This window comes from Rana temporaria, chromosome 6 (assembly GCF_905171775.1).
Source record: "Rana temporaria chromosome 6, aRanTem1.1, whole genome shotgun sequence".
Taxonomy (NCBI): Eukaryota; Metazoa; Chordata; class Amphibia; order Anura; family Ranidae; genus Rana; species Rana temporaria.
In genome coordinates, this window is record NC_053494.1 from 18,770,391 (window position 1) to 18,842,479 (window position 72,089).

The 72,089-nt window shown below is 44.8% G+C and overlaps 3 protein-coding genes across 4 annotated transcripts in view; all 3 read left to right on the forward strand.

Moving 5' to 3' along the window:
- Positions 1 to 3,532, forward strand: part of LOC120943205 (NXPE family member 2-like) — a 7,846-nt gene extending 4,314 nt beyond the window's left edge. The window contains exons 3-4 of the mRNA XM_040356379.1: positions 1,215 to 1,433; positions 2,976 to 3,532. Of these exons, the coding sequence (XP_040212313.1) occupies positions 1,215 to 1,433; positions 2,976 to 3,520 (764 nt within the window). The 3' untranslated portion in view covers positions 3,521 to 3,532. The remainder of the gene's footprint in view (positions 1 to 1,214; positions 1,434 to 2,975) is intronic.
- Positions 3,533 to 15,737: 12,205 nt separating this feature from the next.
- LOC120943204 (NXPE family member 4-like) lies at positions 15,738 to 29,769 on the forward strand. Of its 2 annotated transcripts, none has more exons than XM_040356378.1 (6): positions 15,738 to 15,837; positions 17,629 to 17,733; positions 22,549 to 23,258; positions 24,279 to 24,340; positions 25,254 to 25,472; positions 28,916 to 29,769. In XM_040356378.1, exons 1-6 carry the CDS (start codon positions 15,817 to 15,819, stop codon positions 29,233 to 29,235), a joined length of 1,437 nt encoding a protein of 478 aa, XP_040212312.1. In that variant the 5' UTR covers positions 15,738 to 15,816; the 3' UTR covers positions 29,236 to 29,769. The 2 variants fall into 2 exon arrangements, with proteins under 2 accessions (XP_040212312.1, XP_040212311.1); XM_040356377.1 differs by lacking the exon at positions 28,916 to 29,769 and adding an exon at positions 28,145 to 28,873.
- Positions 29,770 to 52,095: 22,326 nt separating this feature from the next.
- The window catches only part of LOC120942609 (NXPE family member 4-like), a 24,185-nt gene continuing 4,191 nt past the window's right edge, over positions 52,096 to 72,089 (forward strand). The window contains exons 1-5 of the mRNA XM_040355583.1: positions 52,096 to 52,255; positions 54,196 to 54,297; positions 58,045 to 58,760; positions 61,422 to 61,483; positions 67,987 to 68,205. Coding sequence (XP_040211517.1) covers positions 54,217 to 54,297; positions 58,045 to 58,760; positions 61,422 to 61,483; positions 67,987 to 68,205 — 1,078 coding nt within the window. The 5' untranslated portion in view covers positions 52,096 to 52,255; positions 54,196 to 54,216. The remainder of the gene's footprint in view (positions 52,256 to 54,195; positions 54,298 to 58,044; positions 58,761 to 61,421; positions 61,484 to 67,986; positions 68,206 to 72,089) is intronic.

The window sequence follows — 72,089 nt, forward strand, 5'->3', positions numbered from 1 at the left end:
CAGAATGTCGGCCGTTTTTCTTTTTTTACCGGCAAATATCTCCCAACCTATTGCCGTGTGTACAGGGCTTCAGAAAAATGACAAGGGTTTCAATGCACACTCGATTGAATTATCTCCTTGTTGTATGTGCCTTAACCACTTAAAGTGGAGGTTCACCCAAAAAGTTAATTTTCAACATTAGATTCATGCTCATTTTGTGAAGGGGAATCGGGTGGTTTTTTTTTTAAATCGAAGCTGTACTTACCGTTTTAGAGAGCGATCTTCTCCGCCGCTTCCGGGTATGGTCTTCGGGACTGGGCGTTCCTATTTGATTGACAGGCTTCCGACAGGCTTCCGACGGTCGCATACATCGCGTCACGATTTTCCAAAAGTAGCCGAACGTCGGTGAGCAGGCGCCGTATAGAGCCGCACCGACGTTCGGCTTCTTTCGGCTACTCGTGACGTGATGTATGCGACCGTCGGAAGCCTGTCAATCAAATAGGAATGCCCAGTCCTGAAGACCATACCCGGAAGCGGCGGAGAAGATCTATCTCTAAAACGGTAAGTACTGCTTCGATTTAAAAAAAAACACCCGATTCCCCTTGACAAAATAAGCATCAATCTAATGTTAAAAAAAAAATTTCGGGTGAACTCCCGCTTTAAGCCCCAGACCATTTGGCTGGCCAATGACCAGAGCACTTTTTGCGATTCGGCACTGCGGCGCTTTAACTGAAAAATGCACTGGCAGTGAAGGAGCCTCTCCAATCCTATGGAACTCCTTACCCCAATTGGTCTGATTTATCTCCTACTCTATTAGCTTTTAGACGATCCCTGAAAACCCTCCTCTTCAAAGAAGCCTATCCTACCCACACCTAACAACTTTATTAAAATGTTCTCCAACTGATCAACCTCCCCCACAGCTGTTACCTTTTGTTCCACTTGACCCTCCCTTCTAGACTGTAAGCTCTAACGAGTAGGGCCCTCTGATCCCTCCGGTATTGAATTGCATTGTAACTGTACTGTTTGCTCCCATGTTGTAAAGCGATGCGTAAACTGTTGGCGCTATATAATAGTAATCTTCATGTAATATTTTTTCTAGAATTTTATGCCGAAATAGATAACAGGGTGTCTTGATGTTTGGTCTCTGGATAGAACTCATCAGCCTGTGAGAAAAAAGAATGGGCTGATTTCAGATTTCACATGCACTGTCTGATATTTGGTGTTATTCCATTTAGGAAAACTGAAGGAACCCACTGAAAAGTGTAGCCCGGGATCCTACTATCCCATCCCAAGTGGATATTTCTCATACAATGTGTGGAAGCCCATCCACTGTAAGATGACACAATTCACCAACAATGATACGCTGAAAGACTTTCTCAAGGGCAAAAAGCTGTTCCTCATGGGGGATTCTACAGTTCGCCAATATATAAGACACTTTGCAGAGAATATTAAAAGTAAGTATGGAGGAGTCTTCATTTCTTAGGTTTTTCTCTTTCCTTTCTCTACCTTCCATCCTAATTAGTTACATAGTTAGTCTGGTTCTTTAGATTTCCTTCCATTCTTCATTGTTCCTTCCACCAACCCTCCCATCCATGAGATTTTCTACTTAGGCGGGAAATATTGAAAACCTTATTAACATATTAAGTAAGTATAGAGATATATTGTTTCATTCCTTCCTTTAGGTCAGCCTTCTGTACATTCAATCCTTCCTTTGGGTCATCCTTCCGTACTTTCATTCCTTCCTTTAGGTCAGCCTTCCGTACATTCAATCCTTCCTTTGGGTCATCCTTCCGTACTTTCATTCCTTCCTTTAGGTCAGCCTTCCGTACTTTCATTCCTTCTTTTAGGTCATCCTTCCGTACTTTCATTCCTTCCTTTAGGTCATCCTTCCGTACATTCAATCCTTCCTTTGGGTCATCCTTCCATACTTTCATTCCTTCTTTTAGGTCATCCTTCCGTACTTTCATTCCTTCTTTAGGGTCATCCTTCCTTACTTGAGATCTTCTTTCCTTTGTTCTTTCTCTCCTACAATGGAGGCACTTTTTTGCTTTCTCATCTCAGAGCTTTTCCCCTCATGGTTGGTGATCCAATGAGGATTTATTTCAGAAATTAGCAGTAGACTTTCATATACTTTCCTTTCCCTCCTTAAGGGCCGTAGACGAACTGGGATCCCCAACCCTGCATAGCCAGGCACACCAAATCTTCAGACAACCCAGGTTTAAAGAACAGTCCATGACTTTGTTTTTGTTATTTATTGAGGGGTATTGACTTGGATAAGGAGGGAGATTATGGGATTCCCATTTGACTTCAATAACAAACTTCAGGGACAACTCTTCCTACGGTATATACAGTCTCTGTATACATTCTCACCAGCCCACCCGGGTGACTCTCAGAAGGGGAAGGGAAGAAGACCTAAGCACCCTGTTGTCTTCAGGGAAAACTGGCTACATGTGGCAGTCTTCCCCCTTGTAGGTCCCCAGTAGTGCTGACCTGCTGCCGCTGTCCTCACTCACTTGCTCCCGTGCCTCCAGGAAGGGCTTCCTCTGTGTGTTTTGGCAGGATCCTTCCAGCACCCGAGCCCCCGCCCAAGGTCACCCCCAGACTAGAGCACACCCTTGAGGGCCACTGACAGCCTCCTTAGCACTCCGTCTCCATCTTCCACCCAAATTCCCCTGCTGGCATGACACATGCCTATTTATGAGGTGGCCTGCCAGCCGTTTACTGGGGATTGGCAGAGGTCCTCAAAAATATTTCAAACAGTCCCTCCTAACCTTCCCCCACTATGTCTAGAACATTCTCCAATGTCCCAGAAAACAGGGGGAGGCACAAGAGAAGCTGCTAGGATGAGTCATCCAGCCCTGAGTCACTGAACCCTGACCCAGATTCACAGGGGTGCTACGTTTCTTTCCTTCTTTCACTTATATCCTTCCTTCATTTCTTTCACCCTGGGAGTCTTTAACATTGTTAAGATGACTATTTGTTTTTATTTTGTTAAGTTGTGGATTACTTCAATCACACGGAAGATGAGATGCAGTCCTGGCAAAAGACTCTTCTGGCCATTAACCTGGAAAAGTTCATCTACGTGCAGTGGAAGAAACACACTTTTCCATTTGTCAGTAAAACCTTCTACTCCATCAAAGAAGATTCCTACATGGCCCGCCAGATAGACCTAGTTGGCGGAGGAGAAAACACAATCATCGTTCTTACTCTGGGTCAACATTTCAGGCCTTTCCCCTTTCAAACTTTCATCAGGTCGGCAATCAATGTCCGGAAAGCTGTAGAGCGGCTCTTTATTCGTAGTCCACGCACCAGAGTGATTATAAAGGAGGAGAACGCCCGTGACATGGACATCGATATGGAACGCTTTAGTGACTTCCACGGCCATGTCCAATACCTGGCACTCCGAGAGATTTTTAAAGGGTTGAACGTTGGGTTTGTGGATGGCTTGGACATGACCATTGCTTCTGCATGCAATGTTATCCATCCTCCCTTGGAAGTTCTAGAGAATCTCATCAGCATGTCCTTTACACAAGCTTCATAGAAGATAAAAACTTGGAATTGTGATGTTAGTTTTGAGCACCAGCCGCCACTGACTGTTCTTCATACTGTATTTTTTGTGCAGAACTAAAATAAACAGTCAGCGGAGACACAATTGAATTTCTTAAAGTCCAAAGAAGAGTGCATTAGGCATAAAGTGTTCATTTCAGAACTTGCCAGATTGACACAGAAGCCCTGAGGACAACACATCTATATCACTAAAGCCGCGTACACACGATCAGTCCATTCGATGAGAACGGACCGACGGCCCGTTGTCATTGGTTAACCGATGAAGCTGACTGATGGTCCGTCCTGCCTACACACCATCAGTTAAAAAAACGATCGCAATGTAGCCCATTATGAAGCACTCAGTTGCTGGAAATGTTGTCCTATTTGATATAACCTCATTCATTATGTACTGTAACTGGAGTATTGCCTTGTTATATGCATTCTTTGTACTGTGTTGGCCGCCTGGACCCTGGCCCTGTTATAAATAAAAAAATAAAAAAACGATCGTGTCAGAACGCGGTGACGTAAAACACAACGACGTGCTGAAAAAAACGAAGTTCAATGCTTCCAAGCATGCGTCGACTTGATTCTGAGCATGCGTGGATTTTTAACCGATGGTTGTGCCTACTAACGATCGGTTTTGACCTATCGGTTAGCAATCCATCGGTTACATTTTAAAGCAAGTTGCCATTTTTTTAACCGAAGGTAAACTAACCTATGGGGGCCCACACACGATCGGTTTGGACCGATGAAAACGGTCCATCAGACCGTTGTCCTCTGGTTAACCTATAGTGTGTACGAGGCCTAAGGCAGCAAATCAAACTATCCTTACTGCACAATAGACATGTGCATTCATTTTCGTCTTCGTTTTTGACTGAATGCATTTTCGTCCGAATTTCGGGTATTTTCATTATCGTTTTAACAAACGAAAACAAACGCGCAGAATCCAAAATCCGAAAGATCCGACATAAAAAAATATGCTTCATTTTTGTTTTCGTTACTACAACAGTTTGATATAGATAAGAGATTCGACATGACGCTGACCATAGCAATCTGTGTCTATCAAACCTGTGGTCAAATGTGCTTAACCTTAAAGCGGAGGTTCACCCAAATAACATCTATATCAGACCAACTTCTTTATACTTCTAACATGTACAGTCCGCATTTTTTTTTTTCAGGCTGTACATACCTTATAATCTATATTTGCAATCCGGCTTCCGGGTACTTCTCCCCGCGGGAGTAGGCGTTTCTATGCTGAGGAGGATTTTCATCTGGGAGGCCCCCGCCCCCCGTATCGTGTAGTCGCGTCACGAGTCACAGCATTTCCGAAAGAAGCCGAACATGCAGAGCTGCGAGTCGGCTTTATACGCCGCCTGCGCAGTCAGCTCTACACGGCACCTAGTCGGTGCGCAGGCGCCGTATAGATCCGACTCACAGCTCTGCATGTTCGGCTAAATTCGGAAACGCCGTGACTCGTGACGCGCCTATGCAATACGGGGGGCGGGGCCTTATCCGCCGGGGGAAACTTTTTCTCAAAGGACGTCAATCATCTGGGCGACCTCCCAGATGAGATTCCTCCTCAGCATAGAAACGCCTACTCCCGCGGGGAGAAGTACCGGGAAGCCGGATTGCAAATATAGATTATACGGTATGTACAGCCTAAAAAATAAAAATAAAAAATGCGGACTGTACATATTAGAAGTATAAAGAAGTTGGTCTGATATAGATGTTATTTGGGTGAACCTCTGCTTTAACTCTATTAGTCCAAGATTATTCTACATAGAGAGGAAAGATTCCACATTATAGAGACAGTGTTGGGGGAGACCATTCGACACGAACGACGAAGATTCCGCGAAGCAGAGAAAAACATACAAACGTTGAATCTGTCAATTGAAGGCTAAAACACAGAATGTCCCCACACACATGTCCCCGCACACATGTCCCCACACACATGTCCCCACACACATGTCCCCACACACATGTCCCTAAACACTAAAAACACCTGTCCCCCACATATGTAACAGTAAAATTACATGTCCCAATGATCATCTGCACATGTCCGTGATCACCTGCGCACATCTGTACATGATCATCTGCGTACATCTGTCCGTGATCACACAAACCAATTATTATACGCTCAACGGGATTTTTTTTATAGCAGAATACATTTTGGCTTAAATTTATGACAAAATTCAATTTTATTGGATTTCTTTTAAAATAGAAAGAAGATTTCCCAAAGAGCGGAAATTAAAAAAAATATATATATATTTTCTTTATTCTACTTTAAAAGAAATACAATAAAATCGAATTTTGTCATACATTTGAGCCAAAACGTATTCTGCTACATGTCTTTGGTAAAAAAAAAATCCTGTTAAGTGTTTATAATAATTGGTTTGTGTGATCACGGACAGATGTACGCAGATGATCATGTACAGATGTGCGCAGGTGATCACGGACATGTGCAGCTGATCATGTACAGATGTGCGCAGGTGATCACGGACATGTGCAGATGATCATGTACAGATGTGCACAGGTGATCACGGACATGTGCAGATGATCATGTACAGATGTGCACAGGTGATCACGGACATGTGCAGATGATCATGTACAGATGTGCGCAGGTGATCACGGACATGTGCAGATGATCATTGGGACATATGATTTTACTGTTACATGTGGGGGACAGGTTATTTTACTGTGTGGGGACATGTGTGTGGGCTTTGTGTGTTTTACATTGTGGGGACACTAGACTGGTGATCAGTGTGTGAACGTCCACTCAGAAGGAGAGAGCGCCCACCCGACCGTATATGTGCAGTGGCCGGGTGGGAAGTAGTTAAAGATATTTTTATTGAATTTTCAGTTACGATTTTATTACTATGATAAACAGTTCAGCATATGAATGGTCAAGGGAATGGAAATAGAAAGGGGGAGTTGGTCAACTGTATGTTTTCATGTTTGTATACTATTTTGTCCAAAATGTTTTATACTATGTTTTTCATTTGTGATTTTTAATAAAATGTATATGTATTTTTTACTACATGAGTGGCTTTGCTGAATGGTCTCTTTCTCTCTCTCTATCTCTCTCTCTCTCCCTCTCTCTCTCCCCCACTCTCTCTCTCTCCCCCTCTCTCTCTCTCTCTCTCTCTCTCTCTCTCTCTCTCTCTGTCCCCCTCTCTATCCCTCTCTCTCTCTCCCGCTCTCTCTCCCCCTCTCTCTCTCTCCCCCTCTCTCTCTCTCTCTCTCTGTCCCCCTCTCTATCCCTCTCTCTCTCTCCCGCTCTCTCTCCCCCTCTCTCCCTCTCTCCCGCTCTCTCTCTCCCTCTCTCTCTCCCTTTCTCTCTCGCTCTCTCCCGCTCTCTCTCTCCTGCTCTCTCTCCCCCGCTCTCCCTCTCTCCCCCGCTCTCTCTCTCCCGCTCTCTCTCCCCCGCTCTCTCTCTCCCGCTCTCCCCTGCTCTCTCTCTCCCCCGCTCTCTCTCTCGCTCTCTCTCTCCCTCTCTCCCCCGCTCTCTCTCTCCCACGCTCTCCCTCTCCCCCGCTCTCCCTCTCTCCCGCTCTCCCTCTCTCCCGCTCTCTCCCTCTCTCTCCCGTTCTCTCTCTCCCCGCTCTCTCTCTCCCCTGCTCTCTCTCTCCCGCTCTCTCTCTCCCCCGCTCTCTCTCCCCCGCTCTCTCTCTCTCCCGCTCTCTCTCTCCCGCTCTCTCTCTCTCCTGCTCTCTCTCTCCCCCGCTCTCTCTCTCTCCCCCCCTCTCTCTCTCTCTCTCTCCCGCTCTCTCTCTCTCCCCCGCTCTCTCTCCCTCTCTCCCGCTCTCTCTCCCTCCCTCTCTATATGATTTTCTACATAAGGGTATTTTGGAGTTGAGTCTTAACCAGGCTTTTTATGGCATTTTTTGGTAATCTAATCTCCATCTCCAAGGCAGTTCCTCTATAGATTCAAAAATATGAATGGCTTTTACATAAATCCTGCTTATACACTCATTTTATCCAAATGTATTTGAAAAATGCAGAAATCATCATAAAGCCAGATAGCTCAGAGCCCCCTGGCCCCATAGACATCGCAGACATCTCATGATATGCTATCTACACTATATTGTCAAAAGTATTGGGACACCACCTGCCTTTACACGCCTGTGAACTTTAATGGCATCCCAGTCTTAGTCCGGAGGGTTCTATATTGAGTTGGCCCCGCCCTTTGCAGCTATAACAGCTTCAACTCTTCTGGGAAGGCCGTCCACAAGGTTTAGGAGTGTGTCTATGGGAATGTTTGACCATTCTTCCAGAAGCGCATTTGTGAGGTCAGGCACTGATGTTGGATGAGAAGGCCTGGCTTGTAGTCTCAGTTCTAATTCATCCCAAAGGTGTTCTATTGGGTGGAGGTCAAGGACTCTGTGCAGGCCAGTAAAGTTTCTCCACCCCAAACTAGCTTATCTATGTCTTTATGGACCTTGCTTTGTACACTGGTGCACAAGTCATGTTGGAACAGGAAGAGGCCAACCCCAAACTGTTTCCATAAAGTTGGGAGCATGAAATTGTCCAAAATGGTATGCTGACATCTTAAGAGTTCCCTTTACTGGAACACATAACCCCTACAGCGCCCCCTAGTGGTTAACTCCTAAACTGCAATTGTCATTTTCACAGTAAACAATGCATATTTATAGCATTTTTTGCTGTGAAAATGACAATGGTCCCAAAAATGTGTAGAAATTGTCCGATGTGTCCGCCATAATGTCGCAGTCACGAAAAAAAACGCTGATCGCCTTCATTAGTAGTAAAAAAAAAAAATATTAATAAAAATGCCATAAAACTATCCCCTATTTTGTAAACGCTATAAATTTTGCGCAAACCAATCGTTAAACGCTTATTGCGTTTTTTTTTTTACCAAAAATAGGTAGAAGAATACGTATCGGCCTAAACTGAGGAAAAAAAAGTTATATATATATACATAATGACCAGAGACCACCTTCTGCAGAAAGAATACACTAAGGTGGGAAGGGGGGGGTCTACTAATATAGGGGGAGCCTTTAAATCTGTACCCCCTTACATTGTTGTATTCGCTCCCCCCCTTACATCAGTGAACCCCCTCAGACTTGCCCGGCGGCGCTGTCACCGACCTCCTCTCAGGTGCACTGTGCAGAACTCAGTTAGATGGCTCCAGATTGGTGGCTCTGGTTTTATCCTATAGTCTCCTCTCCGCAGTCCACACACGTCTGACTTCTCCCATGACCCCCATCCCAGCAGCACTCCCTCTCTTGACTCCTCTCCAGACTCCCTCAGAGACTGCAGGCATGATATAAGACAAGAGATGGTTAGAGGTTGCGGACATGATACAAGAGATGGTCAGAAACTGCAGACATGATACAAGAGATGGTCAGAGACTGCAGACATGGTACAAGAGATGGTCAGAGACTGCAGACATGGTACAAGAGATAGTCAGAGACTGCAGACATGGTACAAGAGATGGTCAGAGACTGCAGACATGGTACAAGAGATGGTCAGAGACTGCAGACATAGTACAGGAGATCGTCAGAGACTGCAGACATGACACAGGAGATAGTCAGAGACTGGAGACATAGTACAGGAGATGGTCAGAGACTGGACACATAGTACAGGAAATGGTCAGAGACATGGTACAGGAGATGGTCAGAGACTGGAGACATGGTACAGGAGATGGTCAGAGATTAGAGACATGGTACAAGAGATTGTCAGAGACTGGAGACATGGTACAAGAGATGGTCAGAGACTGGAGACATGGTACAAGAGATCAATGCAGCCTCTTCAGTGCCCATCAATGCAGCCTCACTGTGCCCGTGAATGAATGCAGCCTTACTGTCCATGAATGCAGCCTTACTGCGCATGAATGCAGCCTTACTGTCCATATGAATGCAGCCTTACTGTGCATGGACGCAGCCTTACTGAGCATGGACGCAGCCTTACTGTGCATGGACGCAGCCTCCCTGAGCATGGATGGACGCAGCCTTACTGAGCCCATCAATACATACTCACATGGCATTGCCTAGATTACAAATAGCGGGCATCTCATGCATGGTTTGTGAGAGCTGGCTGGGTCTGTGAGAGGCTGTACTGTAGGAAGGTCCCACCCCCTAGACCGGCTTGTGTGATAGGCGAAACACTTATTCAATCAGTGTTCCATCTACTATCACACGATCAGGTCTAGAGGGGCAGGACGGGACCTATCTACAGGCAGCACAGCCGAACACAGACCCGGCCAGCTCTCACACACACCGTGGAAGATGCACGGTGTATATGTGACACTAGGGTGACCACATTTCCAAACTACCATCCAGGGACACTCCCCTTCCCAAAAATCAGCTTGTGCTGTAACGAATCACAGCACAGTGATTGGACACAAGAGGCGGGATTTATGATTTCTCCAATCACAAGCAGGGGGCGGGGACTGTGCTCCTCCAGGCATTCCCGGCCATGGCAAGTACTGTCAGTGAGTAAAGCGTGATGTGACGGCCTTTTTTGGGGGAATCAGATTGGCCCGGGGGGGGGGGGGGGGCCTGGCTGTGTCAGTTTCATTCCGGGACACTGTATTGTCCTGGAATGAATGTGCCCGAGACAGACCTGCAAAATGCGAGCAATCCGGGACACGTGGTCACCCTATGTGACACGCAGGAGAGAAAGAGAGCGAGGGAGGGGAGCGCTGCAGTCAGCCGCAGCACAAAGCAGCCCCAGGACAGGCGGCCTACCGGGAATTATCCCGGTATCCCGGTGGGCCAGTCCGGCCCTGAAAACGAGCTGCACAGTGGAGGCAAGTATAAAATATTTGTTATTTAAAAAAAAAAATTAGCTTTACATACCCTTTAAGACTCAATGTCACACCCTTCAATTAAATCAGAATTCTTCATAGGGTAATCACTCAATGGTAGAAGGTTCTCAAACTGCCAATACTAACTTAGGCCCCGTACACACGACCAAACATGTATGCTGAAACTGGTCCGCGGGCCAGTTTCAGCATACATGTTCGGTCGCGTGTAGGCGTGAGCGGGCCGAATTCCAGCAAACATTTGCCCGCCGGGCCTTTTCCCAGCGGGCAAATATTCCTGCACGTGTTTTAAAACCGTCCGCTGGAATCCTGCCCGCTCGGACATGTACGGTCGTCAGTACAGACCTACCGTACATGTCCGAGCGCCCGCCGTCCCTCGCATGCGTCGAATGACTTCGACGCATGCGTGGAAGCCTTTAAATGGCAGGCCCGCCCACGTCGCCACGTCATCGCCGCCTCATCGCCGCCTCATCGCCGCGTCATCGTCGCGGACACGCCCCGCGTAGTGTTTACGCGCGGACTTCTGTACGATGGTTAGTACAACCATCGTACAGAAGCCCTCTGGCAGGCATGTACGGTGAAAATGGTCCGACGGACCGGTTTCATCGTACATGTTTGCTCGTGAGTACCCGGCCTTACAGTTAAAATCGCTTTGACAATCAATCAAGCAGTGGCAGCTGGTGTTTTTTTTTTTTTTTTTACTGCTTCTATTGATTCTCTATATGCCAACAACTATCCCCCTCTTATAGTCTCTGAAACGTCTGCTAGATACCTGGGATATTCCTCAAATCTCCTGGACGGATCTGAGTAGATCTCTCCTGCAAGCTTGACTAAACTGTTGGCAATAGTTTTAATATGATTGCCAATTTTTTGTTCAGTATTTTAACAGCATATAATTAGCAGACAAAAAATGATATATGGTATTGCTGCCGGTAACACTTTAATTCTGGAATTGGACCTGCTACACATTTTTATTAGGTTTTTGATCTAAATAACATATAATTACTTTTTTATCTGCCAATTATACTGTATGTTGTAAACAGCTTTATTAAATCAAAAACTGACATCAATTTTGAAGTTGTAGATTAGATTGCCGTGGAAGGTTTCTAATACTAGGTTGGTTTTTCTCTACACATTTTTATTAGATTTATATTATACGGTAAATTCCTTACTTACTTTCTTGCTTCCCTATCTTATGTTCGAAATAAAATATCATGAAAAGTATATTAAAGTAGATGCCAGCCTAGTTTTCAGGTATTAGCAAGCTACTATTAGTAACCCTGGGGATGACCACGCAGCTACCAAGACTGTCAAGCAACTGTTGTCTTGACCCGGGTAGACCGCTCTCTGAGTGATCGGCTGAGCGGTAAGAGATTTACAAGCTAGCGGTACAGGATCGTGATTTTAATGCTTTGAATATTGGTGCTCTTGTAAGTGCATAATTGTAAGGAGGGGGAATGTTTTTTTAATAAATCTTTTGAAACAGATCTACGCTATGTGCATACATTCTTATGTTGCGAGTGACATTTAGATAGAAGGACGTTTCCTAAGGGCAAAGAACAAATTGTAACACAGGCACATTTTCTCAGTCTTTCTGGTGAATTCTGGGAGAGGTCTCACGAGGTGTGGTGACAGGAACCCTGATTGGATGTATGCTATATCTGAACCACATGGATATTGACACACAGGGTTGAATATATTATTAAGCGCTACTAATGTTACATCTTTTATTTAACATAGGTGTGATGATTTGTTTAATTTATAGTAGCTGCTAACAGTGTCAATTGAAACCTATTCACATGAGATACAATTATATGTGCGCTGGGAGAGAAGCATATTTTAGCAACGGTTGATTGATATACTTCTAGTGGTTTTAGGTAGGGTTGTCCCGATACTGATACCAGTATCGGTGTCGGGACCGATACTGAGCATTTTTCTAGTGAGCAGTCCTCAAAGAGAAAGCCATAATCCCCCCCCCCCCCCGCCGCCTAGTTGATCAGCGCGGGGAACATTACAGATTTAATTTTAATAGCTGTGTTTTCCCTGCCGCGCCTCGTCATGTATAGACACTCCCCCTTGCTCGGGCACTTAGACAGATCACCCGTCCAATCCGAGCAAGGGGGAGTGTCTATACATGGCGCGGCGGGGAACATACAGCTTTTCAAATGAAAGTTGTAATGTTCCCTGCGCTGATTAATTAGGCGGCGGGGGGGGGAGGGCTTGGCTTGACTTTCTCTGTGGAGACATGGCTGCATTTATGGGGGGACATGGCTGCATTTATGGGGAGACATGGCTGCATTTATGGGGGGGACATGGCTGCATTTATGGGGGGACATGGCTGCATTTATGGGGGGACCTGGCTGCATTTATGGGGGGACCTGGCTGCATTAATGGGGGGGACATGGCTGCATTTATGGGGGGGACATGGCTGCATTTATGGGGGGGACATGGCTGCATTAATGGGGGGGACATGGCTGCATTTATGGGGGGACATGGCTGCATTTATGGGGAGACATGGCTGCATTTATGGGGACACATGGCTGCATTTGTGGGGATACATGGCTGCATTTGTGGGCACACATGGCTGCATTTTTGGGGACACATTTAAAAAAAAGTATCGGTAATTGGTATCGGTGAGTACATAAAAAAAAGTATCGGTACTTGTACTCGGTCCTAAAAAAGTGGTATCGGGACAACCCTAGTTTTAGGTAAGTGTAGCGGTACCCCCGTGGGGGCTGCTGATAGACTCTATACCCCACTGGTTACCCCGACTCTGCAAATCCTCTCTTACCTCTGACACCTTGGGTTCTATTCTAAAATGTTGCGTTAGTAATGAGAAGCTCACACAGTATCACTGAACCACTCAGATATGTTTACTGAGATAAAGAATGAACACAATAAATTATATAAGTAAAACACAACTTATGTTTGACAGAAAATATCATTTGACACTGATATACAAAAGTGTGTACCTTGAAACCTCCAAAAGATCTATGTGAACAGGTACACAGAGAGACAAATACCCAACACCTGTAACACATGTATTGGATACCCTTCCTCTGAGGCCTCAGCACACAAAGCAGTACCAACAGTGTACAGCAGGGGTGGCCAACTAGTCGCCCAGGGGCCACATGTGGCCCGCAAAGCCCTCTGATGTGGCCCGCGTCCTCCTTCTCTGGAATGGAGGGTTGGCAAGCCCAGATCGCAGGTTGCCGACCTGCCATACCAAAGCATCAGTGTTGTGAATGAAGCTGGTGGTAGAGGAAGAAAGCGGCTGCAGAGCAGAGCCCCACAAGCCGATGCTTCCTCTACAGCGCTGGCTTTTGCCACAGGTGAAGTCTATGTCAAAGTTCAGCTAACCCGCAGTATAGACACAGGTGCACTACGCTGCACCTGCAGTGTGGGTAAACCGCAGCACATCAGTGTGAAAGCAATCTTAGGACCTTTTTATACACGATCGGCCCGACCAAATGGGACCCTTAATTTACCTCTATAGAGCGACAGATGTCCATTTACACCCGCCTACCTCCAATCCGAAAAACAGAAGAGAATTCATCCTCTTTCATCTGGGCGGATAGTAGGGCCTATAGAGTAGCCGTGACCTGTCATCCGCCCGCTATGCTCATTGTGGCTCTCGACTGGTTACCAAGTTGCTTAAGTGGCCCTCGCTCTTCAAAAGGTTGGGCACCCCTGGTGTACAGCATATACATACAGTAACCACAATGTAAATTGGATAATGTCCCACAGAATGGCTCCCCCTTGGTTGCAATTCAATGATTTAGCATTAGAATGCAGAGCAGTAAAGCATAACAAAGAGGAGAATGATAAATGTTCTTTCAATTCCGGATATCTTCAGCTAGCCTGTTGTTTATACTGCAGTGTAATTTGTAATCTAGTTAGGTAAAAGACAAAAGAACTGAAGAGCAAAGATGAACTGTTGAGTGCTTAACCTGAAGAAGTATTATCACATGTATATTCCTCTTTAATTATGTTAATGAGTTGGCTACAGTACTGACTTTACAGCACAGTGGGGAAGAATAAGCCCCAAGCGCCGGCTGTATAAAGCCCGTGAAGAAGTAGATTCACATCCGTGGAACTACAAGTCTCACCAGCCAGTCTGTAGAAAACCACTCAGCAATACTGTTATCTCTATCTGGATGGGCCGTGCCCGCTAACCACTATGGACTCCAGTTAGATGAAGGGCTCCAGCTGGAATCCCTCCTGGTGTCTCCGTCTGGTGAAATGGGCAGCGTTACCATCTGAGAAGATAAAGAGCCTCATCCACAAATACCACAAAGGACTTCAAGCTGTCATTGCTGTTAAAGAGGGCAAAACACGGTATTAAGAACTAATAAATGGATCAGCCAAACACTAACCATGAGTGAAAGAAAAGTTTTTGTGTTATAATTCATATTCATATTCTCTGAAAAATGGCCAAGAAATCATAAATTCTGCCAGGATATGTAAACTTATGAGCACAACTGTACGTATACACATACTGTATATTTGGTCATGATACATTTTAAATATTGCAGCTGTACACAATTATTTGGTATTGCTTTGTAGAGGCACGTGGTTTGTATTAGACATGTGCATTCGTTTTCGTCCGAATTGATTTTTCGTCCGAATTTTGGGTATTTCGTGGTGTTCCTTTTTCGATTTTGGCGCGAGCCGAGAGGAGCCGGATTTCCTGTGTGTTTGGCTCCTCTCGGCTTGTCTCGGCTTGTCTCGTCTCCTCTCGCGTTGCTGCGGGCGGAGCCGAGCGTGGCCAAGCCTAGCCGAGCCTAGCCGAGCGTGCAGTACAATCGGCTCAGTTTGGAGAGTGTCGGACAATGTCGAAGACAGTGGGGATCGGCGGGGTATATCGCGCACCTACAATTTCCCCCTGATTTTAAGGGGAAAAAAGTGCGCGGTATACGCCGATAAATACGATTTATAAATATAATTATTACTAGTGTCATACAACATTAGAATTCTTCTATAGCTTGTAGGCGGAACATTCGACCGGAAATGTACGATTGCGCCATTGTACAGCTTAGCTGCTCCGTCGAATCTTCTTAGAGCATTCGACAGACACCATGAGCCTTCAATGACAGATTCAAACTTAATTCGGATTTTCGGACGAATGCATTTTTTAACGAAACAAAATAATTGAAAACGAATTTCGGGAGTAACTAAATAATGTATATTCCGAACGAAATTCCGAAACAAAATATTTCAGTGTGCACATGTCTAGTTTGTATTATTGTTTATTTTAAAACATGTTGATTTATATGCATTGTACAGTATTCACAAGTCTAATACCAGCCCACAGATTCCCTTAGTTGGTGTCATTTAGCCTTTTTTTTTTTTAAATGACAGGTTTTACCTGATTTGAGCCACAAGCATCTTAATACACATTCTTAACATGCTGACCTTTGCAGGCAGAGCTGTGAAACAGTACAGAGCAGTCAGCCAAGTGCCTGCAAGGACTGCCAGACCAGATTATCCAGCGGTCCTGCAGGACAATGATAGGACCCTGTGATATGGTAAGTGAACTGTATTATTATTATTATTTTTTTTTATTGTATTTATTTTTCTTTAGTAAGTATTGAGCACTGTCATTTCTTTTACAGTGAAATTATTTCTATGTAGAGATGAGACCACATTTGGGATAAATAGACTTTGGCTGGCTTTTTGGTGATGTTGCTTTCTTTGATTCCCACCCAATGTCACCACTTGTCATGAAAATTTCATAGAATAGGGAACATACTTTTTTTTTCTGATGCAGAGGTCTTATATATATTTTTTTGTTTTTGTTTTGTTTTTATGTTTTTTTTGGTTGTTTTTGTTTTTTTCGTTTATTTATTTATATATTTTTTGCTTTTTTGACAGTAGATTTTTATTGAAGTTTTAAATCACATTATTAACCACTTCAGCTCCGGAGGATTTGGCTGCCCAATGACCGGGCCATTTTTTGCGATACGGCACTGCGTCGCTTTAACTGACAATTGCGCGGTCGTGCGATGCTGTCCCCAAACACAATTGACGTCCTTTTTTCCCCTCAAATATAGCTTTATTTTGGTGGTATTTGATCATCTCTGCAGGTTTTTATTTTTTGAGCTATAAACAAAAAAAGAGCGTCCATTTTGAAAAAAAAAAAACACAATGGGGATTTTATTAACTAAAGGCAAATCCACTTTGCACTACAAGTGGAAACTACAAGTGCAAAGTGCACTTGAAATTGCACTGAAAGTGCACTGGGAAGTTCAGTTGCTGTAGATCCGAGGGGGGACATGCAAGGAAAATAAAAATTAGCATTTTAGCTTGCACAAGATTGGATAATAAAATCAGCAGAGCTTCCCCTCATTTCAGATCTGAATGAATGAATGACTTGTATAGCGCTACACATGCAAACTGAATCGCCTCTAGGCGCTTTTTCCAGCCAGTGTCTGCTTGGCTGGTGCGGTCATCTACCCCTCACATTTAGGCCTCGTACACACGACCGTTTTCCTCGACAGAATCCATCAAGAAACTTGGTGGCAGAGCTTTTTTGCAGAGGAAAACGGTCGTGTGTACGTTTTTCATCGAGGAAACTGTCTAGGAACTCGACGAGAAAAAAAGAGAACAAGTTCTCTTTTTCCTCGACGGGAGTCTCAATTTCCTCGTCGGGCTGGTTTTCGACGAGAAACACGTTCGTGTGTATGCTTGGAAACCCGCGCATGCTCAGAATAAAGTATGAGACGGGAGCGAACCTTCGGTAAAAGTAGCGTTTGTAATGGAGATAGCACATTCGTCACGCTGTAACAGTCTGAAAAGTGCAAATCGTCTGTCACCAAACTTTTACTAACACGCGGTAACACGAGATTAGCAAAATCAGCCCCAAGGGCTGTGCCAGTGGAATCGAACTTCCCTTGCCGTTGTATGTGTTGTACGTCACCGCGTTTGAGAATGAGGAGATTTGTTCTTGACAGTGGGGGGGTGGCAGAGAGCACTGGGGGGGTGGCAGAGAGCACTGGGTGGTGGCAGAGAGCCCTGGGGGGGTGGCCGCCAATCTGCAAGCTTTGGCCAATCCCAGCGCGGTGTGCTGTGAGAGCTATGATTGGCCAAAGGCAGGGGGCCAGGAGCCCCTGGACGAAGTAAGTTATTACGAAACTGGCCCCTGTACAGCTTTGGAGGCTGACTGCTAGTAACAGTGCTAGTTCCGGGATAGATGATCTCACTAATCTTAATGCTGCCTGCCCTCGAACCAACACTATTTCCAGTAGAGAATGCCCTTAGCATGAGATGGAATCTTTAGATCCTAAAAATAATGCTTTCTCCTTCTTTTCAACCTCCAGGAGACTCCTGCTCTGCGCAAGATGAAGCCGTCTCTACGATTGGTCGTAATAATGGCAATGGTAACCGCTATTTTCTTCTTCATGTTCAATCTGAAAAATATGCAGGTAATATACACCACATTCATGTTCATTTGCTGTCTGTGTACCATTTGGGAAATTCCCCTTTTTTTTTCCTGTCCAAAAGGTACAATAGAAAGCTGGAAGAAACCTCCCGAAGTAAGGGGAATTCCTATCTTAGACAGTTGTCCCTGGGCCTTTCTAAGATATCCCCTTACTTGTTGTTCTGTGGAAAATGCTAAAATGTTGGAAAATAAACAGGGTGTTGGGTGATGCACACAGAGACAGGATACCCCAGCTGTGCCACCCCAGGCGCCAGGTTGCTAATTCTAGTCGCAAATGCGACCTGGCACCCGGCGTTTGTCGAGCCCTGGCCTGTAGTTCTACTTTAAGCACAAATTTTTGCTAAATTTATGGAGGACTAAGAGGATATAACCATGCCAGTGGTGCAGCAGAAAATGTAGCACAGTGATGAAGGTATGTGGTCCAGGCTGTGAGAAAAGGAAGAATTGGGGGCAGGAACAAATTCCATCTGTTTATTTTTCTCATCAGCAATCAACAGAAATACAATTAAGTTTCCCTAATATGTACAACTGACACAAGCAAAGGATTGCATCAGAGTCCTACTACCTACCTGCCAGGTATAGGTGACCATGTCAGTGTCCTTTGTGTCTGCACCATCCCTATCATACTGGCAGCAGTGAAGCCACATTAAGGGGGCTCCAGACCAATTTGTCTTGCGGCCCAGTCCTCATAAGACTGGCGCTACACTAGAAGTGTAGCACAAGCCGGTGGGGACTCTTTTAATGCAGCCCCCCTGCAAAGAGCTTCCCTAGGCCTGGTCCTTGTTGGCCTAGGCCAAGATACAGCGTTGGTTAGAGGGTCTAGCTCTTCCCTTATTCTAAATCCGATTGTTGTGAAGCGATTATCTCTTGCGAGACCTTTATGCCTGGCCTGTATAAGCAGATATAATCACTGAGGACAATCCTCATCAGATAGCTTGAACTCACCAAGTACTGATTCTATTCGCAGAGGTGCTTTAAAGTGGTTGTAAACCCCTTTAGCCCACTTTAACCTACAGGTAAGCCTAGATTAACCTGCCTGGCGGTATTCCTGAGTCTGACTCGGGGTTAGATTTTCCTGCTGCGAGCGGTAACCCCGAGTCAGACTCGGGCTTGCCTCGCTAGATCCACAGGCATGGTTTACTTACCCTGTCCCTGGATCCAGCGATGCCACCGCGCTGTGTGAGCGAGCGGGACCTCGCTCGATTCACACAGTGCCTCTGTGTGACGCCGATCTCCGTTCCCTGCGACGTTACGACGCACGGGGACGGAGAACGGCGCCAAATTAAAAAAAGTAAACAAACACTATACATACAGTATACTGTAATCTTATAGATTACAGTACTGTATGTAAAAAAAACACACCCCCCTTGTCCCTAGTGGTCTGTCCAGTGTCATGCATGTCATTTTATATAATAAAAACGTTTCTTTCTCCCTGCAAACTGTAGATTGTCCATAGCAACCAAAAGTGTCCCTTTATGTCAAAAATAGTTTTAGATCAGCTAAAAAACAGCGATAATAAATTATAATCACTTGCAGAATTGTGCGATAGCGATTTGTGGGGAAATTCGTCATAAAAAAAAAAAAATAATGACAGCAACAATTCTGCAACTGAGCAAATTTCAGTGATTTTGATTACATTATTGAATAATTTTTATTATAATTATATTATTATTTGTTATAATTATTTATAATTATTTATTATATTATAATTTATAATTTTGTTTTTAAAAAAATGTCATACCCGGGATGCCTACTAGAATCTTGTTTGGTCAGATTTAAGTGAGTTATTTCTAAAAATGACAGACCTACAATATAAAACGCCAAATTTCCTTGCCTTCCTTGCTTACCTGTAGGTGCAACAAATATCTCCCAAACCTAACAGGTTTAGGAGATATTTGCAGAAATGACAGGCGCCGATGAAAGTGCAGTTTTTGTCAATGGTATTATGGGGGTTATTGCCGTGATTTTGTGCATGCGTGGGAGTGACATCATCGATGCTCCAGCCAATCACAACGCCAGAGTGGCGAAAACAGGAAATAGCGATGAGGGGACATGGCGGCGGTGGTGGACGGGACCGAGGCAGACTTCGGGGGCTTCGTTCTCTATTAGTCGTGCTCTCCACAAATCTGCCCTTTATGGAAGAATGGCAAGAAGAAAGACATTGTTGAAAGAAAGCCATAAATAGTTCCATTTGCAGTTTGCGAGAAGCCATGTGGGGGACACAGCAAACATGTGGAAGAAGGTGCTCTGGTCATAGGAGACCAGAATTGAACTTTTTTGGGCTTAAAGCAAAATGCTATGTGTGGCAGAAAACTAACACTGCACATCACCCTGAACACACCATCCCCACCGTGAAGCATGGTGGTGGCAGCATCATGTTGTGGGGATGCTTTTCTTCAGCAGGGACAGGGAAGCTGATCAGAGTTGATGGGAAGATGGATGGAGCCAAATACAGGGCAATCTTGGAGGAAAACCTGTTGAAGTCTGCAAAAGACTTAAAGCCCCATACACACTATCAGTTTTCCTGCTGGTTTTCTCTTCAGGTTTACCAAAACCATGTAGTACAAGGACCTGCCTGATTGCATTCAAATTGAAACGCTTAAGGTTTGACCTCATATTAGATGGTTTTGGTAAACCTGAAGAGAAAACCATCAGGAAAACTGATAGTGTGTATGGGGCTTAAGACTGGGGCAGAGGTTCACCTTCCAGCAGGACAATGACCCTAAACATACAGCCAGAGCTACAATGGAATGGATTAGATCAAATCATATTCATGTGTTAGAATGGCCCAGTCACAGTCCAGACCTAAATCCAATTGAGAATCTGTGGCAAGACTTGGAAATTGCTGTTCACAGACGCTCTCCATCCAATCTGAACGATTTTACAAAGAAGAATGGGCAAAAATGTCCCTCTCTAGATGTGCAAATCTGGTAGAGACATCCCCAAAAAGACTTGCAGCTGTAATTGCAGTGAAAGGAGGTTCTACAAAGTATTGACTCCGGGGGGCGCCATACAAATGTACCCCCCACATTTCACATATTTATTTATAAAAAAAAATGAAAGCCATTTATAATTTTCTTTCCACTTCACAATTATGTGCCACTTTGTGTTGGTCTATCACATAAAATCCCAATAAAATACATTTACATTTTTGGTTGTAACATGACAAAATGTGGAAAATTTCAAGGGGTATGAATACTTTTTAAGGCACTGTAAATATTGGCATAAAAGCTGATTTGGTTATTTTATATCTTAATGGGCTAAAACATTTTTGGTCTTATTTTAGATAGAGTGTGGAAGATTTATAACATCTGCCAGGGTTTAACCACTTAATCACCAGGCCTATTTTGGCACTTCTCTCCTTCATGTAAAAATCACAATTTTTTTGCTAGAAAATTAATCAGAACCCCCAAACATTATATATTTTTTTTTAGCAGACATCCTAGGGAATAAAATGGCAGTCAATGCAATACTTTTTGTCACACGTATTTGCGCAGCGGTCTTACAAGCGCACTTTTTTAGTGAAAAATTATTTTTTTTGAATTAAAAAATAAGACAACAATAATTTTTGCCCAATTTTTTTATATATTGTGAAAGATAATGTTACGCTGAGTAAAATGATACCCAACATGACATGCTTAAAAATTGCGCCCGCTCGTGGCATGGCGTCAAACTTTTACCCTTAAAAATCTCGATAGGCGACGTTTAAAAAATTCTACAGGTTGCATTTTTTGAGCTACAGAGTAGGTCTAGGGCTAGAATTATTGCTCTCGCTCTAATGATCGCGGCGATACCTCACTTGTGTGGTTTGAACACCGTTTTCATATGCGGGCGCTACTCGCGTATGCGTTCACTTCTGTGCGCGAGCTCGTCGGGACGAGGCGTTTTAAAAAAATTTTTTTTTTGTTTTCTTATTTATTTTTATTTATTTGTATAATTTTTTTGTATAATTTTTTACACTGAAATAAAAAAAAAATATCACTTTTATTACTATTACATGGAATGTAAACATCCCTTGTAATAGAAAAAAGCATGACAGGTCCTCTTAAATATGAGATCTGGGGTCAAAAAGACCTCAGATCTCATATTTAGGCTTAAATGCAAAAAAAGAAAAAAAAATTAAACTGTCATTTTTTCAAATGACAGAAAAAAAAATGTTGCTTTAAGACGCTGGGCGGGACTGACGTTTTGAAGTCACTTCCGCCCAGCAGAGATATGGGGACGGGTGGGGGCGATTTTTCCCTCAGTCGCATCCCCACACAGGTGCCGAACGGACCCGATCGCCTCCGCCGCTACCGATGGCTCCGGTAAGCGGCGGAGGGCACGGGAGAGCGGCGGGAGGCCCGCTCCCGCCACCGATAACGGCGATCTCGCGGCGAATCCACCGCGGAGACCGCTGTTATCGTTTACAGGACCGTTGGCACTAAAGATGGATACCTCGGTTGTGGCAGCAGCTGCTGCCGTTACCGAGATATCCATCTTTAAAGTGCCGCCGTTAAAATACGTAAGGCGGTCGGCAAGTGGTTAATTGTTGTCTGTGTCCTACTGGTGAGATTTACCCTCGATATTTGTCCTAGTGACCACAGTAGTCACAAGAAAAGGAAAAGAGGAGATATCTTTCAGTTGATTTCATGTTTTGGCAACAACTGCCTAAGGCCACTTTCACACAACCGACCGATCAAGTCCTGTCAGTTTTTCAGGGGGACTCAATCAAACCCTCCATTGTTCTCTATTGATGAAGCAGTCTTTGTTGTTTAACAAAAAAAATACATATGAAATGATTTTACTTTTGTTTCAGGTCCCTAAAATGAACATGCGCCAGTTACGCAAACCACAAAATGAATGTAGCGTTACACAGCCCACCCCGGCACCAACGGAAACCGATGACGAAATTGAAGACCTTTTCCATAAGATTGACACTCTCATTCCCAAGGTGTCCATTGATAACATTAAAAAGGCAACCAGCGCGAAGGACACCAAAGTGACTGTTGTTAACCCAAAAGACAAATATTGTGTGGGGGACCTACTGCTTGTGAGGGTCGATGCATACGATTATTCTGGAGCCCCAAAAACATATGGCGGTGATTATTTAAGAGCCAGGATATACTCACCTGACACGAACAGCAGTGCTAGCGGCAGTATACAAGATTATAATAATGGGACGTATTTAGTAAAATTCACCTTATTTTGGGAGGGCACTGTGCACATATCTATAGTCCTAATGCACCCAAGTGAGGCCGTCTCTGCCTTATGGCGTGGCAGGAACCAAGGCTTTGCCAATATTAAGTACACTGGAAAATTCACAAGTGCTACAAGCTTCGTCAACAGCGAATGTGGGTTTCATCTTGACACCCAGGAGGAGGTCTGCGCCTACATCGATAAAAGGGATAAGGAGGCTTTTTATTGTATTAAGCCTGAAAATTATCCTTGTGAAGCCCTGACCCATATGAATTCCATCAACCGGGATCATTCCTATCTTACAGAGGTGGAAAAGCGTCTTCTTAACAGGTAATAATACACACAAGTGTGCAGCCTGCTGTAGGAAATGGTGTACCAATGCACAGAGAGTTGCTTTGGGTTCTTGCTTGCAGCCAGGCCAAAACTATTTCTGTACAAACAGTTAGAACATCTGTCAAGTTTCTATTACTGTCTGAGTCTCCATTGGAGAGAGTCACACTAACGACCTGTCCTGGTGACCTCACAGGCAGTGTAGCGATGTCTTCCCAATGGTACCCAGACAGCAGTAGATACCCAGAAGAGACTCTGATGCCGCGTACACACGATAATTTTTCGGGTTGTAAAATACGTTGTTTTTCAGGCTCTAGAAAAAAAGATTTTTTTTTCAACTTCATCATTAAAACGGCCTTGCCTACACACGATCGTTTAAAAAAAATGCTCTAGCAAAGCGCGGTGACTTACAACACGTACGACGGCACTATAAAGGGGAAGTTCCATGCGGATGACGCCACCCTTTGGGCTGCTTTAGCTGATTTTGGCTTTTTGCGGGTTAATTTAAAGCATGCGCACTGAGGAAATTTCACAGACGGCGCATGCGCCATTCGTAGAAAGCGTCATTTACGTGGGGTCAAAATACATTTACATAATACACGCCCACATCTTCCACATTTGAATTAGGCGGGCTTACGCCAGCCTATTTACGCTACGCCGCCGCAACTTTGCTTCGAGAATACTGCACTTGCCTGTCAAGGTTGCGGAGGCGTAGCGTAAATAGGATACGTTATGCCTGCACAAAGATGCGCTCTCCTATGTGAATCCGGGCCTATATGTTTGTCCTGTTTTGTAGGATTCACTCAGATGATCCAGTTTCAAAATCCGTCTCTTGAAATTAGACTGTATTGTGTGATGGGTGCAATACATTGTGAGCTTCCTTATAGGGCAGGGGCTAATGTATTGCTCTCTGTAAAGTAGTCACAACACGTCGGTGCTATACAAGTATGTCAAAATAAATAATAGCGTTATTATTTATATTTAAAATAAATGTTATGTTAAACTGTTTTTATTTTTTAGGTCAAACGTTGGGTTGGAAGTTTCAAAGCCTTTAAAAATCGTTAAAGTTGCCAGCTGTGGCAGTAAGTTCCTATTTACTGAATTTAGATCACAATTTAAAGGTGGCATTGGCAGGGGCGGCCTGTGCATTGTGGGCGCACGGGCGTTGCCCCCCTTAACACCTCCGGTGCCCTCCCTATCCATATGCCCGGGCCCCTTTCAGGATGCTGGGCGCATGAATTACAATTGCAGGATAGGCGAGGGGGTGTGTATTTTGAAGCATGTGATTAGAGCCAGAGGCTCTAATAGGCTTCAAAATAGGATGGGCTTGGGGCGAAGAGCACTGTGTACGGAGCCCACCGAGGTGTGTTGCAACAGTGTCTTAAAGTGGATGTAAACCCCCCAAAAAAATGTTTTTAATGTCACAATGTAGAGAATAAGATTTCCTATCATCTGTGCCCAGTCTTGCCACACGGAGTTAATCCAGCTCTGAGCAATCCTCTTTTTATTGTTCAGGGAAATAAAACAGACTTCCAGATAAAAACCAAAGTCCTAGCTTGAGTGACAGGTTATTTACATATCTCGTGCACTGCTTGCAGACATACACAGCTTCTGTAAAAAGTGCTCAATTCACATCCCCCTCCCCTCTTCCCTCCAGCTCTATGTATATTCTGATGGCTGTTGCATTTTCTCATGGCACTGAACTGTGGCTCACCCCATATTTTGAAAACATTTAATCAAAACACAGGGGAGGGGATGTGAATTGTGCACTTTTTTTTCAGAAGCAAGGACTTTGGTTTTTATCTGGAAGTCTGTTGTATTTCACTGAACAATGAAAGAGGATTGCTCAGAGCTGGATTAACTCTGTGTGGCAAGACTGGGCACAGATGATAGGAAATCTTATACTGTACATTGTGACATTAAAAAAAAAAAAAAGAATAGGTCTGATTTCAGATTTCACATGCACTGTCTGATATTTGGTGTTATTCCATTTAGGAAAACTGAAGGAACCCACTGAAAAGTGTAGCCCGGGATCCTACTATCCCATCCCAAGTGGATATTTCTCATACAATGTGTGGAGGCCCATCCACTGTAAGATGACACAATTCACCAACAATGATACGCTGAAAGACTTTCTCAAGGGCAAAAAGCTGTTCCTCATGGGGGATTCTACAGTTCGCCAATATATAAGACACTTTGCAGAGAATATTAAAAGTAAGTATAGAAGAACCTTCATATCTTTGGGTTTTTCTTTTTCCCTTCTTTACTTTCGGTCCTAACTTCTTTAGATTTCCTTCCATCCTTCCTTCCTCCATCCCTCCTATCCCTGAGATTTTCTTTTCCTTGAGATTTTTCACTTGGAAGGGAAATATTGAAAACCTTAGGCCAGATTCTCGTAGATCGATGTATCTTTGCGTCGGCGTAACGTATCCGATTTACGTTACGTCTCCGCAACTTAGACGGGCAAGTGCTGTATTCTCAAAGCACTTGCTCCGTAAGTTGCGGCGGCGTAGCGTAAATAGGCCGGCGTAAGCCCGCCTTATTCAAATGTGGGACAGGGGGGCGTGTTTTATGTTAATGTTATGTGACCCGACGTGATTGACGTTTTTCACGAACGGCGCATGCGCCGTCCGTGGACATATCCCAGTGTGCATTGCTCCAAATATGCCGCAAGGACGTATTGGTTTCGACGTGAACGTAAATTACGTCCAGCCCCATTCATGGACGACTTACGCAAACAACGTAACATTTTCAAATTTCGTCGCGGGAACGACGGCCATACATTGGTACGCCGCATATACGCCTCATATAGCAGGGGTAACTTTACGCCGGGAAAAGCCTAACGTAAACGGCGTATCTGTACTGCGTCGGCCGGCGTACGTTCGTGAATTTGCGTATCTAGCTGATTTACATATTTCTAAGCGTAAATCAGCATACACGCCCCTAGCGGCCAGCGTAAATATGCAGTTACGATCCGACAGCGTAAGAAACTTACGCCAGTCGGATCTAAGGGAAATCTATGCGTAACTGATTCTAAGAATCAGGCGCATTGATACGACGGCGCAACTCAGAGATACGACGGCCTATCTGGAGATACACCGTCGTATCTCGTTTGTGAATCTGGGCCCTTATTAATATATTCAGAAATTATATAGAGACATTGTATCCCTTACTTTAGGTCATCCTTCCTTACTTGAGATCTTTTTTGAATTTTTAGTTCCTACATCACTTCTTATAGACTTGTTCATTTAGACCAGCTGTCACGAAATGGCGGCCCACGGTCCAAACCTGGACCGAGCGATGCTTCTGTTTGGACCGTCAGGCTGCCAGTGTGAAGTGTCTCTGCTCCACCACCATTGGTTGCAGGGACCGCAGGCATCACTGCAGCCAATGACATTGCATGTGCGTCCGCCCCCCTGCTACTGTCTATCTTGCAGCTCCAGGCCAGGCCACGAGGTAAGGTGTGATATGCGCACTCGCCCCCTGCTGCATGTTTTCTCGTGTCTCCTGGCACTCACTCCTCGCCGGCTGTGGGGAAGGATGTGCACCCGGCCCCCTTCAGCAAGACTGCTACCTTTGCTGGCTTCCGCTCCCTCAAGGGATGTGGGATGTAATATACATAGGGGCACAATGATGGGCACATTTTCTCTTAAGGGGCATGCTGATGGGCACATTTTATGTTACTGTTCACTCTAATGGGCACAACTAAATGGCACCTTCGACACGCAGCTTAACTCTTCAACAACACAGAGAAGCTGAATCCAACACAATATTACATCAAATAATAGCAGTACAGAGGATGTTTTTCCAGTCTTATGAAGTGTAAGAAAACAATGACTTTCCTAAGTCCTATCTCTGTGAATAACTAACACTGATGGGGGAACGTGGAAGAAGTAGAGTGCATTTAGCTAGGACTAAACCAACTAGCACTAGTTGTAGTGGGCCAAAACCACCACTAGATGTCAGCATACTCCAAAACAATAACAACCAATACACTAGTGAAATACAACACAGCAAAAGTACATGGAAGTGGGGCAGAATACAGCCAGGGTACCATTATTGCATGGTGGTCTCCCTGCAACTGACGTTTTCCCCATTCCTAACTTACCATGCCTTTTTTACACTGTGTGTCGGTGGAGGCAGTTTTTTGCTTCCTCATTTCAGAGCTGCCCTCCTTACGATTGGTGATCTAATGAGGTTTCTTTCAGGAAGTAGCAGTAGTTTCTTGAGCAACACAAACCGAAAATGCTATTTATTTCATTTTTGACATTCAAAACAAACTAACCCCCCAGGCCTGGCCTTTCTCCTTGAGAGAACAATTCCTTGCACCCCAAAATATTGCCTACTAGGCCTTTCACCACTGAAAATCCCGTCCCCTTAAAAGAAGCTGACCCGGCATATCCTTACAGCGCCACGCTGTTTGGTAGCGTTGCACTGGAAACGCCCCCCCCACCCGGAAGCCCTGTATGCCAGGATCAAGGATGTGGAGTTGACGGAGAGAATGACTGCCAGAATGCAAGACAGATTGGAGGCCCACGATAAGGTCTGGGAGCTGTGGCACCGCCTGGAGGACCCACCCTGATGTGGTAATTTAACCATTCTGATGACGCTTTTCTCTCACTCTTTTCCCCCTTTCTTTCTCCCCTTCTTTTTTTACTCTTAAAATCCCCTCGTGACTCCAACAGTTATAATTACAACCTACTATGTGTAGCGACTATTTCAGCCATAGCAATTACTATGTTCTAGTAGCATAGGCTGAGAATCTACAGTCGATCCTATGTAACTCTATATAAGTCAGTAATGCTGATGAACCTGATGTTGTTATATGCAAGGTATGCAACCATTATTTTTTTTGTAATAAGAATAATTGTTTTTTCTTCTTTAAGTTGTGGATTACTTCAATCACACGGAGGATGAGATGCAGTCCTGGCAAAAGACTCTTCTGGCCATTAACCTGGAAAAGTTTATTTATGTCCAGTGGAAGAAACACACTTTTCCATTTGTCAGTAAAACCTTCTACTCCATCAAAGAAGATGCCTCCATGGCTCGCCAGATAGACCAGATTGGCGGAGGAGAAAACACAATCATCGTTCTTACTCTGGGTCAACATTTCAGGCCTTTCCCCTTTCGAACTTTCATCAGGTCGGCGACCAACATCCAGAGAGCGGTTGAACGGCTCTTTATCCGGAGTCCACGAACCAGCGTGATCATAAATGAGGAGAACACCCGTGACATGGACATCGACATGGAACGCTTCAGTGACTTCCACGGCCATATCCAATATCTGGCACTCCGGGTGATTTTTAAGGGGTTAAGAGTTGGGTTTGTTGATGGCTTGGACATGAGTATTGCCTATGCATGTAATGTCATTCATCATCCCTTGGAAGTTCTAGAGAATCTCATCAGCATGTCCTTTACACAAGCTTCACAAAACTGAACAAGAGATACAAGATAAAAAAAGACTTTGGGCTTGTTCACTCTTGGCTAAATTACTGATGTTCAACAAACGCTCCTATAGCATTTGTATGGCGTTAGTATGGACAGGTGTCAATGAGCTTTATAAAGGTGCGTTTGGGAGCTTGTAAAATGCCCTATTTGCGGTTTCGTAGCATTTAATGAGCATTAAAACTGCTCCACAATGTTTTTTCTTCTTTAAGTTGTGGATTACTTCAATCACACGGAAGATGAGATGCAGTCCTGGCAAAAGACTCTTCTGGCCATTAACCTGGAAAAGTTTATCTACGTCCAGTGGAAGAAACACACTTTTCCATTTGTTAGCAAAACCTTCTACTCCATCAAAGAAGATGCCTCCATGGCTCGCCAGATAGACCAGATTGGCGGAGGAGAAAACACAATCATCGTTCTTACTCTGGGTCAACATTTCAGGCCTTTCCCCTTTCGAACTTTCATCAGGTCGGCGATCAACATCCAGAGAGCGGTAGCGCGCTCTTTATCCGAAGTCCACGAACCAGCGTGATCATAAATGAGGAGAACACCTGTGACATGGACATCGACATGGAACGCTTCAGTGACTTCCACGGCCATATCCAATATCTGGCACTCCGGGTGATTTTTAAGGGGTTAAGAGTTGGGTTTGTTGATGGCTTGGACATGAGTATTGCCTATGCATGTAATGTCATTCATCCTCCCTTGGAAGTTCTAGAGAATCTCATCAGCATGTCCTTTACACAAGCTTCACAAAACTGAGCAAGAGATACAAGATAAAAAAAGACTTTGGGCTTGTTCACTTTTGGCTAAATTACTGATGTTCAACAAACGCTCCTATAGCATTCGTATGGCGTTAGTAGGGACAGGTGTCAATGAGCTTTATAAAGGTGCGTTTGGGAGCTTGTAAAATGCCCCATTTGCGGTTTTGTAGCTCTTAATGAGCAAGTGACTAATGGCAAGTGACTAAATTTAACGTGCCGCAACCGCACCAATACTGTGCCGAAAACGTGTGCCAGAGAGTTTGCGGCGCGTTACCATGAACTTGAATGGGTGGCGTTAAAAAGGCTTCTGACTCAACATGAGGCTTCAATTTTGAAGCGAAGTGACATTAACGCTTAGTGTGCACAATTTGCTGTCTATTATGTCTTGTGCATAGGCGTTGGAGGGGCGTTTTCAATGCTTGTCAAACGCCTCTCAAACGCCTTCTCTTAATACCAGTGTGAACTAAGCTTTTGTCTGGGGAATTATGAATAATTAAACAGGGTTTATTCATAGTCAATATCATTACCACTATTTTCAGCCCGCTTAGCTCATTGGTGTTGGGAGTTACAGTCCGAGTAGGCCAAATCTTGAGGCTTTCTTTTTCATAGACAAGAACTCAAGTACTTCTTGGCGAATTCCAGTTCCTTTATTAAGCAAGCAATCTTAGTAGAGGTAGGGCTTTGTTTTCCTCATGTCAGAGACTACAGCATGGAGAATAGTGAGCAGCACAATAGTTACATCTCCAAGTCTTCCATCAGAGGCAGCAGTGCCTTAGATCTTACACCGTAGATAAACAGCTTCCCTGCTGTCACTGATAACATAAAGAATGTATAAATCAAGGAAGGATGAAAAAATAGGATTTTTATAACAGCTAGCTTCATTTCTACCCCCAAATGTAGGAAGGCAAGAATTCATCATTCATGACATACTTCTGAGGATGCCATCCTTTGGTTTCACACCAAGAAACATAGGACCTCCAGACCCTATATTAAATGGTCCTGGAAGCCGGCTTCCTTGCAATAATCAGGGTAGTGACTACTGAGCTTGAAAGCCCCCAACTCTTTAATATGTGGGATTTAATAGCCAAACCGTTAAACTTTGTGACTGTAAAGGCTCATACTGTACACACAGTCAGACATCCAACAAAATTTCCCTTGGATTTTTTTCCTAATTGATTTGTCCGGCCACACCCATAGCATACACACAGTCAGACTTTTCTGCAAACTTTTCTAAAACTGTCATCACATGTTTTTTTTTGCTATTTTCTGCTTTTTACCGCCACCCTTTGGTTAACTTCTGCTATTGTTTGTTGCTTTTAACATTGGTTCTGAGCATGCGTATTTGCACTTTGTCCAAAAGTTGGTTGGATTGCTGTACACACGGTCAGACAAGGCACCATCGGACTTTTGTTGCCGAAAAGTTGGTCCGTTTGCAGACCCAACTTTTTGTTGGATGAAACCCGAAAAAGTTTGTCCGATGGAGCGTACACACGGTCAGACAAATTGGAAAACTTGCAGATTTTTAAGTTGGTTGGAAAAAAGTGTGACCGTGTGTATGGGGCTTTAGGCAGAATGGAACACAGGTCCTTTTGAATGCAAGTCTGGACGGGACGGAGTCCACGGATCCACTACTGCCAACCTTACGATCTCTGCATACCAGGATCTTGTGGGCCAATCCGGGGCTATCAGTATTACCAGCTTCCCTTCCTCTTTGACCCTGCGTAGAAGTCGCGGTAGCAGCTGAACTGGGGGGGGGGGGGGGCGCTTAAATCAGTGAAAACTCCCAAGGGGTTACTAAAGCATCTGTCCCGCATGAGAGTGGATCCCTTGTCCTTGACACAATGTTCTCCAACTTTTTGTTAAACCTGGATGCCAATAGATCTACGTCCGGGGTGCCCCATTTTTGGAATATGGCTAAAAAAATGAAGACTGCAGATAGGCAAGGTACATGCTTCTCTGCCCAAGCCAGAATATGGTTCACTTGCCTCTGGGCTGTGTGACTTCTGGTGTCCCCCTGGTGGTTGATGTAAGCCACTGCTGTGGCATTGTCGGATTGTATACTGACGGGAAAACCTTGTAATCTGAAAGTCCAGGCCATTAGGGCCAGACACGCTGCCCGAATCTCTAGAATAGCTTTGCCCAATCAGGAAAAAAAATGGTAGATTATCTTTAAGGCAGTCAAAGGTGAGAGTGGAATCTGGTCCTGTTTTGGATGGTGTCGGAGCATACACAGGGTAATTATGTCACTCCCTTCGCCCCAGTTATTGGCTATGTAGAGGTTTCCAACATTTCTATACATTCAGTTCATCCAAATGTATATGACAGATGCTGTTGCTCACTGCATAAGTCACTGTGTTGCCAAAAAGCTCTTGGACCCCCTATTCTTCTGGGTCCAGCAGCAAATGCATAGAATTCTACTGCAATTGTTACGTCATTGGCTTAGCAACCCAGTCCTCAGTTGACAGTGTTGTCTTTTATGCAAACATCATCTATGCAAAGAGAATCATATACTGTAAGTGCTTATAAAGCGAACAGTAATTGAAGGACAGAGTAGTGCTGGACATTCGGCATTAATAGACACCTATTACAGTATTTAAGGGGAAATTTGATAATTTTTGTCTGAGTGCACCTTAAGGTCTATCCATACAATATTAAGTGATTATATCATTGGTTTCTAGTAATTTGTGATAAACAATTAAAGCGTAACTCCACTTTTGTTGAGAAAAAAACATTCCCTTCTGGGTGATCTATGTACATTGCAAGGATGAAGGCTCCATTCACACCTTTTTTAACATGGTTTCCTATGGAACATGTTCACATCAATGGGGTGGATTCAGAGAGCAATTACGCCGGTGTATCCATAGATACGCCGCGTAATTGCTAAATTGCGCCGGCGTATCTACTTTCTGTATTCAGAAAGCTAGATACGCCGACTGTAGCCTAAGATACGACTGGCATAAGTCTCTTACGCCGTCGTATCTTAGGGTGCATTCTGACGCTGGCCGCTAGGTGGCGCTCCCGTAGTTGTCAGCGTAGAGTATGCAAATTGCATACTTACGCCGATTCACAAACGTACGTGCGGCCGGCAGTAGTTTTTTACGTTGTTTGCATAAGTCGGTTTCGTCGTAACGTTGCTCCTGCTATTAGGAGGCGCAGCCGAAGTGTTAAGTATGGCCATCATTCCCGCGCCGAGTTTTGAATTTTTACGTCGTTTGCGTAAGTCGGTCGCGAAAACGGATGGCCGTAATTTACATTCACGCCGAAAGCAATGACGTCCTAGCGATGTCATTTGGAGCATGCACACTGGGAAATTTCGCCGGCGGCGCATGCGCAGTTAAATCGGCGCGGGGACGCGCCTGATTTAAATTGTACACTCCCCCTAGCCGCGGAATTTTAATTCTGCCGGGGGAGTTACGATCCGCCGGCGCAAGTTTGGAGGTAAGTGCTTTCTGAATACTGCACTAGCCTCTCAAATTTGCGCCGGCGGATCGTAAATCAGATAGATTTACGCGGATCTAAAGATCCGCAAATCTATCTGAATCTACCCCAATGCTTTTTTGTGCCTCTGTTTTTGGAAAGGGTCGGGGACTTTTTTTCCAGCAAAAAGCAGCATTTTGCATGTAATAGAACTCAATGAACCCGAATCCAAAACGCAAGTACCGCGTTTTTACCACGATTTGCAGTCTGCATTTTTTTTGTTTCAAATATTTTATTGAATTATTAAAATATAAATACAATTGCATACAATAAAATCACAACGTATAACAAAAGATAAAGGATGTAATACGCATTACAGTAATCACATAGTAAACAGACTAAAAACTGTTTCATATATAGTTATGTAGCCAGAAGAAGGCAGAAAGAAAAAAAAAAAAGTAGAGGAATACAGATGATAAGACGTACAGAAATGATGCATCAGTTTATGACAATAAAAATAGAATTCGTAAGACAACTAAGAAGTACCATATAATTGAAGAAATTCCCTAGTACTTTTAAAATTCAACCAACAGGCCCGAGTATCAGAAAATGCAGTGGGAGAATCTTTTGTTTGATAAATTAGGTTTTCCATGTCAGCAATATGCTCAATCTTTCTTAACCATTCAGATATGGAAGGGGGATTGAGTTTTTTCCAATGAATCCCCCTTCCATATCTGAATGGTTAAGAAAGATTGAGCATATTGCTCACATGGAAAACCTAATTTATCAAACAAAAGATTCTCCCACTGCATTTTCTGATACTCGGGCCTGTTGGTTGAATTTTAAAAGTACTAGGGAATTTCTGAATTCTGAATTCTGTCAGAAAATCAGTAATTAATTTCTTTCTATCAGTATCCCGGTCAGAAGAGGCATGAGTCTGCAAGTTATATAATTTAGAGTAAAAGGAGCGAAAATGGCACGCAATTTCTGAGGAGACACAAATCTTTTTACCTGTGGGATCATTGATAGAGTGAATAGTGTTAGCAACTTTTTTGGAACGGATAGACCTGGCCAGAAACTTTCCGGATTTATTTCCGGACTCATAAAAAAGTTTTTGTGCGTATGCAAGATTACGTTTAGATTTTTCCCCCAGTATATTAAGTAGGTCTTCTCTGGCGCCCACAAGTTCATGGAATGTATCAAGGGCCAAGGTTTGTTTGTGTTTATTTTCAAGAGAATGGATTTTATCAGAAAGTAGGTTGATCGTTGATTGTCTGTCTTTATTTCTTTTAGCAGCCATAGATATAAGTTCACCCCTAACTACACATTTATGAGCAGACCATATGGTAAGAGGGTGAAGCTCATCAGAATAATTTTCCCTAAAATAATTTTCCAATTGTGGAATTTAAAGAAGCACTCCTAATTGGATCGCTTAACAGTGAGTTATCAAGTCTCCAAATGAAAGATTTAGGTGAAGCAGAAAAAAGCGTCAAAGAAAACGAGATAGGGTGATGATCAGATAAAATCATAGGACCTATAGAAGCGTCAGCAAGGTTCGCAAGGTCGTCTTGGGATAGGAAAAAATAGTCGATCCTAGAATAACTATTATGGGGAGAAGAGTAAAAGGTATAGTCTTTGGTGTTCGAATTAAAAGTGCGCCAAGTGTCATGGAGGGTTAAATCTTTAAGTACATTTTTAACAATATGTAAGGCATTATATGAAATACTGGTCGTACCAGAGGAGGTGTCAATTAAAGGATTAATAGCCAGATTAAAGTCACCACCCAAAATAAGCATCCCCGAGAGAAAAGAGGATAGGAGCTGTAAAGTATTTTTAAGAAAAGGTATTTGCAATTTATTAGGGACATAAATGTTGGCCAAGGTGATGGGTTTGTTGAATAAAGAGCCCTTAATAAATACGTATCTCCTGTCAACATCCAGGGATGTATCCTGAACCTGTAGAGGACAATTTTTAGAGATCAAAATAGAGACACCCTTTGTTTTGGATACAAGGTTGGTTGCGTGAAAACAAGAGGGAAACAATTTGTTATATAAAGAAGGGATACTATTAGTTTTAAAATGATTTTCCTGTAAGAAGATAATTTCAGCTTTAGATTTTTTCAATAACATAAATAACTTAGATCTCTTCTCCGGGATATTAAGACCTTTAGTATTCAAAAGAAGGGGGAGGGTGGGGGTAAGGGAATAGTGGCCGAAGCTAAACCCAAAACTACCCACTCAATTGGTTTGTGGGGACTATCTCGGTACTATTTAAAGCGGGGGTTCGCCCTGTTAAAAAAAAAAAAAAAGTTTTTTTTTATTAGACAATTAAATTCGGCATCGTAGCGCGAGCTACGGTATGCCGGTCTTACATTTTTTATGCCCGTACTCACCGTGCTATCGTTGATTGAAGAATCCGGGGAATGGGCGTTCCTATGGTGAGAGAAGGTGATTGACGGCCGGCCCTGGCACGTCACGCTTCTCCGGAAATAGCCGAAATAGGCTTGGCTATTCACGGCGCCTGCGCATAGCCTGTGCGCAGGCGCTGTGAATAGCCGAGACCTACTCCGGCTGTCTTCGGGGAGCGTGACGTGCCAGAGCCGGCCGTCAATCATCCTCCCTCTCCATAGGCACGCCCATTCCCCGCGGGAGTCAGAATCTTCAATCAACAATAGCACAGTGAGTACGGGGATTAAAAATTTAAGACCGGCATACCGTAGCTCGCGCTACGATGCCGAAAGTAATGGAATAATGGGGTGAAGGAGGGTGAACTACCGCTTTAAAAAAAAATTAAACAAAATAATGTAATAACTTTATTGTATATAAATATTACATAAAAGTTGCGAAACAAACAATTAATTGTACAAATCAGTGATTGGTCAAGGACAGCCAATCTATAGAGTAATACAAAAGACATTTTTATACAATAAAAACATATAAAATGAATCGGCAATAAATTATATATTTCAAGAGAAATAATAAAATTAATGGTAGTGGCTTACCCGAGTAAATGTCTTTTGTATTACTCTATAGATTGGATGTCCTGATGAAGCGGTAATTCAATTCCTGCGAAACTAGTCGACCTTGACCAATCACTGATTTGTACAATTAATTGTTTGTTTTCGCAACTTTTATGTAATATTTATATACAATAAACTTTTTACATTATTTTGTTTAAATTTTTTTAAATAGTACCGAGATAGTCCCCACAAACCAATTGAGTGGGTAGTTTTGGGTTTAGCTTCGGCCACTATTCCCTTACCCCCACCCTCCCCCTTCTTTACCATAACTGGGATGATGGTACAGTTTTATTATTTATTATCAACCTTTACTTGAGGCTATACTCCCCTTTTGTTTACCTTTAGTATTCAATGAATAAAACTTAATACCAGGAGGGTGAGAAGTATTATTCAGGTGCGGCATGGCAGACAACTTAATAGTTTAGATACTGATCAATCAATTAATGTTACGAACTCTTAAAAAAAAAAGGGGGGGGGGAGAGGCGGGGGAGAGGGTAAACAAAAACCCCCAAAATAAATAACCACTGAGAGAAAGAGAGAACAAATGTCTCGTTCTTTCACAGGGAATAACTCAGGTGGCAGAATAATATATAACAATGTCAGAAGGATACACTCAGGGAGAGAATGTACCCAAACACTGCTATAACTTGGGGGTTGGATATAACCAAGCTGGAGAAAGAGGTGTATAAAAACTAGGAGTGTCCGCCGCTACGGACTCATATATAATATAAAATAAAAAGGGGCACACTGAAAAGTAGAACGACAAAAAAAATGTAAAAAAAGCTTACCAGGTAATTCAGTAAACATTAACAAGTTAATGAGAAACCGAAAAGGAATGCGTCTAACAGTGTTTTATAAAGAAGGGATTGAATATCGTTCTATCAATCATGCATTAATAAATATTGAGTATAGCAAGAGGACCAGCCAAAGGGTGTCACAGTTGGACTAAGGACTCAAGTAAGCATGTGTGAGAACAAACACGGTGTAATAAAAGTTTAGGGAAGGACATAGGTATGTGAAGGATCACTTCATGCCATGTGAACAGTTTTTTAATGAGTAAACAGAGTAGCAAAGTTTATCCGCGTCTCACAACAGTTAAAAGAACAAAGGAGTGTATCAACAATGAAAATGCAACTTAAGACATTGTAACAGTAACAAAAGTATCACACTCAATCATATTAGGAGTAAATAAATATATCACGTAAGGAATCATCAGTAGTCGCGCCTGAGTTTCCTCGAGCGGGGAGAACCAGAGGAGTTGTGATCACCATGGTGATTCTTGAAGGCGTCACGAGACCTGTCACCAGATTGAGAGCGTCGTCTGCGATGACGTGTAGCTTGGGTCTCCATAGCAGAAAACGAATGTCGGTCCTTCTTGTCTAAAGTAGTACGAAATTCCGCATACCAGTCTGGTACTTACACTAACGGGATCCCCATTACATCGCAAAATGCTTGTAGATCCTCAGGGACTCTAAGAAGAACAGAGCGACCTTGACTGGTAGCCAATAAACCAAAGAGGGATATAGATTATATCCCTCGCGCGTAGCATATCCAAAAGAGGTTTCAAATCACTTCTGTGCTGAAGAGTGATGTAAGACAGGTCTTGATAAATATGGATATCAGCATCTCCATGTTTGAGATTACGTCTTAGCCTCGCATTTCTCAAGATGTCTTCCTTCAGCTGGAAGTCATACAAGCAGCAAATGACATCTCTAGGAGGGTCAGAAGGTTTTCCTTTAGGTCGGAGCGTGTGATGGATACGCTTCATTTTAATAGATGTCATGGGTGGTCTGCCCAAAAGGTCATTAAAGATATAAGATACAGCAGCAAAAAGATGATCGGTGTCAATCTTTTCTGGCAAACCACCTACCCTTATGTTGCCGCGTCTGTTTCTTTTTTCTAAATCTTCTACCTGCCGATGTAAATTCCGTAGGTGAAGAGTATGTGAGTCAACTTTGTGGTTGACATGTAAAATTGCAGAGCTCTGTTGCGCAGTCACAATTTCAACCTCCTTCACTCTTATATTAATGGCGCGTACATCTACACGCAGTTCCGCTATGGCAGCAGATAGAGTGTCTTTAATGTCCGCAGCTATTGTATGGAGGTAATTTAGGCTAGGCTGTTGTAGTGACAAAACCTGAGAACTGTTTCCCGGTTCATGGAAGTCAGGTGTCGGAGCAGAAACAATTACCGGTAGAGGAACATTCCCAGCTGTATATCCCGGTTCAGCCATGATTAATCCACTGGCCCGAACTTCCAATGGTAAGTAGAAGGTGGAACAGCAGGACCCAGACTGTGAAAGTCGGTAATCAAAGTCAGAAGAGTCCCGGTAATTCACTGACAACGAAACGAGATCAAGAAAGGGGCAGTATATCGCTCCACAAAGCCGGTAAAGTCCGTAGCGGCAGGAGCAACGCAATTAAGCTGCCATTCTCCAGCGCAGCTAGACCACGCCCCCCGTCTGCATTTTTTTTAACCTGTTTATAGCTGGTTGTTAAAGGAAATGTAATATAATAAAAATTTCCGGCTAAAAAATAAAAAAAAAGAAGAAAAAAAGTAAAAAGTAAAAAAATCGCTGTAAAAACACGTGTCGAAAAACGCAGTAAGCACAGCAAAAAGGAACTGCAAAAATGCTCAAAAGCAACATGCATAGGTGTGAATTGAGCCCAAAACAACCTTTGTTGCATGTTCCTACCTTTTTGTTATTCTGAAGCAATCGTGTGTTTCTCTGTGCTAAGTGGGTCTAATGGGAGTGGTTTCATAATTATCTGTCAGGTGTGGCAGCTGCAGAGCACTAATGAGGATATCTGCTGGGCCTGCATTACTTTAGACGTGTTCCTATTGAACGTATCTCACCAAAAATGTCATTTTTGCTGCAAGGGATGCCTGAAATCTGACTCGTATCTAAAGCAGGCCATACATGGTCGAATTTCGAACAAATTTTCTTTTCAATGTCAGAAAGTTTTTTTTGTTGGTGATCCGATGATGCCACCGTTGATTTCCGAAATTCGGCCGACCAAGCCATGTTGCTGCAGATTTTTTTTTTTTTCGTGGCCAGGAATATTCTTTTCTCTCCAGGAATTTTTCTTTTCTTACACATGCACATTTTTTTTTTTTATTACATTTCTCGCACGATTTCCCCATCATTGATCAGAAAATCTTTAGTTTTTCCAAAAATTTCCAACATGTCCGATTCCTCAAATTTGATGGCCGCACGAAAATCGGCTGTTGCTGCAGCCCACTAATGGTGCGAAATTCGTACGAAAATTCTTTGATACTCATAAGTCCTCAGAAGGGCACACCCATGTTCACAAAAAAGGGAAAGGACAAGGAATGGAAGTGCACTGATCTTCCACCGCTCAGCCATTCTGAAGGATGCCTCCCTTTAATGTGAAAATGGTTACCTGTAAGTAACGCTTGAGGTTCTTGAAGTTAACAATTTTCACATTGAACGTTCCGGGTTACCATCTAGAACAGAGGTGTCAAACTCAATTTCATTGTGGACTGCATCAGCAGTATGGTCGCCCTTAAAAGGCCAGTTGTATCTGGGGTGCTCTATGTACAGAGTGCAGAGTTTAGAAGTTTGCTACATACAGAGTACAGAGTTCAGGAGTGTGCTATGTATAGAGTACAGAGTTCAGGAGTGTGCTACGTATAGAGTACAGAGTTCAGGAGTGTGCTACGTATAGAGTACAGAGTTCAGGAGTGTGCTACGTATAGAGTACAGAGTTCAGGAGTGTGCTACTTATAGAGAACAGAGTTCAGGAATTTGCTACTCACAGAATGCATAGTTCAGGAGTTTGCTACTTATAGAGAACAGAGTTCAGGAATTTACTACTCACAGAATGCATAGTTCAGGAGTGTGCTACTTATAGAGAACAGAGTTCAGGAATTTACTACTCACAGAATGCATAGTTCAGGAGTGTGCTACTTATAGAGAACAGAGTTCAGGAATTTGCTACTCACAGAATGCATAGTTCAGGAGTGTGCTACTTATAGAGAACAGAGTTCAGGAATTTGCTACTCACAGAATGCATAGTTCAGGAGTTTGCTACTTACAGAATGCAGAGTTCAGGAGTGTGTTATGTATAGAGTGCATAGTTCAGGGTTGTGCTGTGTATAGAGTGCATGGTTCAGAAGTGCGCTATGTAAAGAGCAGTGGCGGCTGGTGGTAATTTTTTTTTGGGGGGGGCAGCAAATCCTGGCAGTTCCTGCTCTCTCTCATAGGTCTCATAGGTGCCTAGAGGCCACAACATCCTCCATACGGCCAAGTAGCGCCAAGGCTGGGTTCAGTCCGAATGACCAATCTCCAAAGGCACCCAGGGTCTCAATAACACTCCCCCAAAAGGGATGGATCAAAGGGCATGTTCATACCATGTGGAAGAATGTTCCCCGGAAAGGACCGACACCTGAAGCAAAGAGGACTTATCTCAGAATAGATGTTGGCTAGTCTCACAGGGGTATAGTAAGCTTGGTGGAGACATTTAAATTGGATGAAGCAATCCTTTGCAGAGATCATAGTATTAATATAGCCACTCACCGAGTCCTCCCAATCCTCCTCAGTCAATCCTGGGATATCAGCCTTCCATTTACCATACACTTTTGTCAGAGATGTCAGTTGGGCCAAGGAGAGGTAAATGTAAAGGGAGGAGAGAGGTGTGTCTAGAATTTTGGATATCGACAGTCATTCCATAGAGTCAGTCTGGAGAGTCAGGGGGCCGGGGGAATTGGACATGCGTTGCGTGTCGAAGCTGATAGTATCTGAAGGTCATTGAGGCGGGGATAGCATATTTGTCCCATAGTCCCATAAAGGAGGAAAGAGAGCCATCCGCAAAAATATGTTAACTCCCCTTAGATAGTCTGTTCTATAGACGGCCCCCGCCTGCTGCCACACCCGGATGGTCATTCGCATTGGGGTTGTCACTGCAATATGAGCCCTAGGCCCTCTGTATACCAGATTGCTCAAGGCCGCATATGAACCCAAAATGGCTGCCTCCAAAAGTACCGCAGGGTTCTATTTGGGCTGACTAAACCACCAATGAACCATCACTAGTACTAGTACTGCGAGCTGAAAATTAGGCATTGTCTAACCCCCCTGAGAGAGGAGGAGTTTAAGCGTTCGCCTCGCCAGTCTCAGGGTTTCCCCTGCCCAAACAAAAGCTGTTATGAGGCTATCCAATCTGCGAAAAAATTATTTGGGAATAGGGATCGGGGTATTCCGAAAAAAGGATAAAAATTCGATTTTCATTAAAGTAAATTCACCCTACCCACTGGCGACAGTAGCAGAGTTTTCCATATCTGACATTTCTTACCAAATTGAACAATTAAAGGAGAAACATTTGGGTAGATTCAGGTAGGGGCGCGCTAATTTGCGGCGGCGTAGCCTAACGTGTTTACACTACGCCGCCTTAAGTAAGAGAGGCAAGTACATGATTCACAAAGTACTTGCCTCCTTACTTAGGGCAGCGTAGTGTAAACGCGGCGGGCGTAAGGGCGCCTAATTGAAATGGGTTGGAGGGGGGCGTGTTTAATGGTAATGAGGCTTGACCTCACATTTTTGACGTTTTTTGGCTACTGCGCATGTGCCGGGCGCCTACATTTCCCAGTGCACATTGCGGCTAAGTACGCCGTACGGGCCTATTGATTTCGACGTGGACGTAAACGACGTAACTCCCGATTCACGGACGACTTACGCAAACGACGTAAAAAATTCGAACCTCGCGGCGGGAACGGCGGCCATACTTTAACATTGTTATTCCACCTCATAGGTGGAATAACTTTAGGCCGCCTAAGGCCTTACGTAAACGGCGTAAATCGACTGCGGCGGCCGGGCGTACGTTCGTGAATCGGCGTACAAACTCATTTACATAATCCACGCCGACCGCAATGGAAGCGCCACCTAGCGGCCATCCGAAAAATTGCAATCTAAAATAGGACGGCGCAAACCGTCGTATCTTAGATATGTTTAAGCGTATCTCTGTTTGAGCATACGCTTAAACATAAGTCGGCGTAGATTCTGAGTTAGGTCGACTTATCTAGTGATAAGTCAGCCTAACTCTACCTGAATCTACCTAATTGTCTTCCATGTAAGCCTGCAAGGACCATCGGACTCTTAACTCCCAAGTATTTAAACTCCTCTACCCACTGAAGAGGGGTCCCAGTGTCTATCCCAAAACCCGAGGGGTGAAGGGAAAAAAGGGCTGACTTGTCCAAATTAGTGCAGATGCCTGAGTACCCCCCAAATCTGTCTATAATCTTCAAGGCAGACTGTAAGAAGACACCTACATCGGCCAGATACAGAAAGGCGTCGTCTGCATAGATCGACATTTTCTCCCGAAGCACCCCGACCTGAATTCCCTTCACTCTGTGGTCCTGACGTATTAGGATCATTAGGGACTCAATCACCAGGGCGAAGAGCCCCAGGGAGAGAGGGCACCCCTGCCTGGTCACTATTGGTGCCCCAGGGAGAGAGGGCACCCCTGCCTGGTCACTATTGGTGCCCCAGGGAGAGAGGGCACCCCTGCCTGGTCACTATTGGTGCCCCAGGAAGAGAGGGCACCCCTGCCTGTAAGAATAACCTCATCACTTGATGTTATTCTTACATTTTATAAGCTTTACAGCGTATATCCAAGGTTCCTCCCTTTTTATTTTTTTCCTGATTTAGGTTTGACCTTTTCATGTAAATCCAAAATTTGGATGGTGATACATAAAGCATCACATAAATAGAAATTGCCAGTGATGCAACCGAATTATAATAGATTTGTTCATGTACAATTACTTCCTATTACAAGGATAAATGCTGTTCTTGTACTTGTTAACCACTTGGTTACTGGGCACATAAACCCCCTTCGTTCCCAGGCGAAATTTCAGCTTCCGGCACTGCGTCGCTTTAACTGACATTTGCGCGGTCGTGCGACGTGGCTCCCAAACAAAATTGACGTCCTTTTTTCCCCACAAATAGAGCTTTATTTTGGTGGTATTTGATCACCTCTGCGGTTTTTATTTTTTGCGCTATAAACATAAAAAAAGCGACAATTCAAAAAAAATATATTTTTTTTTACTTGTTGCTATAATAAATATCCCAATTTTTTTTAAAAAAAAATATTTTTTTTCTCAGTTAAGGCCGATACGTATTTTTCGACGTATTTTTGTAAAAAAAAAAAAAAATTGCAATAAGCGACTGGTTTGCACAAAAGTTTTAGCGCCTACAAAATGGGGAACAGAATTATGATTTTTTTTTATTATTTTTTTTTTTACTAGTAATGGCGGCGATCTGCGATTTTTATTGGGACTGCGATATTGCGGCGGACGTATCGGACACTTTCGACACAAATTTGGGACCATTCACATTCATACAGCGATCAGTGCTATAAAAATGCACTAATTACTGTATAAATGTGGCTGGCAGGGAAGGGGTTAACACTAGGGGGTGAGGAAGGGGTTAAATGTGTAGCCTGGGTGTGTTCTAACTTTGTGGGGGGAGGGGGGTGACTGGGGGAGGTGACCGATGCTGTGTCTCTATGTACAAGAGATCAGATCCTCTAACAGCACGTGGAGCTCTGTGTTTACTCACAGAGCTCCACGTATCTGCTGTTACCGGCTGTGTCACCGACGATCGCGTGTACCCGGCGGACATCGCGGCCGCCAGGTACACGCATCGGCTCCCCAGCGATGCGGCGGCACAGTGTTTACCCGCTGCGCGCCCCCCAGAGGCGCGTGCGGGTAATGCTTTTAAAAAGACGTCCGAAGACGTCCAGTTGGCACCTGAGAGCCGCGCTGTTGATGTCTTTTGTCAATAGCGCGGGTCTCAAGTGGTTAAAGAAATTCTGAATAAAAATATTGGAAAGAAATACTTCCCCCAGCTCTCTAATCTCCATCTGAATCACAGGTCCTCTGGGGATAAAAAAAATATGAATTACTTTTATAGCAATTATGCATGTACACTCATTTATCAAAATGTATTTGCAAACCGCCATGGATCCATGCAGAAATCACCATGACGCCCCTTGGCCCCATAGACTTCACATGGTATGCTATGTATATAGTTACACCTTTGTTCTAAAGTAATAGGTGAAAGATTAAGCGTGCGTTGTGTATGATCTTCTCTTCCGCTTTAACAAGTCTCTATGGGCTTTGCCGGTAGAGTCACCTGTCAATCAGTTGCCTACGGTGGACACCGACATACTGGTCCGCTCAGTTCAGTTTGCCTTCAATGTTAAAAAGCTTTCTTGTCACAGCTGAATGGTTACCCAGTATTTAAAAAAAGGTTTTGAGGTAAAATGCGCAGTAAAGACACGCATACAATATACCCTTGAACTCAGTAACAAGGCTTTTGAAGTGAACCTATCCTAAGAGCAGCCAGATTACATTACCAACAGATAGAAACTATAAAAATGATGCTTCTATTTTTTTCCATGCTCCCATTAGGTAATCATTAGTGGAACATCACCATAATGAGAACTGCTCAGGGTGGGACATTTATCTTTACCTGGCAGGGCCGGCCCTATGATGGGACCGGGTGGTACCATGGGTACCAGGCAGCACTTTTAGGGGGGCAGCGTACTGATGCCTGCCAGCCCGTTCCGCCAGCTCCGCTACCCAAATAAAATTGATGTCCTTTTTTTTCCCACAAATAGAGCTTTCTTTTGGTGATATTTGATCACCTCTGCGGTTTTTATTTTTTGTGCTATAAATATATATATTTTTTAACTTTTTGCTATAATAAATATCCCCAAAATTTAGAAAAATAAACTATTTTCTTCAGTTTAGGCCAATATGTATTCTACAAATTTTTTGTACCAAAAAAAAACACAATTAGCATACATTGATTAGTTTGCGCAAAAGACATTGTGGCCGCCGGCAATTCACAGGTCCCTTTATACTCCTGGATACATGTATAGAGCCATGGCAGGTCCTTTTATACGCCTATATGCATGTATAGAGCCATGACAGGCCCTCTTTATACATCTATAGAGCCATGACAGGCCCTCGTTATACTCCTTTATACATGTATAGAGCCATGACAGGTCCTCTTTATACTCCTATATACATTTATAGAGCCATGACAGGTCCTCTTTATACTCCTATATACATTTATAGAGCCATGACAGGTCCTCTTTATACTCCTATATACATGTATAGAGCCATGGCAGGTCCTCTTTATATTCCTTTACATGTAAAGAGTCTTGACAGGTCCTCTATATACATGAATAGAGCCATGACAGGTCCTCTTTATATAACAAATAAATACTTGCGCTGTAGAGTATGGGAAAAGAAGTGAAGGTGGGTGATAAAACTACAAGGTGACTAGTGGGGATAATATTATGTAACAATAACAATAATAAAAGTAAAAGTAAAAATAATGAAAAGACAATCCTTAACCTCCTGGGCGGTGTTCCCGAGTCTGACTCGGGGTGAGATTTTTGGGCAAGGATCGGTAACCCCGAGTCAGACTCGGGCTCGCCTCGCTGGATGTACAGGGAGTTTCACTTACCTTGTCCCTGGATCCAGCGATGCCACCGCGCTGTGTGAGCGAGCAGGACCTCGCTCGATTCACACAGTGCCTCCGTGTGACGCCGATCTCCGTTCCCTGCGACGTTACGACGCACGGGGACGGAGAACGGCGCCAAATTCAAAAAAGTAAACAAACACTATACATACAGTATACTGTAATCTTATAGATTACAGTACTGTATGTAAAAAAAACACACCCCCCTTGTCCCTAGTGGTCTGTCCTGTGTCATGCATGTCATTTTATATAATAAAAACGTTTCTTTCTCCCTGCAAACTGTAGATTGTCCATAGCAACCAAAAGTGTCCCTTTATGTCAAAAATAGTTTTAGATCAGCTAAAAAACAGCGATAATAAATTATAATCACTTGCAGAATTGTGCGATAGCGATTTGTGGGGAAATTCGTCATAAAAAAAAAAAAATAATGACAGCAACAATTCTGCAACTGAGCAAATTTCAGTGATTTTGATTTGATTACATTATTGAATAATTTTTATTATAATTATATTATTATTTGTTATATTGATTTATAATTATTTATTATATTATAATTTATAATTTTGTTTTTAAAAAAATTTCATACCCGGGATGCCTATTAGAAGCTTGTTTGGTCAGATTTAAGTGAGTTATTTCTAAAAATGACAGACCTACAATATAAAACGCCAAATTTCCTTGCAAATAATGGTACCGCTTTCAGCATGTTTTTTCTGAAAGAATCATACCGCCAGGGAGGTTAATAGAACACGGCACTCTAAAAAAGTCCAGATCTGGGATAATCCAGCCGTGTATTGGTGTATTTCATCAAAAGTGAATCCAATCTCAAACGGTGCAGATATTGTATAAATGATAATGCAAAAAACACACACTCTTAAGGAAGAGACACGGAAAATAGTTCTAGAAAAAGTACATATAAGACCCTTGGATCCGGAGTATAGGTGGAATAGAGTAGTTGAGCCAACACCAAGATCACATGTATACACCTCTGGTGGACCCAGCTGCTCACCTCAAATTAACCACAATGTATTTGGATCAGCCTGGTCTGGATTGGTATAGTCCACAATTAGGTAGCAAATACAAATCTCCATCCGGTGTGTTACATGAAAAAACAAAGTGAAAAAACAACAAAAGGCTGATGGTGAAATAACGTCACAGAGGGGGCTGGTAATTGGGGTCTTGGCGAGTGGGAGTGCACTCACATGTGGGTGAGAGATCTCAGGCTCGTATCCACGAGCACCGAACTCGTTAGTCCCTCTGTTTTTTCCTCTATTTTTTCCTCCTGCTAGATCTTAGGAATCGTGGGCTAGCTGTTTGGTCTCCCCAAAGGTTCACAGTGTATGGAGATATCCCAGCTGGTATGGGCTTGTAGCAACTCCTATTCCTCTCTCAATACCTCAGATGGAACACTCAGATGGCATGATGATGGGGGAGAAGTGAAAAAAACACACCCACAGTGTAACCCAGTCAGCGGTACAAACAGGTTCATTAAAAACAAAGTAAAAACTCACATAAAAACTCAGGAACTCTGCAACAATCCTACGAGTGGCGAACTCGTGTGTCTGTTCGTCAGATGCTGGAGTGTGTCCTGCCTGCCAATCCCAGGTCCCCTGCCAGGTCCTCTTTATACTCCTATATACATTTATAGAGCCATGACAGGTCCTCTTTATACTCCTATATACATGTATAGAGCCATGGCAGGTCCTCTTTATACTTCTTTATACTTGTATAGAGCCATGATAGGTTCTCTTTATACATCTATAGAGCCATGACAGGCCCACGTTATACTCCTTTATACATGTATAGAGCCATGTCAAGTACTCTTTATAGTCCTATATACATTTATAGAGCCATGACAGGTCCTCCTGATATTCCTTTACATGTAAAGAGTAATGACAGGTCCTCTATATACATGTATAGAGCCATGACAGGTCCTCCTGATATTCCTTTACATGTAAAGAGTAATGACAGGTCCTCTATATACATGTATAGAGCCATGACAGGTCCTCTTTATATGCCTATACATGTATAGAGCAATGACAGGTCCTCTTTATACTCCTTTATACATGACGGGTCCCCTTTAGTTATCATGATATCAAATAATGAATGTGGGGGCCTTTTGGTTGGCGTGATTTTTTTTCTGGAGGGGGGGGGGCAGCATTTCATTCTTGGTCCCAGGCAGCACAACGTCTTGGGCCGGCACTGTTACCTGGACACTGAAGATCTTTATTGTTATGCCAATGGTGTTGTTGTTAGTAATCACTAATCAGCATCATCAAAGTATTTACAATTATCTGTAGTCATTCAGGAGATTCTAGTTTTGTTTCTAAAGACACAAAGGGGTTGGTTTGCTAACGGGAAAAAGACTGTGCAAGTTGCAAAGTGCAGTTGCTCCAAAGTTGTCTTCCATAAAAGCCTGCAAGGACCCTCGGAACTCTTATCCCCAAGTATTTACAGTAACTCTATTGTAGAGAATAATGACATTGGAAGGAAACGAGACCTCTCACATTCTCGTGTATGTGGACGAGGCTGGCTTCAACCTGGCCAAAGACGTCGCCGTAATTTTATTGGCCACCAATGGGTAACATGCTGAGTACCCCATACTGCTTTTTATATTTTCACATGATTTTATCCATTTAATTTTTAACCACTTGCTTACTGGGCACATAAGCCCCCTTCGTTCCCAGGCGAAATTTCAGCTTCCGGCACTGCGTCGCTTTAACTGACATTTGCGCGGTCGTGCGACGTGGCTCCCAAACAAAATTGACGTCCTTTTTTCCCCACCAATAGAGCTTTATTTTGGTGGTATTTGATCACCTCTGCGGTTTTTATTTTTTACGCTATAAACAAAAAAAGAGCGACAATTTAAAAAAAATATATTTTTTTTTTACTTGGCAGTATAAGTGCAATGTGTGATGTCAAACCTTGGAGGCTACTCTAACCCTAAATTATTTAATTTTTTTCAGTTTTATACACAATTATATTCAGTTAGCTAGACAAAAACTGTACAGCAACCATTGTCAAAGAAGGACTGGGCTAAGACTGAAAGGTGGACATGAGGGATATTTCAATGGTCCTCTGCCATAGAGACAAAACATCTAAACATTTTTACTTGCTGTGCTTACACAATACTAAAGGGACGAAGCATTTGGGGGCACTGACTATTTGAATGAGAAAGAAATTTAGTTTTGACACATGAGTGAACTGTTTTGGGAAAGATATGAGCTTTTAACCACTTCTCTACTTTGGGTGTTTTTCAGATTTGGCGTTTACAAGACTAAAACATTTTTTTTTGCTAGAAAATTACTTAAAACCCACAAACATTATATATATTTTTTTTCTAATACCCTAGAGAATAAAATGGCGATCATTGCAATACTTTTTGTCACACCATATTTGCGCAGCGGTCCTACAAGCGCACTTTTTTTGGAAAAAAAATCACTTTTTTGAATTAAAAAATAAGACAGCAATAAATTTGGCCCAATTTTTTTATATATTGTGAAAGATAATGTTACGCCGAGTAAAATGGTACCCAACATGTCACGCTTACAAATTGCGCCCGCTCGTGGCATGGCGTCAAACTTTTACCCTTAAAAATCTCGATAGGCGACGTTTAAAAAATTCTACAGGTTGCATTTTTTGAGTTACAGAGGAGGTCTAGGGCTATAATTATTGCTCTCGCTCTAACGATCGCGGCGATACCTCACTTGTGTCGTTTGAACACCGTTTTCATATGCGGGCGCTACTCATTTTTTTTCTTATTTATTTTTATTTATTTTATTATTTTTTACACTGGAAAAAAAAAAAATTATCACTTTTATTCCTATTACAAGGAATGTAAACATCCCTTGTAATAGAAAAAAACATGACAGGTCCTCTTAAATATGAGATCTGGGGTCAAAAAGACCTCAGATCTTATATTTAGACTAAAATGCAAAAAAAAAAAAAAAAAAATTGGAAAATGTCATTTTTTCAAATGACAAAAAAAAAAAATGTTTCTTTAAGAGGCTGGGCGGGACTGACGTTTTGACGTCACTTCCGCCCAGCCGAGCTATGAGGACGGGCGAAGGAGATTTTTCCTTCAGTCTCGTCCCCGCTCAGCTCCCGAACGGTCGCGATCTCCTCCGCCGCTACCGACGGCTCCGGTAAGCGGCGGAGGGCGCGGGAGAGCGGCGGGAGGCCCCTCTCCCGCCACCGATAACGGCGATCTCGCGGCGCGTCCGCCGCAGAGACCGCCGTTATCGTTACCAGAACCGCTGACAGTAAAGATAGATACCTCGGTTGTGGCAGCAGCTGCTGCCGTTACCGAGATATGTATCTTTAAAGTGCCGCCGTATATAGTCGTACAGCGGTCTGGAAGTGGTTAAAGGTGAACCATGGTGTTGTGCCGAACCATCCAGGTTATTTTGGCAAAAGCACCAAGAGAGTTGAGAACGTCCGGTCTGTTTCAAGAAATGAGCCAAAGCAATTGAGAAGAATCTTTGCCATTTTGGGGGCACTAATGCCGCGTACACACGATCATTTTTCGGCATGAAAAAAAAAACGAAGTTTTTCAGCATGTAGATAAAACAAAGTTTTTCCAACTTCATCATTAAAACGACGTTGTCCACACACCATCGATTTTTAAATATGCGCGATGACGTACAACACGTACGACGGCACTATAAAGGGGAAGTTCCATGCGGATGGCGCCACCCTTGGGGCTGCTTTAGCTGATTTCGTGTTAGTAAAAGACGATTCGCGCTTTTTTGTCTGTTACAGCGTGATGAATGTGCTTACTCCATTATGAACGGTAGTTTTACCAGAACGAGCGCTCCCGTCTCATAACTTGTTTCTGAGCATGCGCAGGTTTTTAACGTTGTTTTAGCCCACACGCGATCATTTTTTTCAACCCGAAATACGACATGGTTTAAAACGTCGTTAAAAAATGCAACATGCTCGAAAAAAAAAATGTGTCGTTTTTCAGAAGCCGAAAAATCATGTGAAGCCCACATACGATCATTTTAAATGACATTTTTTTTAAAACAACGTTTTTTTTCATGCCGAAAAATGATCGTGTGTACGCGGCATGACTCTTTATATGGGAAAGGAATATGGGGCCAGATTCACATACATTTGCGGCCGTGTAACGTAACCCGTTTATGTTACACCGCCGCAAGTTTCCAGTTTTAGTGCCCGATCCACAAAGCACTTACCTGGAAACTTGCGGCGGTGTATCGTAAATACGTCCGGCGCAAGGCGGGCCAATTCAAATGGGCGTGTGCCATTTAAATTAGGCGCGCTCCCGCGCCGGACCTACTGCGCATGCTCCGTTTCGCAATTCCCGTCGTGCTTTGCGCGCAGTGACGTCATTTTTTCGAACGGCGACGTAGCGTAATTCCGTATTCCCGGACGGCTTACGCAAACGACGTTCATTTTTAAATTTCGACGCGGGAACGACGGCCATACTTTAGACAGCAATACGTTTGCTGACTAAAGTTAGGGCACCAAAAACGACGACTAACTTTGCGACGGGAAACTAGACTAGCGGCGACGTAGCGAACGCGAAAATCCGTCGTGGATCGCCGTAACTCCTAATTTGCATACCCGACGCTGGTTTACGACGCAAACTCCACCCAGCAGCGGCCGCGGTACTGCATCCTAAGATCTGACAGTGTAAAACAATTACACCTGTCGGATCTTAGGGATATCTATGCGTAACTGGTTCTATGAATCAGCCGCATAGATAGAAACAGAGATACGACTGCGTATCAGGAGAAAAGCCGTCGTATCTCTTTGGTGAATCTGGCCCTAAGCTCTTAGGGCCAGATTCTCATAGAATCGGCGGCGCCGTAGCGTAAGCCATTTACACCACGCCACCGCAACTTACTGGAGCAAGTGCCGTATTCTCCAAGCACTTGCTCCGTAATTTGCGGCGGCGTAGTGTAATTGGCCCGGCGTATGGCCGCGTAATTCAAAGGGGGCGGCTTGTATTCAAATTAAGCGCGCCCCCGCGCCGATCGAACTGCGCATGCGCCAGGCTGAAAAATAGCCCAGTGCGCCTGCTCCAGCTCACGACGGAAAACGTCAATGACGCCGACGTGAGCGTCATTGACGTAAAGTCGTATTCGCGAACGAGTTAGTAAAACGACGTAACCGACGGAAAAAGACGACGCTGACCCGACGCCATACTCAACATGGCATACGGCGGACTGGCGTAAGGTTACCCCTTATATAGCAGGGGTAACCTTACGCTTATGGAAACGACGTAAACGACGACGACGCGGCGCAAATTCGTTCGGGAATCGGCGTATCAGGCTCATTTGCATAGTCAAATGTGAACTGAACGTAAACGCCACCTAGCGGCCAGCGTCGAATTACATCTAAGATCCGACGGTGTAAGTGACTTACACCTGACGGATCTACGCCGTATCTATGCGAAAATGATTCTAGGAATCACACGCATAGATACCCGGGGCCAAAAACAGAGATATGACGGAGTTTCCTGAGATACACCGTCGTAACTCTTCTGAGAATCTGGCCCTTAGTTTTTATAGTCTGAAGGATTCTACTTTGTCTGGAATTCTATGTAGCGGCCATCATTTGGGTTGCTATGGTTATATTGTTTTTTGTGTCAAGCTTTTAGGAGACAACTTCTTGATCTTATCTAACAAACGTCCAGTAGGTCTGTCCTAACTGAATTCCTGGCTCCACCTATAGCTTTACTATTCTGGTAAAGTTACACTGGTCTCTACTCTCCTTTTTGCTCCTTGTCTTTGAGAAGTACTCGGGGTTCCTGTAGGACTTGACCCTAAAAACTGCTGAGCTTCGCTTCACCTGGGATACGTTCTGACCCAATCATCAACTTGTAAGTGCAAATTTTATTCAATTTGGTTTTATTAAACGATGTTTTATCTGCACTATCCAATCTGCCCTGTCTACTTTTAGTTATATGGGTATAGGATATATATATATATATATATAGAGGTTGCAAGGACAAACATTTTTTTTGTTCCTAGGTACCAATGACATGCATAGAATTTCTAAAAAATATCTCTAGATTTGTGTATAAAAGACTGCTAGAATGAGGTCCTTGTTATATAGAGACAGTCCTTGTTATATAGAGACAGTCCTTGTTATATAGAGACAGTCCCTGTTATATAGAGACAGTCCTTGTTATATAAAGACGGTCCTTGTTATATAGAGAATGTCCTTGTTATATAGAGATGGTCCTTGTTATATAGAGATGGTCCTTGTTATATAGAGACAGTCCCTGCTATATAGAGACAGTCCTTGTTATATAGAGACAGTCCTTGTCATATAGAGACAGTCCCTGTTATATAGAGACAGTCACTGCTATATACAAAAGGTCATTGTTATATAGAGACAGTCCCTGCTATACAGAGACAGTCCCTGCTATATAGAGGTGGTCCTTGTTATATAGAGGTGGTCCTTGTTATATAGAGAAGGTCCTTGTTATATAGAGAAGGTCCTTGTTATAAAGAGACAGGATTTTTTTTAAAGCGCCCCATCCCTCTGTGCTCCCATTGTGCTGCTCCCCCCGTGCTCCCCCTGTGCTCCCTCTGCGCTCCCTCTGTGCTCCCCATATGCTCCCTCCGTGCTCCCCCTGTGCTCCCTCTGTGCTCCCTCTGTGCTGCTCCCCCTGTGCTCCCTCTGTGCTCCCCATATGCTCCCTCCGTGCTCCCCCTGTGCTCCCTCTGTGCTCCCTCTGTGCTGCTCCCCCTGTGCTCCCCCTGTGCTCCCTTCGTGCTCCCTCCGTGGTCCCCCTATGCTCCCTCTGTGCTCCCCCTGTGCTCCCTCCGTGCTCCCCCTGTGCTCCCTCCATGCTCCCCCTGTGCTCCCTCCGTGCTCCCCCTGTGCTCCCCCTTTGATCCCTCTGTGCTCCCTCTGTGCTGCTCCCCCTGTTCTCCCTATGTGCTCCCACCGTGCTCCCCCTATGCTCCCTCCGTGCTCCCCCTGTGCTCCCTCCGTGCTCCCCCTGTGCTCCCTCCGTGCTCCCCCTATGCTCCCTCTGTGCTCCCCTGTGCTCCCTCTGTGCTATCCATGTGCTCCCTCCGTGCTCCCCCTTTGCTCCCTCTGTGCTCTCTCTGTACTGCTCCCCCTGTTCTCCCCATGTGCTCCCCCTGTGCTCCCTCCGTGCTCCCTCCGTGCTCCCCCTATGCTCCCTCTGTGCTCCCCCTATGCTCCCTCTGTGCTCCCTCCGTGCTCCCCCTATGCTCCCTCTGTGCTCCCCCTGTGCTCCCTCTGTTCTCCCCCTGTGCTCTCTCCGTGCTCCCCCTGTGCTCCCTCCGTGCTCCCCCAAAGTAGTAAAGTAACGCAGAAAAAACAGGGTAGGGTTTCCCCCCAAAAATCCATACCAGACCCTTATCCGAGCACGCAGCCCGGCCGGTCAGGAAAGGGGATGGGGAAGAGCGAGCGCCCCCCCTCCTGAACTGTACCAGGCCGCATGCCCTCAACATGGGGGGTGGGTGCTTTGGGGCAGGGGGCGCCCTGTGGTACCGGGTCCCCAAAGTCCGGGAGATCAGGCGCAAAAAGGTGACTCGAGTATAAGCCGAGGGGGGGAATTTCAGCACAAAAAAATGTGCTGAAAAACTCGGCTTATACTCGAGTATATACAGTAATTGTTAAATCTCTTCTAAACTTTAATAGACTGGTGAAGTCAGGATAAAGGTGATATTCATCTCATTCATTTCATTGTATGCAGCTTTCTTTATTAGGGATTAAAGCAAAACCTTTTTCTTTAAGTTCACTGGTCCATAAGCCTAAAAATATTTATTTCTTTACCAGGTTGCCTTATCACGTGACAGAATGGTCACGAGAAAGTTCCTACTGCAGTTTGTAATCTTTTTTTTCTTCCTGGGCTTCCTATGGCGCTGGACAGCAACGCAGGTAAATCAAAATGAACCAATTATTACTCACTCCTAGTCTGCTCATGTGTTGATTAATGGTCTGTGAGGTATTACATCATGCCTGTAAAAAATGTCAATGGCAGAAAAATGTAGATCCAGCCAAAATGGGTAACATTATATTTTTATGTTGTCAAGGGTGGGGCTGAGCTTTTTTGTTCGAGTCGAACATGAGTTCGCCCGTTTGCCGAACAGCGAACAATTTGGGGTGTTCGCGCCAAATTCGAAAAGCCGCGGAACACCCTTTAAAAGTCTATGGGAGAAATCAAAAGTGCTAATTTTAAAGGTTAATATTAGGGTTGTCCCGATACCGATACTAGTATGGGTAGCGGGACCGATTCCGAGTATTTGTGGGAGTACTTGTACTCCCGCAAATACCCCCGATACCGAAATAGAATACTTCCCCCCCCCCCCCCCGCCGCCGTTACGCCGCATCCCGCCACATCCCGCCGCATCCCCGCTGCCGTCGACTGGGTAATACGGGCGGGGAACATTACAGCTTTCATTTGAATAGCTGTAATGATTCGTGCTGCGCCGCGTATAGACACTCCCCCTTGCTCGGGTGAACTATCCAATGCCAAGCAAGGGGGAGTGTCTATACGCAGCGCGACGCGAATCATTACAGCTATTCAAATGAAAGCTGTGATGTTCCCTGCGCGTATTAACCAGTCGGCGGCAGCTGGGATGCAGGTAAGGGGGACATGGCTGGATATGGGGGGGGAGACATGGCTGCATGGGGGGGAGACATGGCTGCATGGGGGGAAGACATGGCTGCATGGAGGGAGACATGGCTGCATGGAGGGGGACATGGCTGGATATGGGGGGAGACATGGCTGGATATGGGGGGAGACATGGCTGGATATGGGGGAGAGACATGGCTGGATATGGGGGGACATGGCTGCATGGGGGGGGACATGGCTGGATTTATGGGGGGAGACATGGCTGCATATGGGGGGAGACATGGCTGGATATGGGGGGACATGACTGCATATGGGGGGGGACATGGCTGCATATAGGGGGGGGACATGGCTGCATATGGGGGGGACATGGCTGCATATGGGGGGGGGCATGGCTGCATATGGGGACACATATAAAAAAAAGTATCGGTAATCGGTATCGGCGACTACTTGAAAAAAAGTATCGGTACTTGTACTCAGTCCTAAAAAAGTGGTATCGGGACAACCCTAGTTAATATGCAAGTTATTGTCATAAAAAGTGTTTGGGGACCTGGGTCCTGCCCCAGGGGACAATGCAAAAAAAGTTGCAAAAAAAGTTTTAAAAACTGAAGTTTTTTCGAGAGTTTTAAAGTGGAACAATAAAAGTGAAATATTCCTTTACATTTCTTACCTGGGGTGTGTCTATAGTATGCCTGTAAAGTAGCGCATGTTTCCCGTGCTTAGAAAAGTCCCTGCACAAAATGACATTTCTAAAAAAAATGTAAAACTACTCGAGGCTATAATGAATTGTCGGGGCCCGGCAATACAGATACAAGTCAATAAAAAAAAACAGCATGGGTTCCTCCTTAGTCCATACCAGGCCCTTCAGGTCTGGTATGGATATTAAGGGGAACCCTGCGCCATTTAAAAAAAAAATGGCGCGGGGTTCCCCTCAAAAATCTATAGGTCTGGTATGGATTTTAAGGGGAACCCCGCAGCAAAATTAATTAAAATGGAGTGGGGTTCCCCCCAAAAATCCATACCAGACCCTTATCCGAGCAAACAACCTGGCAGGCCGCAGGAAAAGAGGGGGGGGCGAGAGAGCACCCCCCTCCTGAACCGTACCAGACCACATGCCCTCAACATGGTGAGGATGGTCCAGCAGCACACCAACACCTTTGCAGCCATTGTGCTACATGCTGGGTGTTTGGTGTGCTCCTGCACCTTTAAGGAGGGGTGGCTCCCCTTCAGTCCACCTGCCCCTATCTATCCATTAGAATGCATGTGCCTCCCTTGTGGGGACACTCATTGTTTAGTGTTAGGACCACAGATTACAGAGTGCCTTGGCGCGGCTCTGTGGCTCACGCATGCGTTTGCAAATGCGTGCGGACAAAACCCCTGTTTTAACGCATACTGTTAGGCAGGTTAATTGGTTGTTCTGCGAGCTGGTCGGTAAGTAGGCTTGGTTTTTCCCTGGGCATTCCCCAGGTTTTGTTGTTATCTGCAGGCGGGGGGCTTATCGGAATCTGGAAGCCCCCTTTAACAAAGGGGAACTCCAGATCCTGCCCTCCCTATGTGAATTGGTACCACCGGGCAAGTTAGTGGGGATGAGGCCCTTGTCCCCATCAACATGGGGACATCCTCACCATGTTGAGGGCATGTGGCCTGGTATGGTTCAGGAGGGGGGGCACTTTCTATTGCCCCCCTCTTTTCCTGCAGGCTGCCAGGTTGCATGCTCGGATAAGGGTCTGGTATGGATTTTTGGGGGGAACAACACGCCATTTAAAAAAAAAAGGGCGCAGGGTTCCCCTTAATATCCATACCAAACCTGAAGAACCTGATATGAAATTTGGGGGGACCCCCACGCTTTTTTTTTACATTTTGGTTCTGGGTTCCCCTTAATATTCATACCAGACCCAAAGGGGAACCCATGCTGTTTTTTTTTCAATGACTTTTATCTGTATTGCCGGGACCCGACAATTCATTATAGCCGCAAGTAGTTTTAAGTCACTTTTTTTCCTTTAGAAATGTTATTTTGTGCAGGGACTTTTCTAAGCACGGGAAACATGCGCTACTTTACAGGCATACTAAACACCTCCCAGGTACGAAATTTAAAAGAAATATTTCACTTTTGTTTCACTTTAAACTTTAAACATTATTAAAATCACTGCTCCGTGTTCTCAAATTTTCTCGTCGTGAGATTCTCGGGAAAAGAAACCTGAGAGTCTGTATACTTACCTGGTCGCGGTGGAAACCCGCGCATTCTCAAAATGACTTTGACGCATGCGCGGTAGCTTCCTAGGCATAGGTAGGGTGCAGCAAGATGGTGGCGACGGCATCGAATGTGACGAGCGCATGCTCGTCGTATGCGATGACGTCACTACGTTCTTGCCTTTTTAAGAGAACCATGTTTCTTTTGAAAGGAAAGTCTGTACACTCGGGCAGCAAGAGATTCTTGCCAAGAATCTCGTCAGGAAAAACAATATTTTTTTCCTGACGAGATTCTGGCCCGTGTGTACGAGGCTTTAGAGGAAAAATTTGGGTGGTAGAGGATTTGTGCTAAGAGGGATGACTTTTTTGTGGAGGGGCATTTATGTTGAGGGGATTTGGGGGATGGGGGATACGATTTGAGCTAAGGGGGGGGGGGGATTTCAGCAGGGGGCAGATTTGTACTGGGAGAATTTATGCTTAGGGGGTAAGCATGAAGATTAGTACTCAGTTTTTTTTTTGATCAGCCTGTCACAGGGTGCACAGCCACAGTTGCCCCCAAGATCAGCCTATCACAGGGTGCACAGCCACAGTTGCCCCCCAGATAAGCCTGTGACAGGGTGCACAGCCACAGTTTCCCCCAAGATCAGCCAGGGTGCACAGCTACAACCACCCCCCCCCTCCTGAGCTCAGCCTGCCATAGGATGCACAGTTACAATCCCCCCCCCCCTTGGACTTCATTGTACAGCAGGCACATATCAAGAATATGAAATGTTGGGTTTACATATTCTTTAATATTACAGTATTTAAGCACTGGTAATAAACAAAAAAAAAACAGTAAGAGACTTTTTTGATTTCCTTTACAGCACTCTTTCAGGGGTACGGTGGAAAATGTTGCTCCAGAGAAGGAGGAGAGAGTCCCAGAACCAGAACATTCACCAAACGAAAGTCAACTTCAAATTCAAATTGATGGCATTTTTAACAAAATTCAAAGCCTTATGCCCAATGTGACATTCACTCATGTTACCAAAACCACCAACGCGGAAAACAGCAAAGTGTTTTTAGGGAATCCCAGAGAACGATACTGCGTTGGGGAAGACTTTATCTTACAAGTGGACATGTATGATTCTTTGAACAACAGGAAAACTTACGGAGGAGATTTTATAAGACCTAGGCTGTTTTCTGTAGAGCTTGGAGCTTCTGTATCAGGAAAGGTGGAAGACTTGAACAATGGGTCTTACCGGGTCCACTTCCCTTTATACTGGGCAGGCCAAATCAAGGTCTCCATTTTGTTATGGCACCCCAGTGAAGGGATTGCGGCCCTCTGGAGGTCAAGACATTCAAGTTTGGGAGTTCTTGGCTTCCATGGGAGATATGTCTACTTAGGTCAAGAGGCAATCTCTACTTGTGGCTTTCAACTGAATTCAGCTGCAGAGACTTGTGAATATAAAGACAAACTCTACGAAGAGGTCTTCTACTGCCAGAAACCTCCTAACTTACCTTGTGACTGTTTAAGAGACATGAGAGCCGTGGACCTCCATGCGTCTTTTTTGAAGCCTGAAGAGAACCCATTGCTTGAAGGGTAAAATATATATCAAACAAGAAAAATACCACACAATACACCACAAACTATATAGGGGTTTTTCACTGTGTATAAATGCTAAAAGTTCATAACATACTGGGAAATGTGAACATGGTTTTGTAGGTATTTCTAGACAGAGAAGATCCATGGAAAAAAAACAGTTTATGTACGATGCATTCCCCATGGGATCTGTTTATAGTCTTATGTTTGCTCCAACTAAAGAGAACAATGGGTAATGCTGTTGGCAGGGCTCAAAATTTCAAGCCCTGAGCTTCTAGCCAGGCCTCAAGTGTTACTCGCTACCAGTTGCCTCACCTAACCCATACACTGTCCCGCTGGATGTAATGTTAGAAAATCGTTTTTAGGGTGATACGCCGTCGTAACTCTGAATCTACGCCGTCGTAAATTTAAACGTATTCTGAAAACCAGATACGCTTAAATTAGGCTAAGGTACGAGCGGCGTAAATCTCCTACGCCGTCGTATCTTAGGGTGCATATTTACGCTGGCCGCTAGGTGGCGCTTTAGTCGATTTTAGCGTAGAATATGCAAATGAGCTGGATACACTGATTCAGAAACGTACGTGCGCCCGGCAGATTTTTTTACGTCGTTTGCGTAAGGCTTTTTCCGGCGTAACGTTACTCCTGCTATATGAGGCATAACCAATGTTAAAGCGGAACTCCACTCTAAAGTGGAACTCACGCTGATCGGCACCCGCCCCCCCTCCGGTGTCACATTTGACACCTATCAGGGGGAGGGGGGTGCAGATACCTGTCTAAAGACAGGTATTTGCACCCACTTCCGGCCACACGCTACGGGCAAAAGACGGGTTTTTCTGACTTCCCGTCTGTCGCCCGTTGTGTGCTAGGAACACTCGGCTCCCAGCACACAGCGTGTGAGCCAATCGGCGGGCGCAGCACGACTCGCGCATGCGCCGTAGGGAACCGGGTAGTGAAGCCGGAGTGCTTCACTTCCTGGTTCCCTCACTGAGGATGGCGGGGGGAGCAGCAGAGAGACGAGCGATCGCTCGTCCCCTGCTGCTGACGGCGCTGGACTCCAGGAAAGGTAAGTGTCCTAATATTAAAAGTCAGCAGCTGCAGTATTTGTAGCTGCTGACTTTTAATATTTTTTTATACTGGCACAAGTATGGACGTCGTTCCCGCGTGAAATTTTGAAAATTTTACGTCGTTTGCGTAAGTCGTTCGCGAATAGGGTTTTGCGTAAATGACGTTGACGTCGAAAGCATTGACTATTTGCGACGTGATTAGGAGCATGCACACTGGGATACGTTCACGGCCGGCGCATGCGCCGTTTGTGAGAAACGTCATTTACGTGGGGTCATGTTTTATTTACATAAAACACGCCCACCTCTTGACAATTTGAATTCAGCGCGCTTACGCCGGCAGATTTACGCTACGCCGCCGCAACTTACGGAGCAAGTGCTTTGTGAATACTGCACTTGCCTCTAAATTGCGGCGGTGTAGCGTAAATAACATACGCTACGCCCGCACAAAATGTACGTCCCCCTACCTGAATCTAGCCCATAATTTTTTTCACTCAGTCGGTGTTTAATCATTGTAATTGGTATTTATCTAGCACTTCATTATCACTAGTGTCACATTTAGCTTACAACAGCGCAGCTCTTCCTTTGACCAATATTATTAGTGTTGTATAACATTTTAGTTGCCACTTTACTATTTATCGAATTAGCGCAGTACACCCCTCTTTTTCGTATTGTTTTTTATTGGAGCTTCAGTTCTTTTACATTCTTGTAGAACAGCCTTTCTCAACCAGGCTTCTGTGAAATCCTATGGTTCCTCCAACAGTTTCTAGGGGTTCCCTGGACTATGGCTGGTTGAATTCCCATTTGCCTGCACAATTCTAGTCCAGCACCGCTTGGCGGAGCCAACAGCATGACCCCAATGATCTTTTTAGCTGTCTTTGAGGGTGGTATCCTGTAATGCCATGTACAGACAATCGGACATTCCGACAACAAAACCGTGGATTTTTGTTGGCTCAAACTTGTCTTGCATACACACGGTTGCACAAATGCGGTCACTTACAACGGCACTATTAAAGGGAAGTTCAATACCAGTCATGTTAGCAAAAGTTTGGTGAGAGACGATTCAGCCTCGTGCTTTTCAGTCCGTTACAGCTCGATGAATGTCCTATCTCCATTATGAACGCTAGTTTTACCAGACCGAGCGTCTCGTACTTGATTCAGAGCATGCGTGGAATTGTGTGTGTCGGAAATTGTCTACACACGATCGGAATTTACATGAACGGATTTTGTTGTCGGAAAATTTGAGAAGCAGCTCTTAAATTTTTTTGTCGGAAGTTCCGACAGAAAATGTCCGATGGGGTCTTCACACGGTCGGAATTTCCGACAACAAGCTCCTATCGAACATTTGTTGTCGGAAATTCCAAGCGTGTGTACGCGGCATTAGGGTTTCATTCTTTCTTACTGACCACCAAGGTTAGGGGAATTTTTCTGATTGACCTCCGATGAACCGATTTTAATAAGGGTTACCCAAGACCTGTAAATTATTTTAGGGGTAAATAGGTTGAGAAAGGCTGTTCTGGAATCTAAACTCTTTTTTTTTTTCAGATCGCTTTGCTAGCTATACATTTGAAAGTAACTTCAATTCAACCATTTTTTGTAGGTCAAGAGTGGGTATCGAAATTGCCCAAAAATTGGCACCTATAAGAGTTACAAACTGTAATGGTAAGTACATTCATAAGTTAGAAGGTATTGGCCTTGTATATTACAATTTTTTGCTAGTCTCAAATTGCAACACAGTAGCATCTTAATTGGTTTTACTTAGACTTAAAAACTACAATGAAATAAAATAAATGTTATGATGTATAGAGTGTAACTCAACAATAAGAGCCGGTTCACACTGGGGCGACCTGGGATCCGACTTCAAGTCGCCCCAAGTCGCGCGGTTGAGAAAATGAATGGAAGTGAATGGGAGCCGTCTTAATGTACACTACTGAAGTCGCTCCGACTTCAGAAAAGGTTCCTGTACTACTTCAATCCGACTTCTAGGCGACCTGTACCCATTGATTTCAATGGAAGTCGCCTCCAAGTCAGATCCCCAGTGAGGCAACTTTACAGGAAGTCGCCCCAGTGTGAACCTGTTCTAAGGCAAGCCCCTCCCACAGGGGAACTCCACGCCAAATTTTAAATAAAAAACAGTCCCAATGTGCACATCACACTCTACTGGAGTTTGCACATTAGCGTCACACTCTTCTGGACACTGAACATGGGCGACACACTCTTCTGGAGTCTGAATGTGGGCGACACACTCTTCCGGAGTCTGAACGTGAGCGACACACTCTTCTGGAGTCTGAACGTGGGCGACACACTCTTCTGGAGTCTGAACGTGGGCGACACACTCTTCTGGAGTCTGAACGTGGGCGAAGCACTCTTTTGGAGTCTGAACGTGGGCGAAGCACTCTTCTGGAATTTGAACATGGGCGACACACTCTTCTGAAGTCTGAACGTGGGCGACACACTCTTCTGGAGTCTGAACGTGGGCGACACACTCTTCTGGAGTCTGAACGTGGGCGACACACTCTTCCGGATTCTGAACGTAGGCGACACACTCTTCCGGATTCTGAACGTAGGCGACACACTCTTCTGGAGTCTGAACGTGGACGACACACTCTTCTGGAGTCTGAACGTGGGCGACACACTCTTCCGGATTCTGAAAGTAGGCGACACACTCTTCTGGAGTCTGAACGTGGGCGACGCACTCTTCTGGAGTCTGAACGTGGGCGACGCACTCTGAAGTCTGAACGTGGGCGACGCACTCTGAAGTCTGAACGTGGGCGACGCACTCTTCTGGAGTCTGAACGTGGGCGACGCACTCTGAAGTCTGAACGTGGGCGACGCACTCTGAAGTCTGAACCCAGCAAAACTACACAATAATAAGTAGAACTATCTTGAACTACTATGTTATTATCTTAACCACATCAATACCAGGCACTTTCACCCCTTTCCTTTCCAGGCCAATTTTCAGCTTTCATCGCTCTGGTACTTTCAATGACAACTGCGCGGTCATACAATGCTGTATCCAAATTAAATTTTTATCATTTTGTTCACACAAACAGAGCTTCTTTTAGTGGTATTTATTCACAACTTTTTTTTTTGTGATTTAAGCAGAAAAAAAGAGCGGAAAAAAAAAAAATATTTCCTACTTTCTATTTTAAAAGAAATCCAATAAAATCGAATGTTGTCTTAAATTTAAGGCAAAATGTATTCTGCTACATGTCTTTGGTAAAAAAAAACCCTGTTAAGTGTATAATTGGTTTGTGTGAATACGGACAGATGTATGCTGATGATCATTGGGACATGTGATTTTACATATGTGGGGGACAGGAGTTTTTACTGTGTGTGGACATTTATGGGGAGATGTGTGTGGTGACATTGTTTTGGGGACATTATTTTGGGGACATTGTGTGGGGACACTGTGATCAGTGTGTAAAAATCTGTAAAAAAACAGCTCATACTCACTGATCACCGACCGGGTCCAGCGATCCGCTCTCCTCTCTGACAACTTCCGTGTGAGGAAAGGAGAGCCGATCGCCTAGCAACCGACTCTCTATTTACATCACATGACAGTGTGACAGTGTGATTGGCCATCATATGATCAGTCGGGCCAATCACAGAGCCCTCCTGCCGATTGAAGAGACACGCCGTGTCCGGGTGACACGAACGTGGCACGGACACGTGCGCGCGACCCTCCTCCTTCTGAGGGACGTTCCTGATCAGTGTTATTGGACACAGCTAATCACATGGGGCCAGATTCACATAGATTCCGCGTTGGCGTAGAGTAAGCCATTTACACCACGCCACCGCAACTTACCGGAGCAAGTGCCGTATTCTCCAAGCACTTGCTCCGTAATTTGCGGCGGCGTAGTGTAAATGGCCCGGCGTATGGCCGCGTAATTCAAAGGGGGCGGCACCTATAAGAGTTACAAACTGTAATGGTAAGTACATTCATAAGTTAGAAGGTATTGGCCTTGTATATTACAATTTTTTGCTAGTCTCAAATTGCAACACAGTAGCATCTTAATTGGTTTTACTTAGACTTAAAAACTACAATGAAATAAAATAAATGTTATGATGTATAGAGTGTAACTCAACAATAAGAGCCGGTTCACACTGGGGCGACCTGGGATCCGACTTCAAGTCGCCCCAAGTCGTGCGGTTGAGAAAATGAATGGAAGTGAATGGGAGCCGTCTTAATGTACACTACTGAAGTCGCTCCGACTTCAGAAAAGGTTCCTGTACTACTTCAATCCGACTTCTAGGCGACCTGTACCCATTGATTTCAATGGAAGTCGCCTCCAAGTCAGATCCCCAGTGAGGCAACTTTACAGGAAGTCGCCCCAGTGTGAACCTGTTCTAAGGCAAGCCCCTCCCACAGGGGAACTCCACGCCAAATTTTAAATAAAAAACAGTCCCAATGTGCACATCACACTCTACTGGAGTTTGCACATTAGCGTCACACTCTTCTGGACACTGAACATGGGCGACACACTCTTCTGGAGTCTGAATGTGGGCGACACACTCTTCCGGAGTCTGAACGTGAGCGACACACTCTTCCGGAGTCTGAACGTGGGCGACACACTCTTCTGGAGTCTGAACGTGGACGACACACTCTTCTGGAGTCTGAACGTGGGCGAAGCACTCTTTTGGAGTCTGAACGTGGGCGAAGCACTCTTCTGGAATTTGAACATGGGCGACACACTCTTCTGGAGTCTGAACGTGGGCGACACACTCTTCTGGAGTCTGAACGTGGGCGACACACTCTTCTGGAGTCTGAACGTGGGCGACACACTCTTCCGGATTCTGAACGTAGGCGACACACTCTTCCGGATTCTGAACGTAGGCGACACACTCTTCTGGAGTCTGAACGTGGACGACACACTCTTCTGGAGTCTGAACGTGGGCGACACACTCTTCCGGATTCTGAAAGTAGGCGACACACTCTTCTGGAGTCTGAACGTGGGCGACGCACTCTTCTGGAGTCTGAACGTGGGCGACGCACTCTGAAGCCTGAACGTGGGCGACGCACTCTTCTGGAGTCTGAACGTGGGCGACGCACTCTGAAGTCTGAACGTGGGCGACGCACTCTGAAGTCTGAACCCAGCAAAACTACACAATAATAAGTAGAACTATCTTGAACTACTATGTTATTATCTTAACCACATCAATACCAGGCACTTTCACCCCTTTCCTTTCCAGGCCAATTTTCAGCTTTCATCGCTCTGGTACTTTCAATGACAACTGCGCGGTCATACAATGCTGTATCCAAATTAAATTTTTATCATTTTGTTCACACAAACAGAGCTTCTTTTAGTGGTATTTATTCACAACTTTTTTTTTTGTGATTTAAGCAGAAAAAAAGAGCGGAAAAAAAAAAAATATTTCCTACTTTCTATTTTAAAAGAAATCCAATAAAATCGAATGTTGTCTTAAATTTAAGGCAAAATGTATTCTGCTACATGTCTTTGGTAAAAAAAAACCCTGTTAAGTGTATAATTGGTTTGTGTGAATACGGACAGATGTATGCTGATGATCATTGGGACATGTGATTTTACATATGTGGGGGACAGGAGTTTTTACTGTGTGTGGACATTTATGGGGAGATGTGTGTGGTGACATTGTTTTGGGGACATTATTTTGGGGACATTGTGTGGGGACACTGTGATCAGTGTGTAAAAATCTGTAAAAAAACAGCTCATACTCACTGATCACCGACCGGGTCCAGCGATCCGCTCTCCTCTCCTCACTGACAACTTCCGTGTGAGGAAAGGAGAGCCGATCGCCTAGCAACCGACTCTCTATTTACATCACATGACAGTGTGACAGTGTGATTGGCCATCATATGATCAGTCGGGCCAATCACAGAGCCCTCCTGCCGATTGGAGATACGCCGTGTCCGGGTGACACGAACGTGGCACGGACACGTGCGCGCGACCCTCCTCCTTCTGAGGGACGTTCCTGATCAGTGTTATTGGACACAGCTAATCACATGGGGCCAGATTCACATAGATTCCGCGTTGGCGTAGAGTAAGCCATTTACACCACGCCACCGCAACTTACCGGAGCAAGTGCCGTATTCTCCAAGCACTTGCTCCGTAATTTGCGGCGGCGTAGTGTAAATGGCCCGGCGTATGGCCGCGTAATTCAAAGGGGGCGGCTTGTATTCAAATTAAGCGCGCCCCCGCGCCGATTGAACTGCGCATGCGCCGGGCTGAAAAGTAGCCCAGTGCGCATGCTCCAGCTCACGACGGAAAACGTCAATGACGCCGCCGATTCAAGAACGACTTAGTAAAACGACGTAACCGACGATAAAAAACGACGCGGACCCGACGCAATACTTAACATAGCATACGGCGGACTGGCGTAAGGTTACCCCTCATATAGCAGTGGTAACCTTACGCTTACGGAAACGACGTAAACGACGACGACGCGCCGCAAATTCGTTCGGGAATCGGCGTATCAGGCTCATTTGCATAGTCAAATGAGACCTGAACGTAAACGCCACCTAGCGGTCAGCGTTGTATTGCATTTAGGATCCGACGGTGTAAGTGACTTACACCAGTCGGATCCTAGCCGAATTCCAGCGTATCTTGTTTTGCGAATACAAAACAATGATACGCCGGCGGGAATTATAGATACACCGGCGTAACTCTTTTGAGAATCTGGCCCAAGGAGCCTACGTCATAGGCTCTTCACTGTGATCAGAGATGCAGTGTGTGAACGACACACTGCACCACCGATTGATGCGCTGTGTGCCCCCTGGCTTGTTCTGAAGGACGTCAAATGACATCCAGTCAGAACAATGAAGCCCCCAGCTGGCCGACATTCTGCTATTGGCCAGGTGGGAAGATGTTAAAGACCTGGGATCAGAGGTGTTGATAAAGACTGGTGGGCTACTGAGGACAGAGTAGTTAGCTGGAAAATTAAGGTTTAAAAGTTATAGTGAAAGTAAACAATATCCTTATTCTCCAAAAATAATCTATACACATCCACTACTTAGTGGCGCTGTAATCTATTTTACATGAAATTGTGTAACTGTGTTTTTATGCCTCCTTATAACTCCCCTCCATGAGCTCCAGAACCTTTCATTTTCCTCCCTCACTTCCATTTCTTTGGGACAAGCAGTGCATGTTAATCGTGGTCATATATTGCAAACTGATCTATACATACCACACATCCCATAGTCCATAATCCATAGTCCATTTCAGGAGCGAGCAAGCGAGAGTGGCTACATCCCTACATACAGTGGGACGACCAGGCCTGGACTGGGACAAAAAATAGCAATGGCCATTTTAGACTGAGCAGCCGGGGGGGGGGGGGGGTGCGGCGCTTCGCGTCGTCGGTTAATGATGGGATGTGGGGTTCCAGCACCTTGCACCCTGGACCCGTTTACATTACATAGCACCCCACCTCTGGACCCTTTTACATTACACAGCACCCTGCACCACTGGACCCCTTTACATTACACAGCCCCTACACTTTTGGACCCCTTTACATTACACAGCACCCTGCACTTCTGGACCCCTTTACATTACACAGCACCCTGCACCTTTGGACCCCTTTACATTACATAGCACTGCACCTCTGGACCCATTTACATTACACAGCACCACACCTCTGGACCCTTTAACATTACACAGCACCTTGCACCTCTGGATCCATTTACATTACACAGCACTCTGCACCTCTGGACCCCTTTACATTACACAGCCCCCCACAGTTTGTACACAGACACCCCCCTAACAGTTCTGGACCCCCTGCATGTTACACTGGGGGGAGACGTGACATGCAGGCCGCGGGAAGCCGCGGCCCACCAGGCATATGCCCGGTATGCTCTATGGCCAGTCCGGGCCTGAGTGGGACCATGGAGAATGAATGTAGCCACCCTCTACAGAAGGAATTTGGGAATTCGGAAGAGGCTGGGAGCATTAAAAGGGCCTTTTCGAGCTAAAAGAAATCATTCTTGAATATCATTATTTACAGTAAAAAAAAACGTGTTTATTGTAACTTTAAATAAAAAGTACCACTAAACCCTGGTTTACTGTAAATGTTTAGCTCGAAAATTCCCTTTTAATGTTCCCAGCCTCTTCCAGTGTTTTAAAGGCCTGACTTTATACCTTCAATTCTACTATGTAATATTAACTCCCTTTGCAAAATCATCATTCTTTCAGAAATCCCTTTACCTCCAAAGCCAAAATGTCAGCCGGGAATGAACTCCACGCTTCCAAGCGGATACTTTTTTAATAATATTTGGAATCCTGCCTACTGCACAATGACCACCTACAAAGCTGCAGAGGACTTTGTGAAATGCCTACAGGGGAAGAAACTCTTCCTGATCGGAGACTCAACATTGCGACAGTTCATCATGCACTTCACAGAGGGCGTCCAAAGTAAGTGCTTTCCAACGCGTCTGAAGGCAGGAGACCTCAATTCCAGGGCGCTCTTTTAGAGGCAAATACATATTTTAACTAGGGTTGTCCCGATACCGATACTAGTATCGCTACTCGTACTAGTATCGGGACCGATTCCGAGTATTTGCGGGAGTACTTGTACTCCCACAAATGCCCCCGATGCCTGGCCGAATACTCGACCCTGCCGCGGCCGTCGCCGCCACTCCGCATACCGCTGCCGTCGCCGCTTGGTTAATATGGGCGGGGAACATTACAGCTTTCATTTGAATAGCTGTAGTGTTTCCCGCCGCGCCGCGTATAGACACTCCCCCTTGCTCGGGTGATCTGTCCAATCCCGAGCAAGGGGGAGTGTCTATACGCGGCGCGGCGGGAAACACTATAGCTATTCAAATGAAAGCTGTAATGTTCCCCGCCCATATTAACTAAGCGGCAGCGGCAGCATCAATGTATGGGGGACATGGCTGCATATGGGGGGACATGGCTGCTTATAAGGGGGACATGGCTGCATATATGGGGGGGACATGGCTGGATATGGGGGGACATGGCTGCATATGGGGGGACATGGCTGCATATGGGGGGGACATGGCTGGATATGGGGGGGACATGGCTGCATATGGGGGGGACATGGCTGCATATGGGGGGACATGGCTGGATATGGGGGGGACGTGGCTGCATATGGGGGGACATGGCTGGATATGGGGGAGACATGGCTGCATATGGGGGGACATGGCTGCATATGGGGGGGACATGGCTGGATATGGGGGGGACATGGCTGGATATGGGGGGGACATGGCTGCATATGGGGGGACAAGGCTGCATATGGGGGGACATGGCTGCATATGGGGGGACATGGCTGGATATGGGGGGACATGGCTGCATATGGGGGGACATGGCTGGATATGGAGGGACATAGCTGGATATGGGGGGACATGGCTGGATATGGGGGGGACATGGCTGGATATGGGGGGACATGGCTGCATATGGGGGGGACATGGCTGCATATGGGGGGGACATGGCTGCATATGGGTGGGACATGGCTGCATATGGGGGGACATGGCTGGATATGGGGGGGACATGGCTGCATCTGTGGGGGGACATGGCTGCATTTGTGGGGGGACATGGCTGCATTTGGGCACACATTTAAAAAAAAGTATCGGTATTCGGTATCGGCGAGTACTTGAAAAAAAGTATCGGTACTTGTACTCGGTCCTAAAAAAGTGGTATCGGGACAACCCTAATTTTAACCATGAAGTGAGTTCACCTTTCATGTCTAACTATTGGCCAGTGTGCTAGACCAAATAGAAAGCATGGGATTCAGAGGGGGGTTCCTCATGACTGGTCAATGAGGCTGCCAATTGTGGGGAAGAACAAGTTGGGGAGCGGGGAGCAAATCAGTCCAGCTGACTCAAAACGATCCTGCCCACATCAGATGAGTCACTAGACCAGTGATGGGTGTTTTAGAACTACATTTCCCATGATGCTCATGAACGCCAAGGTTCGCCATCACTGCATAAGACAATCGGTCTCTAAACTTTTTAACAAAGGGCCAGCTTACTGTCCATTAGCTAGATTCACGTAGCCCCGCGCAACTTTAAGGCGGCGTAGCATATCGTATTTACGCTACGCCGCCTTAAGTCAGAGAGGCAAGTACTGTATTCTCAAAGTACTTGCCTCCTAACTTACGGCGGCGTAGCGTAAATGCGGCGTGCACAAGCGCGCCTAATTCAAAATAGGCTGAGGGGGCGTGTTTTATGCTAATTTCGTTTGACCTGATGTGATTGACGTTTTTTTGGAACGGCGCATGCGCCGTCCGCCTACATTTCCCAGTGTGAATTGCGGCTAAGTACGCCGCACGGTCCTATTGATTTCAACGTGGACGTAAATGACGTAAATCCCTATTCACGGACGACTTACGCAAACAACGTAAATTTTCAGAATTTCGAAGCGGGAACGGCGGCCATACATTAACATTGGCTATGCCACCTAGGGGGATGCCTATCTTTAGGCGGCCTATCTCTTATGGAAATGTCGTATCTGTACTGCGTCGGCCGGGCGTACGTTCGTGAATAGGCGTATCTAGTGATTTACATATTCTACGCCGACCGCAATGGAAGCGCCACCTAGCGGCCAGCCTAAATATTGCACCCTAAGATAGGACGGCGCAAGCCGTCCTATCTTAGATAGGTTTAGGTGTATCTCTGTTTGAGAATACACTTAAACTTAGGTTGGCGCAGATTCCGAGTTAGGTCGGCGTATCTACTGATACGCCGACCTAACTCTATGTGAATCTAGCTACATGTGCACTATGGCGAGTTGGAGTAGAAAATGCCCCAGTCTCAGTGGGTGTAAACAATGCCTGAGGCTTTGCGGTCAGTGGGAGTTAAAAAATGATATAGTTCCTGGTCAGTTGGAGGAGGAATAGCGCCCCATCATTGCTATTAGTGAGAGGATCAGTGCCCCATCATTGGTGTTAGTGGGAGGAAGGAGGTCCCATCATTGGTATTAGTGGGAGGAACAATGCCCCATAATTGGTGTGAGTGGGAGGAATGGTGCCCCAATGTTGTCAGTGGGAGGAATGGTGCCCCATCTTTGGTGTCAGTGGGGGGGACTAGTGCCCCATTGTTGTGGCAGTGAAAGGAACAGTGCCCAATCAATTGTTGTCAGTGAAAGAAAAAATGCCCCATAATTGGTGTTAGTGGAAGAAATAGTGCCTCTTATAGTGCCACATACAGGCAAGCAAAGGGCCACATTTGACCCATGGTCCACAGTTTGGAGACCACTGCACTAGACTAATGAAAAAAATGTATTTTTCAGCCTCTCAGTCAGTATTTTTTTTTAAACTAGGGAGCAATGAAGGGTTTATGTCTAACTATAGCTTACTTTTATTTGTTAAAGTGGTTTTAAAGGCTGAATGTGTTTTTACCTCCATGCATTCTATGCATGGAGGTGAAAAACCTTCTGTGTGCTGCTATATAGATTGGGATGGCGTGTTACCTCTATGAGCGTCTAGGGGTAGATAGTTGAGAGCAGCAATAATGGAATGTCCAAGCAGCAGGTGTCTTTCTTGTGCTTTTATTCTTGACCAACACAGCAAACAGTAAACTTGAGGTAGATAGGTAAAAGATGAGTGAGGAGGAGAAATTGCAGGTTCAGGCCTATCAGCGATGGAAACAATCCTGCTTCCAGCGACGCTTTAACTTCGTCGCCACTCCAGCCGGAGTGGGTAGAGTGTACCTGGACAGGCCTCTCACACCGACCTGGCAGCCAGAGTATCACTCGGAACTTTGAGAAGAAACAATTCTCTGCCACAGACATGGTAGGGATTAACTACGGAGTGGAACCTCTGCCACAGGCCCCTCTCTCTAGAATGTAGATAATGAAGTAATATTTTGCTCAGTAATATTGAAGCCTGAATCTCCCTCAGGTAGTTTACTTGCTTTGGGTTGCTGAAATCCAACCTCTCAGTGTCCGGTCACCCTGATTCCCGATGAATCGTCGAGGCCCTATTGGATTGCCTGCCTCTCTTGGCTCTCCTCAGGCTGACTCCTCACCGAACAGCTATCTCGCTTGGGATCTCTCCTCAGAACTTGGGAACCCAACTCACTGGGGCCCCACCATAGCTTCAGTTGTCCCGGGCCAACATGGTCCCGGAACCAAGAACACCGCGTAGCACGTGCGCCCCGGCCTGGTAGGCCATCTCGCCGGGGCCCGTGATGTGTGGTCACCCTAAAGGTGGGCGCCACACCTGGAACAAAAACCCCGCCTAATGGCGTCCGCTCAAGAAGTACCCTCCCACAGCATGCCCCAAGAGGCTCTCCAGCCTGAACTCCACTGCCACCACCTGTCGCCCCGGGGTGGAAAAA

Bases quoted from the DNA above. Each gene is read 5' to 3' on its own strand.
- LOC120943204 (XM_040356377.1), top strand. From the start codon at position 15,817: ATGATAGGACCCTGTGATATG. The intron at 17,734-22,548 runs GTAATATACACC...CTTTTGTTTCAG, and splicing joins TCAATCTGAAAAATATGCAG to GTCCCTAAAATGAACATGCG. The intron at 25,473-28,144 runs GTAAGTATAGAA...TTCTTCTTTAAG, and splicing joins CTTTGCAGAGAATATTAAAA to TTGTGGATTACTTCAATCAC.